General features: G+C 40.2%; 1 protein-coding gene across 1 annotated transcript; it reads left to right on the top strand.

Moving 5' to 3' along the window:
- Positions 1-16,104: 16,104 nt before the first annotated feature.
- On the top strand, positions 16,105-47,197 carry WDR36 (WD repeat domain 36). The gene is made up of 23 exons (XM_085043740.1): positions 16,105-16,302; positions 17,558-17,585; positions 20,347-20,447; positions 20,931-21,048; positions 21,913-22,045; positions 22,970-23,024; positions 23,614-23,746; positions 24,734-24,909; positions 25,406-25,526; positions 26,931-26,996; positions 27,933-28,016; positions 29,470-29,624; positions 30,752-30,866; positions 32,087-32,252; positions 32,519-32,627; positions 33,390-33,469; positions 37,070-37,177; positions 38,540-38,637; positions 39,620-39,762; positions 40,109-40,225; positions 40,449-40,530; positions 41,297-41,484; positions 42,866-47,197. Exons 1-23 carry the CDS (start codon positions 16,156-16,158, stop codon positions 43,013-43,015), a joined length of 2,673 nt encoding a protein of 890 aa, XP_084899866.1. The 5' UTR covers positions 16,105-16,155; the 3' UTR covers positions 43,016-47,197.
- Positions 47,198-72,089: the final 24,892 nt, after the last annotated feature.

The raw sequence follows: 72,089 nt of genomic DNA, 5'->3' as shown, positions 1-72,089 counted from the left end.
ACCAAGACCTGCAAATTTGAAGCTTCTTCCAACTGTTTTTGGAAGGTTTCATCCAACACTACTTCTAGGTAGGGCAGTCTATTAAGCACACCCAACATATTGCCCTTGCCTCTGGTTCTGCCTTTCAAGCCATCCTGTAGGAAAACTTCATGCAATTGAGCCATTCCCTCTCCACAGGGTACATATCCATCTGTATATGCTGAGTATAATAATGTAGTGCACAGATATTTAGTCAAACATGGCTGAAAATTAACATATTTACCCCAGAAAACAAGGAATAAGTTATGAGCGTGTGGGAAAGGCTTGTATATACCTCCTTATGCTACGACTTCCATTGATTTCCACTGGAGAAGAAGTTAGCCTTATTCTGATACTTTCTATAATATAATACCTAGGATTGGAGCAGGGCATTTGCCAGTGGTGTAATTCTTTCAATTCTTACTTAGGAGAGACTGTACTAAATATTCATCACTTTAGCCCATGTATGGTCTTTGAAAGACCATATGGTCTTTCAAAATTGGAAAGGCATAGCAAATTCACATAGAATTAAAGATATAAAGGAAAATAACAAAATTAGGAACTTTTTCAATTAATCATATATGTTCCTTAAGTTGAAAGCAATTTTTTGATGTAATTAGTGGATGCCCTCCTCATATCTCTTTAGGACAGGCAACCTGTGCTATTTTGTAATCTCAGTTATTTTGGGAGCCATTTAGTTTCCACTCCTAAAAAATACTGGAGTTCAAACGGCATGGGGTTTTTTTGCTTTTTTTCCCCAGTTACTCTGCAATAAACTTTGGAATATCCCTAATCTGAGTATCAGAAACTGAACTCCTTAGGGGCTAGTTTTGTTCCTGTTCCTAACAAATGACATCTTAGGAGTTATATTCTTTCTTTTGCAATCCCTTACCTAAGAACTTTTTAAGACTCTCCTTCCAAATAGTTGATTTATCTGTTGTGGAGCTGAACACAATTGTTGAGTGATTTAGTGGCTGGGGTGTAAAAAGCCATGTGATTTATTTATGTATGGTGCTGCCAATATTTTCTTTCCCCCTCTGTGCAACTAGAAAGTAAAAACATCCCGGAAACCTTATCTGGTATTTTCTGTAAAAATGTAATGAAGTCCTTTTCAACAAAGTAGGTTAATTCTCCATTATATTTGGTCCTTACAAGAAAGAAAATGCAAGCCTTCTTCAGAAATTGTTAACCCAACACACAGGATGCAGAACTTAAAAATTGGATGCAGGAGGTTCAAATTTCTCATCTCAATTACTTTGAAAAACTCCTTGGAGCAACACTGTGTCATTGACTTCCCAAAATCACTGACGAGGTGTCTCCTCCAGATCCAAGAGCTGTGATACTCATAGTCTTATTTCTCATAAAAGAAACTGTATCTTTAAAACTGTATCTTATAAAGTGGTGAAAGGCATGTCCAGACTTTTTAAAGTCTTATTTATTTCTAGGACTGGGGACGATATACTTGTATGTCTGTCCCAATGTAGGAATGGGAGAATGTCTGAAAGTTTTCTCTGTGTGCTTTCTGACCCAAATAACTGCACTCAGGCCAGTGGTTTCTCAGGCACACACTTTTTTCTCCAAAGTTAAAAGTTAAAGGAAAGTGGAGAAATTTTACTTTTTGTTAACTGTGTTCTCTTCTAAGATCTAAGTAGAGAAAAATATCCTGGAAAATATTTTTCATCCTATCCAGTTTATCTAAAACATGTTTGTGGTCAATTACAAACAAAAATAGTGTATTTAACTACATTTTCATATACTGTAATTAGTGTTTCAGTGTCTAAACATAACCTGCATACACTTAAAATGATTTTGTCAAGTTCCATCAGACTTAAAAAAGCATTTGCCAAAACCACAACAAATAATCTGTCAGAAAGGTGTAATCTATTATGGAGTCCATTCAAGGGACCAACGGGGGTTTTTAACCCTTGTAAGTGGACTTAGATTTCTGATACCAGGGATTTTACCTGGTAAAATCCTAATTTTGCGCACTAATTTCCTCCTTTGCTTGTGAATTTTGGGCACAATTTATTTTAAAATGTTTTGAGAGGCTCAAGGTTGGAAAATTCAGCTTCATGGGATCAGATGGCCAATTCTGGTAGCATTTTTACATGCTGAGCACCCCCAGCCTCCACCCCCTCAAGAATACTTTGTCTGTCTGATATTAAGTACTACCTAAAGACAGTCCATTAAATCAATCAAGCTCACAGTTCTGAGGATTAAATTCCCTTAGTTGTTTAATGCTGACTTGGTGGTGTGTTCAGCAGTGCAATGCCTTCGAAACTGTGATTAGAACCTCTCAGCAGTCCATAACTGCAAAGAGGAGTCAAAATTCTCCTCTGTTCTTGGGGTGACCTCCTCAAAATGGGGTTGGACAGAACTCAGTAATCAAGCCATCAGTCAGAGCAGTAAGAAGAAGCAGATGCTGTTTGAATGAGCTGTTCAAGTGGGGGCACCCGAGTGATTTACCCTACTCGGCCCAGAAGAAGCTGGACACTTTAGTCCCCTGCAAGGACATTGTCTTAGCCCAAAGACTTAAGTAGGACTTGTTCCTTAAAGTTGCCTTCCCACTCTTGAAAGCCTAGGTAGGTAACCAGGACTGTCCAGATGCCTTTTGAATACCCTAAGGTACCTTCTGCCTCCCTGGGGCCCTTGTTAAACACATGGTGACAAAACTGGTACTGGCTGTACTCTGATACAGCCCTTGGATTATCACCCACAACTGATTTTCTGCTCTGGCAGTGACAAAGTCGCAGTAAGAACTCCAAGCGCTGTCTAGAGATATTTCAGGGTTTGAGGATGACCGGTTAAGGGATCAGGAGTGCAAGCATATTCTCCTCTATCCTTCCAGTTGGAGGAAATGATGAGGAGAGAAACATGAATACCCAGTAGATCAATACTTGGATCCATGACTGTTGTCACGAGAACAATATAATGGGTTTTGTCCATGTGCTGGGCTATATAACACCAGCCCTGCTTGCAACAGATGGGATACACCTGTGTCAAATCAGGAAAAGGACTGTTGCAGTTTGCCAGGTTCATTGCAACAGCTTTAAACTAGATTTGAAAGGGAAAAGGGAGAAAAATAGGCTCAATAGAGATAAACCTGGGGATGACAAACCTGTAGCCAGGTGGGGGTCAGACCCTTCTCCCAGATAACAAGTGGTAAGATGAGAGGAAATGGTCTCAAGTTGCACCAGGAGAGGTTTAGACTGGAGATGAGGCAAAATTTCTTCATGGAAAGGGTTATCAGGCATGGCTGTTAATAGGCTGCCCAGGGAGCTGGTAGAATCACCATCCCGGGAGATATTTAAAAGATGGGTAGATGTAGCACTTGGGGATGTGGTGTAATGCTGGATTAGGTGTTGTCATAGCCTCCAGGAAAAAGAGATTGTACATATATTCCTTGGAACTAAATAGAACAGCACAAAAGGAGCAATTCATTTGTGTCACCCATGTTTTGTTTCTTCTCCTAAGAGACACAGCTCTTACCATTCAGGTAACTGTTATTATATAAATGGAAAAACATTGAATTTCAATATGCAAATAATCTGCTTTAAACATTTCTTGGTGTTGAACATCTAAATGTTTTCCTCTAAAGAGGAATTAAATGGAGCTCTGAGCAACCTGGTCTCGAGAAAAGTGCCTCTGCCCACAGCAGTGGGGCTTTAGCTAAATGATCTTTAAGGTCCCTTCTAAACCAGGCTATTCAGTGATTCTATGATGATTCTACTGACTTTTCGGTTCTGGTACAAAGATAATAATTTGTAAACGGAGAAATTAGAAAATACTCACAGATGATAGTTTGTCTTTCAACAAAAATTTAACCTTTAAGAAATATATTTATCTGAAATGATTGCCACATCTAAACTACCTAATGTCTCCTAGTTGTTTGTGCATTTTCTCAAAATTATACATATCATTGCATTTTACTGGGAAAAAATGTACTTGCATTTATACTCTCTAGTCTATTTCTCCCAGCAAAAATATATTATTTCTTAGACAACATTTGTTAACATTTCTAATTTCTCTTGCTTTTAAGTAATTTTATTAAATTTATGTGCTCTACTTCCATTTATGAATTTCAGTTATTTCACCCTATACAACATGATGCTAAACTTTGCATTAATCTTTCAAAATATCATTTTCACAAATATTTCTGCCAGTTTTTAGTAGCTATATGTGTGCATATAGAATATAACAGGATCATGGTGCATTTAAGTTTCTATGATTTTTTAAAGTTCTTTTTATTTTTCCATTTCACTGGCATCTTTTAACCAAAAGAAAAAAAAAAAAAACAAACCAGTTTTCTCAGTCAATCTCTGACCAAGATATTTTTGTATGAATTCCTGTGTGGCATACACTGAAGACTGGCACCTGGTATGTGAAGAACCTGTTTTATGTGGAGTCTCAGGCAGCAGAGTCTCAGTTTCAGAGACCATGGCTCTGCTGCTTTTCTGTCTTCTTCCAACAATTAGAAAATCAGAGTGTGGCTGTCTTAATGCTGAAAACAACTGCCTTGATTTCTTTTCCAGTGCATAACACACAGTGAATCAAGACCCTAAAACCCAGGAAATGCATAGCAACATCTCAGCTCATAAGCCACTGAAATGTCTCATTGTACACAAATACCAGTTCCTGAATGCTTTTAAATTCTTTATGGAACAGTCCTCAAAAGTGTGGTTAAGGTATTAGTTTCCAACATACAAACAGTTATAACTTCAAAATGCCAAAGTAAGTTACCTCCAGCTGGCCACAATTTTCATCAAGAGACATTAAAGAGAAATACATTTGTGTGACTAAGAAGGTATTTCCCAGTCACAACCTCATTTAAACCTGGTCATCTAGGCTGTAAGAACGTCTCCCAGTTTAGCCTAACCTACCAGACACCCCTTCCCTTTGCAGCAGGGACTGACTCCCAGCTTCCTCTTCAGTCCCCACTGCCTTTGAGTGGACACAGAGCAGCTGCAGCCGCAGAACAAATATTTGGCTTTTAATTCCCTGCAGGTCACAACCCTACTGTCCAAGGACAATTCCCAGTAAGGCATCCTGCATCTCGTGTGCCCAGGGAAAGACAGGAAAAATCCCCATGACTTACATTTCCTCTCTGTGACCTCCCTCTCTTCTGCTACATTTTTGAGTGTCTTGCTGTGAGTGTCCTGCATCAGAGGATGTAGATTTGCTCACCTGTGTGTTTTTGTTATCTGGCCACCTGTCAGGCTGTGTGCAGCCAGTTATGCTGGCATGTGGGTCCTCTCATGTGCTTCAGGTGGGTCCCCAGGAATACAGTTCCTGCCTCTCTGTAGTGGAAAACCTCCTTCCTAGCACTGCTTAAGCACATGTCTTAATCCAAAGCCTCATTTTCCTGTCCACCCCACTTACTTCACACCCTGCTTTGAATGTCAGACACCTCCACCTTGCAGCTGTCATGGCTAAGCACAGACCTGAGCTCTTCATGCCCTGAGCTCATGGTTCAACCCCCTGCTAAATCAAACTTGTCTTGGGTCACACACTGTTTTGAGGCCTCTACTACATACTACATTTTGTAATCACACAGAACTTGTGGAAAATGTTTTGCTCCAGTCAAAATATGACTGCAACAAACCAAAAAAACCAGCGCAGGTCTGAACTGGTGCTTCCTGGAGTGAATGGGTGCAAAAGACATCATTCCCTACCCTCTGCCCTTTCCCCAGACTGGTTGCTACTAACAGGAGGCATGAGCATGAAAGAGGAAAGTTAAAGACAGATAACTGGGTAGCATTTGGGTTGTCTGGGAGCAGATTTCTGGAGAGAGTAAGCTGAGCTGAGAGAGCAGGTGGCTGCCTGCAGCCAGGCTGGGGCACAGGAGGTAGCTCAGGGCCTGCAGGCAGGACTGTGCAGGGATGTGGTGTGTGCCCAGGGCTCAGAAAGTACATGACACTTGAAACAGGATACAATACATGAAAAAGCTGAATTGGATATGCACATTTTACCTGAATTCCAGCTTTGTTAGCCTCATTGTTACCATTGTTAGCTACAGGTTACCTTATCCAATGGAATACCCCAGCAGCTTTTGGGATAGGTTTGTCTTGAAGCACACCATCAGACTAGCTAGGGAAAAAAGTACCAACAGGATGAAGGGCAGTCCTGGCAGGATGCAAAATCTCTAGTCCCCCCAGGAGTGATGCCAAAGGAGCTGCCACTTTTGGAGAGGCAGCAGCAGCTCCTTGCACTGCTAATCTGGGCTCTAGAGTGAGTGGGAAAGGCTGCTGCTGTCCCCATGTGCAGGACAGGCAGCCTGCCTGGCTCTGCTGTTGGGCTGGCAAGCAAGGAAGCCATGAATGCAACAACCAAGAGAGAGCTGCAGTGCTTTCAGTGCAGATATTCCTACAGCTCCCCCAGGCTGACAAGTAGGGCAGCTCAGAGCAGTGATGTGTAAAGTGCTGCCATGTGCTATAACTTCCCTGGTGTCTCTTGAGACCATGGGTCACATGCAGTGATGCAAATCCAGGACCATGAGATGGGTCCTTCAGGGGTCCACACTGGGACTGGTGCTATTTGATATCCTTATTAATGACAAAGGGATCAAGAGCAGTCTTGGCAAATCTGTAGATGACACCAAACTGAGTGGTGCAGTTGACATTCCTGAGGGATGGGATGCCATCCAGAGGGCCCTGGACGAGCTCGAAAAGTGGCCTCTGAGGTTTAACAAGGCCAAGTGCTGGTGCTGCACCTGGATCAGGGCAAACCCCAGTGCCAACACAGGCTGAGGATGAACAGATGGAGAGCAGCCCTGCGCAGAAAGGCTTGGGGGTGCTGTGGGTGAGAGCTGGACATAAGCCAGCCATGGGCACTGCCAGCCCAGAAAGCCAAGTGTGTCCTGAGCTGCATCCAAAGCCCTGTGGGCAGCAGGGAAGGGAGGTGATTCTGCCCCTTTACCCTGCTCTGGTGAGACCCAACCTGCAGAGCTGCCTTAGCTCTGGGGTCCCAGCACAGGAAGGACTTGGAGAGAGCCCAAAGGAGGCGCCAGGGTGATCAGACAGATAGAGCACCTCTGCTGTGAGGAAGGGCTGAGAGAATTGGGATTGCTTAGTCTGGAGAGGAAAAGGCTTCAGGGTCACCCAATTGTGGCCTTCCAGTCTCTGAAGGGAGCTCACAAGAAAGATGGAGAGGGACTTTTCACAAGAGAAGATAGGATGACAGGGTGACAGGACAAGGGAGAATGGCTTCAAACTGAAAGCACGTTGTTTTAGATTACGTATTAGGAAGAAATTCTTTTCTGTGAGGGTGGTGAGGCCCTGGCACAGGTTGCTCAAAGAAGCTGTGGCTGCCCCATCCCTGGAAGTGTTCAAGGTCAGGTTGGATGGAGCTGTGAGCAACTTGATCTAGTGAAACACGTCCCTCTCCATGGCTGGGGGTTTGAAACCAGATGATCTTTAAGACCTCTTCCAACCCAAGCCATTCTTTGATGCTATAATTATTTGGAATGCTGTTAAGGAAGATATCTGGGTAGAGGGCTTCCTGCAGGGAGTGAATATTTCTGGGATATGCATCAGCTGAGCAGCAGCATTGAGAATTGCAGTTCTGAGTGAAGGTACTTTAAATCAGGAGTACAGTGAGAGCTGGACATTCTCCTAGTTCCAGTTACTGGGAATTTCCATTTGCTTTCCCTGGGGCTGCACTACATCTGTTTCTTACTCTACTTGGCAGACTTCCTTGGCAAAATATAGTTCAGCATTATTTACATACAGCAGATTTCTGGCATATTGCTCTTTTTGAGAGTAGAGAGAGAGAAAATACAGCTAAGTGCCATATTCCTTTAATAAATTATAAGGCATATTGCTTGGATCAGGTGAAAGGGATCTGACAATTATGGAGAAGGTTAATTCTGATTATTTCTGCAGTCCTTGCAATACAACTTTATCCCAAGATAAAGAAACTCTTTGGTAGCAAGTTGATTGTAATATTATGTTGCTCTCTCCTCAGTGAATGTGATATTTCACTACTGGTGACACTTAATTTAGAACTTATCCTTTCATTCAGCCACATGACAATTAAATAATTTACTTACTTTACCAATACCTGTGGAGAAAAAAAATACAGATTTATATTTTTCTTTTCACTGTCCTTTCATTGCAATTATAATCTCAAAGACATAGCAGTGTTACACTAGTTATATTCCTGTTAAACTGTGCAACTGAAATGTTCTGAAGCATTTTATAAAATCATTATTGCTCAAAGTCAAAGTAAGCAACAGTGCATAGAAGAGCAAATACAGGAGAAGGAAGAGGTGATTTGTTGATTTTTAAAAATTATCAGTTACTTATAAAAATGAAGTGTTATTTAGCAATCAACATTTCCAGTTGTATATATACAGATATCATTCTTCCACTTCTCCAGAAGTTATGGATCCCATGATTTATCAAGGTAAGGATGTCCTTTCAGTTTCACTCCTTTCAATAACATGGAGACTGACTTTCTCAAGAATTCAGTTTTTAATTCACCTTGCTGAGTAAGTGCCTCAGGGTATTTCCCTTGATAAAGCACATCAATAGTTCAACTGGATTTCTACTGAAATAATTCGTGGATGAGACAAACCCCACATATTTGGTGAAACATTTCAAATGCAGGAAACTGATTTTTCCTCATCTTATCTAGCTGGAAAGTCTTTGACTTCCGTAGCCAAATGCAGTAGCTTCAAAGCAAGGGTCTGAAGAACAAATTATTGTGTTGACTTTCCTTACCCTGCTTCAGAGGTTTAAAAACATTACTTACACAGTCACTCATATCCAGTTGCAGTGACAGTCAGTGGATGCCTGTCTCTAATGCAAAATTCATTATACTTCAGCAGTGTGCTGAGAGTTGTCTAAAGGTTGAAGTGATGGCTTCCTTTCATTCAGATTTTACACACTGGACATGAGAAAGTACTTCCATATGCTTCTTTTCAATTTATCCTTTAACTCTACATTTTAAATCATAGGACAATAAATTTCAGTATATTAAATTTGTATAGAAAGAATTCTGGAGTTATATTGGAGTACAAATTAAAAAAAGGATAAAATAATGGCAGCACTGTTGTAAAGACCATTCATTAACTCAGGAAATGCAAGACAAAATTCAAAGAAAGTTAAACATGTTAATAGGTTATGATCATACAAGACTAAAATATCTGAACAGCCTGAACTCAGATGAGCCAAAAATCCCCAGAACCACAACATGGTTACAATTCAAATACTTTAGGGTTTGCGAATAAATATGGATGCAATTAAGCTTTTTTTTTTTTTTTAATAGCTTCTCATGGGATTTCAAAAGATGAGGAGTGGGAGAAAGCAAGGGAGGAGTTTGAAGGCAGTTAGATTCTTCTCTAGCCAAGAAAGGTAAAAGCTTGAAAATAAGTATTTCATAGTGGACTTGGAAAATTATTGGGGCTGGATAAGAATAGAAGGGTAAAAGACCCACAGGCTGGCATTGAAGATGTGGTGGCAGAAGATGCTTGGACAGATAAAATTAAGATGGCAAGAGAACAGGAAATGGCAGTGGGTAGGATGGTAGAGACAAGTACGTTTAACTCACAGACTGTAATCTCTCTAGGGCCCTAATATTAACCACAAGAGTGATGAGTGTTTGAAGGCTTCTTCTGGCAATGAATCACTGTGACTCCTCTAGGTAATGTGCATTTTATGCCTTCTAGCATCTGATCTGCACATAGAATGACAGATCCCCACTGTTATGATTAGTCAGCCTAGTTGGAAAGGATCTCAGCTAAGAGCATGGACCAAGGTGAGCATAGCTAGAGCAAGGTGGCCACCAGTCTGACTCCTGGTGCTGAAACTTGTCTTTCTGCATGGGTATTTAATTTCCCAAAGAGATAGCAAGTTAATGCTAGAAACCAATAATACTGAGAAAAATGTGGTTGTGAAGATTTTACAAAAAAGTGTGTGCCAGCTGTTGGATGTTGTGAGACTTAGACTACTTGGATGTTCAGACCTGGGGATTTTTATGTGCCCACGTAGAAGCCACCAGTATGGGGAGGATTGTGAGAAACGTGTTCTGTATTCACCTCAGGATTCACATGCCTAAGTCTTGCAGATGTACTGGTGGTCTAGACAGCAGCTACCCAAATAAATACTATCACATACCAAGGCCATATTAGATAAACATGGTCAGGCTTTTATCCAATAATATGGACATACTCCTGTGTTTTGTTGACATGTGTTTTGGTCTCTGATGGAAGCTGAGGAGTACCAAAGGCAACAGCTGCTAGATCCTCTTAGAGCTGTTTTGTTCATTGCCAGCCACCAGCCACCCTCAGGTGCTCCTGACGGGATATACACACCTTTTCCAAGTGGCATGTGGAGGTCATCACCAGCATTCAGCTGGTGCTTGTGTTCAAGAAGGTAAGCACCTAAGGGACAGCCAGGCAGTCTTGTACATCTGTGACCAGGAAGAGCAGGGTCCAAGCATCATATAGGAATGTGGAAAAAAATTGTGGCCACTTCCAATTTCCATTATGCTGGAAATTATGACACTTCAAAGGAAAAGTATTTGCATCCTTTTCTGAAATAAAATCCCTTTTAACTAAAACATATGAGAGAATGTGAAGCCATTGGGCTTTTGTCCACATGGTCTGTGCATGAAGGTTATCTCTAACATAATCTTCATGTTTGCTGAGGATTCTTAATGGTGGCCTTCACACAATCAAGCAGCAGCAGGTGGGGCATTTTTTGATCAGCTGGATGGATGCTGAATTTAAGAAATTTGCAAATCCTGTATATCCAAAGTACAAACATGTTAAGCGTCCTGGATACAATGGCATTTCTGTAGTGGTAAGGTGTTTCAGGGAATAATATATTTCTCATGTTTACAAAAAAAGAAAAGCATAAGGTTTGCCTTCCAGCTACATGTACTAAGATGTAAGAGTCAAAACTGGCTCAGCAAATACAAGCCAAACTGATAAATTATAATGCCATAAATTCAATAATATTTATTAGCAATGTCTACCAAAGTCAATGACTTCATGCTGTCTTTCTTCTTCTGGTGAGGGCTGGCAGCAGTCCCACCCACAGATACCATCACAACCTGCAGCAAAATAGCAGCAGCTATTTCTCAATCCCATCTTCCCATGCTCAAGCACCATCACAAATGTGAGGTCTTCAATGCAATCAGGAGACAGGGATTAAGGAAGAAAGTAGGTGCATTGTAAGTATAAAGATCAATCAGAAAAACACCTCCTTTCACAACTTATTTCTCTTAATGGAAACTACTTCCAAATGACTTGAATTTTGCCAACTGCTCAGGTAAAAACTGCTGTCACAAATGAGGCTGCAGCACTCATGGCTGAAGAAAGCAAAAGTTAAAAGTTTTTAATTGTTACAGTTATAAATATGAACAGATTTTTCTAAATTCCTCTTTTACCCCATCTCACTCTCTCAATTATATGTCAATAATTGAACATTTATCTCAGAACAATTTCATATAGAAAACAACCTTGAACACATGTTCACCATAATTTGACATTTCTGAGGTTACTGCTGCACACAAATTAAGAGACTAGCTAAGATTTTAAGAGATACTATTTATTTACAGAAATTTTCCATACAAAAAAGTGGTTAAAGAAGAAGCTAATTCCCTTTTTCCTGATACACTCTCATTTGAATACAAAAATGTTTTGAATGCCAGGTTTTCTTTTATAGCCACATATATTTCCCTTTAAAAATCATATTTCTTTTCTTTTGCTAATCTGATTATGTTGCTAGTGTCTTTTGCAACTTTGTTCTACTAATAATTTTGGAGATGCAGCTTCAGAAATAAAAGTCTGTGCATACTAACAGTGAAGGAAAAGAATTTCAAGTCGTTACTTGCATTAAAACATAATTGTACCTTTTATCTCCACACAAGTTTACTATGTCCTGTTTGGTAGGGACAAATAAACACCTTTATTTAGCTATTCACAGGGTTTTGTGTCCTGCTCAGTAAAGACAAATGAACAATGAAAAATGAAAAATAACATGTTCCTGGATCTTAGATCAGTGTTACACTGTATTCATGGCACAAATAGGTTTTTCATTGGTTATGATGCTGGTTCTCTCTTGTACGATAAAACTCACCTGAGGTGGCCTCTATGCTATGGTGCACCTCTGATTATGCAGAAAACCACAAAGCTGTTCAGCAGATTTTATATTAATTTTTATCAACTTAATGACTTCCATGAAGCCCATTAGCAACTTCAGGCAAAAAGCTCTGGCAAAAGACTAAAGCACATAATTTTGCAAGTTAGGAAAAACCCTTCTGAAATATGAAAACGTGACACCCTTTACGAAACTAGGATTTGTTTGGCAGCACTGTGAGAGTGATGCAGGTAAGCACCCTGGTAAGACTCTCGAGTGCTCACGAGGTCTACCTGCAGCTCAGCACGTCTGTGCACACGCATCTTCATTAGCTCAGTAGCTATCAAGGCATCGATTTTGAAACGTCAGTTTTGAGTCGAATTGGATGTATACACAGGCACACACACAAAACCAGACACATACATGCATTCACAGTCACAGGACAGTGGCCACACTTTGAAACAGACACCGGGAGCTCTCAGCGGAGACCCAGGCGCTGCGGCCGTCTCTCGCCGTCCCGCCCAGCGAACCGCGAGGAGCGAGAGACAGTCCCGGCTGGGCTGCGAGGTGCCGGACGAGAAGAAAAGACAGAGAGAAGGGAGACACCCAGGGGAGAGCAGGGCGGGAACCCACTCAAGCGGACAGGCACCCACTGATGACTAAGCTGCACTGGCTTGTGCCCAGCTCAGCGGGCCATAGAGGCGCGTTGAACCGCGGCAGTCTTCCAGGGCTTCCCTCATGACTCAGTGCCGGAGGAGCATTCCCCGAAAACGAGCACGCCCCCGGACAGGGCTCCCGCAGAAGCTCCCTGGGCACTTTCCGTGAGACGCTTCAGCGGGACCAGGGAACAGCCGAAAGTGACAGAGGGGACGGTGCCGGCCGGAGAAAGGGCTCCGGAAAGCGAAGGAGGGAGCGGGGCCATGCCTCCTTTCGGCCTGGCATCCCGGGCATCCTGCTCGCCACTGCCTGGTCAGACTAGCCCCCGACGTCTCCTTCATACCCTGCGCCCGCGTCCTTTGCCGTCCTGAGCATCCCAAGCTCCAGTGCCCGGGATAGCCTGTCCCCCGATGTCCCCGCTGTCCCTCGCCTCCCGGTTCCCAGCGCACGGTGCAGCAAAATGCACTGTCAGCTAGGCTGTCCCCGCGGCCAAGCAGGTGCTTCTCGCCTGCACTCCTCGCAGCCTAAGCAAGCGAAGGGGTTCTCCAGGGGAAAGTTGTTTTTAAGACAAAACAATCACTTTCGAGAGAAAAAAATCCCGCAACTGTACACGGGGATGGGGGAACGACCAGTGCGCTCCAGCCGCTCTCGGGCTGGCGTGTTAAGATGATGCACTAGAGATGTCCCTGCGAACTCACTACGGAGGGTATGCACGCCCAGCCCCGGGCAGACCCTCTGCAGGTGCCCTGAGGCATTTTTTTCTCGTCTTTAAGAGAAAATCGGGGATTACTGCAACAGTCTACGCTGAATGTGCACCCCACGCGGTTATGGAGAAGGCTACTCACAGTTGTTTCATGCAAGATTGCCGGTTGCAAAGCTTTTGTGTTTTCTGTTGGTTTGGTTTGGGTTTGGATGATGCCTTTGATTACTACTCGTTATCCCGGTTTTATTTTCGAATCAGTGACACAACTTCAAGTCTGAGTAATAATTATTTACAGTTCTGGAAAGAGGTGCAAGAGAGTCCAAATGAGCCCCGGTTACGGAATTGGAAACCTTTATTTCCGTAGGCGTACAGGTACATATATGAAGCCAGCAACGATCTGAAGCCCGGGAGGAGAAAAACAACGTGTAAAGACACCATGGATAATCACAACGGTAACCAACCAGTTTCTCTAGTTCTTCCGAAGCACGGGCATCCCTCTCTTCAGCTGCCTTCCGTGCCTTGTCGGGTCACATAGCGGTGCAGGAGAATTAACCTCTGGCTTTTTCTTACACAGTCCTTTGTAGCTTGATCATCTTTCTTCAGATCGCCTTCTCACCGCGGGGATCCACCTACAATTTCAGCCTCTGTAACCACGGCAAGATACAAGAGGATCTACTAAACGTTTTGGATCCAGACATAACCTTTACACAAGAGGTTGGTGCTTTGTCTGGTGGCATCGGAGGGAAACTGTCGGGACGGCACTGCCTCCACGTTTTTACCCTTGACCACCTGCAGCTACTTTCTGAAAATCCCGATTAGCAAACCGGGAGTTGGCTAGTTTAGTAAACCGGTACCTGTGAAGCAGGACCTTGAAGTTATGTCCAGCTCTCCTCCGGCGACCTTCCTAAAATGTGCTTCACTGAAGCTGAGACTGGCAGGGACGGAGAGCAGGAGCCTGGGCGGCCGCTGCCAGAGCTTTACCCGACCCTTCCCAGCGCCTTGCTGACCCGTAGGATTGAAAGTCGCTTGTAAAATGCTTCACCGACGCTGAAGATGGTGTCACGGTTGCAAAGGTGATTTAGTGGTTTAGAAGCTACGCGGAGGGTTCACACGCACAGCCGGCCCTCAGCGCAAAGACTAGGCAGTGTTTTTCGGGGAAAGCACCCCTGCCGCTGGCTCGGGCATCGCTATCCCGGCGCTGCCCCCCAAGGCCGCCGCCCGACTCCCGCAGCCGTCCACGCCCTGCGAGGCCCCGATGGGGCGGCGCGGGGAGCAAAGGCAGGAAGGGTGTCTATAACAGGGTGCCCGAGGCGGGCTGGCAGTCGGCGAAGTCGACTCCATGGGACGTGGCTTTAACGAGCATCTCCTGTTGTTGTTTCCCTCCAGGAGCTACGACTCGATTTTCACACCTGCGAAGATGCGTCCTCCGAGCCAGCGGGCACGCATCAGTCCGAGGTTCGCCCGGGTGCGCGCACTCCCCGGTGGCTAGGTGGCATTCCCTTCTCCCTCAAAAAATTAAAAAAAAAGAAAAAAAAAGAAAAAAAAAGGGAAGAAGGGGGTAAGAATGGGAGAAAAGGGTATGGGGGAAAGGTATGGAGGAAAAGGAGAAGGGGGAAAGGGAGGAGAGGGGGGTGAAGTGAGGGAGAAGGGAAGGCAGGAAGAGAAAGAGGAGAGAAGGGGACAAGGATGAGGACCGAGAAGGGGTGGATGGTCAGCCTCCTTTTAAGGATACATGGGGAGGCGCTGAACGGTAGTAAAGGGTCGTGACCGGCCGTCTGCTCGCAGGACTCCCGGCGGGCGGAGCGAGCGGGCCGGCTGCTGGAATGCCTCCTGGAGCGGGCACGGGAATGCGGAGAGCGGCCGGAGCTGTGGCGCCTCACCCGCTCCATCCTGCGGCACCACTGCCCGGGCTTCTGCGCATCACAGGAGGGTACGGGGACAGCGCAGCGGGACAGCCCCGGGAGCGTCGCCGGAACTCTGAGCCCAGCCCCGTGTGATAAGGGCAAAGCCCGGGAGCTGGTGGCGGTATGGAGAAGCTACAACAACTTGGGATAGGTGGCCTGGGGGTGGCGCGGCTTTTCATTCTGCCTCCTCCGCTGGACTTTACTTGCATTGTCCGCCGTGCAGTCATAGCAACGGAGTCATGCTGCGGGTTGGTATTTTTTTTAAATATCCATAATTTATTTAAAAAACCCCAAACCCACATACAAAACCAGTACCACCACCACTAAAAAACCAAAACAGACACCTCGGGAAGTTCAGTGGCTGCGGATGCGGGCATTCTGCGGGATGCGACAGCGGAGGTGGGCTCGACCCGCACTCCGCTGTCGCCTCTGCGGCGGGGCCACCGCACCCGCAGCCGAATCTGGTGCTTTGCGAGGACAATGGGGATAACGAAATGAAGAATAAAAGGGGATACAAAAATGAAGAATAAAAGGAAAAAAAAACCGCGCAGTCGCGGCTGCGTGGAGTGTTTGTGGCGAACTCTGGGGCTGACGCTCCCGTACGCGCCGAGGCGGCACCGCTCCCGTGCGCGGGGTGCGGACTGGGGCGGCGGGCAGGGAGGGAGTGCGGGGCAGCTTTCGGCGGCGCACGGCGGGGCGGAGCGGGGCGGCGGAAGCGGGCGGGCGCTTCCTGCGGAGGGCGGGTGGCCGGCGGGCGGATGCGGACACGGACGCGGACACGTGCGGAGCGATGGCGCGGGAGGGCGCGGGGCTGTTCGCCGCGTTCCGGGTGCTCGGCCGCTTCAGCGGGCACGTCCCGCACGTCCTGCGCTACCACGGCCGCCACCGCGAGTTCTACCTGGCCCTCGCCGTCGGGCGCAGCGTCCACACATACAACGTGAGTACGCGGCGTCCCGGTCCCCGCTCCTTTCTCCCGGCCTCCATCCCGCTCCGACCGGCCGTGGGGAGGCCGGCGCCGTGCAGGGAGATCCGCCTGTTCCTCCCCTCCTCCTTTCCCCCGCCGCGCTCGCCGTCGTGATGCGGGAGCGTGTGCGGGGCTGCGGCGCTCCGGTTCCGCGCCTGTGCAGCTGGCGGTGACCGGCAGGGAGAGAGGCAGGGATGCGGGGAGGCTGCCGGCTAAACAGGTCGGGAACGGGCTGCTTCAGCCATGCGGGCAGCGCTAGCCCATGCGGCATAGCCCGTCGCTCGGGAGCGTCCAGGTGCTGAAGCTTTTTTTTTGGTACGAGATGAAGCTCATCCGCTCTGGTTCAGCGTTTGAGGGTTACATTTTAGGGGCGGGGTACGGTCAGATCCTGTTAAAACTCCTGTGTGAAAAAGGATAAGCATAATTGAGTTCAGCAAGACGAAAGCCTGTGATACGGACTCGTGTTTTGGAGTGTAGAATCATAAAACCCATAGTGTTGGAAGGGATTTCTGGAGATCACCCAGACCACCCACCCCTGCCCAGGCAGAGTCTCCTAGAGCAAATTACACAGGAATATAGCTAGGTGGGTTTGGAATGTCTCAAAAGAGGGAGACGCTGTGACTTCCCTGGGCTCAGTCAAAGCATTTTCAGTGTATCAGAAGCAGTAACCAAACAGAGTTGAGCTGAGTGATTGTAGTGAACAGCAGAGTGCAGACATCACGGATCTTTCTGCACTTCCATGGCACCTTTTAATGTTCACTCCAGTCAACCTTCCTCACAGCCTTTGGCATACAGTAGTGGTCATCACTGAGCACAGATGCTTAGATGCTTGCACCTAAAGCAAATTCTGTGTGAACTGAGATGAAAATAGAGTACAGTGTGGTTGTAGTGAAAGTAAGGTAGAAGCAGAAACTGAGGTGCCCCAGCTCCTCAGGGTGTCTTAACATCTCTTTAGTTTCCTCTGCATTAGGGTAAAATACGTCAAGAAGCACAGCTTACTGCTGGTGGGTAGTTGTCTTTTGGCAAATGCATTGTCCCTCTCCTTTTGCCAGCTTTTGTCTGTTTTTCAGTAGACAATGTTGTAAACTAGGATGAATAATTTTTCTGTTTTGTGAGATGTGCATATTCATTGTCTCATCTAGGTTAACTCCTAGAATTTTTAATTGCTGTTTATAGCAAATTCATTGCAACCAATCACTAAAAACACCTTGTAATATTTTCATTGCAGGTGAAGAGGCTTGGTATTGTTGCTGTGAGTAAGTATGCACAAATTGTTCATTCCTCTTAAATTTGGTTGGTTTTTTTTTAACATCTGACATCTGCACTTCATTCTCAACTCAAAAGCAAGAAAATAAATTGTGCGTGTTAATATACACTGAAATATATTAAACGGGGTCTCAGAAATATAAAATACGAGTTTGGAAATAAGACTGCTATTGACACTGGAATTTAGTTTTCTTGAAAACATACCTTGTGAGCATTCTGTTCTTACCATCTTGTTCTTCCAAGAACACCCCTAAGCCATAAGGATTGCACAGTGAGTAAAGCCCAATTATTAATGTATTGAATTAATGTCAGATCCCTTTTTGTTGTTCTTTTTGTGATTATTAGAAGACTATTATAGGAGGAAAATAATTACATGAAGAAAATAGACGTGGATCTCCTGATGGGGGGTGTTAGGAATTGGCTATACTGGTGGATACAGATCGGTGAATACAGAGGATATGAATTGATGGTTTAACGTTCAATTGGCCTTTGGTAACAAAGCACTCTGGGTGTCAACAGCAGGGCTCATGTTCTTCAGGACCATCACCAACATCCTGGGTGATGAGGCAACCTGTACCCCTAGGGTAAGATTGCAGAGGATGCTGTTTTAGGAGGAGTAGCTGACACCCAGAATGGCAAGAGTTTCAGTCCAGGGAGTTCTTGCAAAACACAAAGCCTGGGCCAACAGTAGCCTTGCCAGGTTCAGCAAGGGCGAGTGCAGGATCCTGCAGCACCTGGGGCAGAACAAGCTGGGAACTGACTGGCTGCATGGCATCCTGCTGGAAAGAAGCTGGGGCTGTGCTGGTGCCAGGCTGAGTGTGGGCCAGCAGCATGGTAAGGCGGGTTGTGTATCGAGCCTCATTAGGAGTGCAGCCAGCAGATCAGGGAAAGCTGTCTTCTCCTGCACCTCAGGTTGGTGAGACCATGCCTGGGCTGCAGTACCCCGTTAGTGTGCTTGTGCCTCTTCCACAGCTCCCCTTTCTCCTGCAGGAGGGATGCTGAGGGTGCAGCATGGCAGGAGACATTGGAATGACTGGATCTCCTTAGTGCTAAGAAGGGAGAGATATGGGGTGACCAGAGCCTTTTACCTGAAGGGCACTTAGGTGGCAGGTGGTAGACAGCAGGAGGGGCAACAGCCACAGACTGCAGCTTGAGAGGGTCACAGTGGAGGGCAGGAAAAATGGCCTTAAGAGGTAGCTGTGGTGCAGGATAAAGCTTGAGCAGAACTCCCTCCCCATATGTGTTCATGACTCAACTGGGCACAGCTGCAGCTAACAGTCTAGGTGATCAAGTTTTGTGAGGAGTTGGTGGCTTGTTGAACTACTTAATTTTCTACTGAAAGGTCCCTTGCAGTTGACATTTGGATGATTCAGAGGGATGCACTCTGTCTTGAAAAGTAGGGGCTTTATTTCTGTATACCACCAAGTTTTTACGGAGACCTCCTATATAAAATATTTTCCATTACCAGAGCTCCTGTAAACTTGAGAATAAATGTCGCACAACCAGGACTAGATTTAGATGATCAGCTGTGTGTCATTAAAGCTGTAAACACATTAATGTAGCTTTGTTTCTGTCTTGCAAAATCATGAAAACTTTGCATACTCTGTTCATAGTGGGTTATGTCTTCTTACACATGTGATCATCTAAGCTTTTTGAGAAACTGGGATGCTTACAAACAAAATTGCAGTTGACAAAAATGAACTCTGTGCCTCTCTTTTTATGGTGCCACTGGTTGGTGCTCTGAACTTTTTTAATTCGGGTCTGCCTAAAACTGTCTTGGCCTAAGCCAGCCTTGCATGCAACTCCTGTGGAGTACCAGGTATCTTGTCACCTGGCTGTAAACCTGAGTCACATCAGAGGAAGATGTCGTCATGTGTTCTAACAAATGAAACCTCATGGAGTGCAGCCTTTTTCTATTTTCTTATTTTAGTTCCTTGTTTTGAAGTTGTGCTGCAGTACAGCAGAGGGTGCAGTTTTCTTCGTGTCTGTTAATAATTCACAGTACGAAGCACTTTTGTGGGAAAGGCTGCTATGTGACCATGCAAGTTTGTATCATAGGTGCTGTCACACAGATTTTTGGTCTGGTGTTTCTCTGCAGAAGTGTTAAGCGCTGTAATTTGCATTTTTATATTTCCCTGGATTGAGAGTGTTGTTCCCTAGAGTCTTTTTTTCCTGATTTTTACCAATTGAGACTACACCAGCAGTTTCTCAGTGTTGTCTGTAACTTTCACTCTTTTACGTTTTGGGCTAGTAAAGTAAATATCCCAATATTAGATATTCTTTCCAGACCAGTCATGAGGTGGGGAGAGAGGAGTATTCTTAGAGCATTAAATTCCCAGTGTCATCAGGAGATAGGTGCAGGAGTTGGTCACTAACTCCCAGGCCTGCAGAATAACTTAACCTAATAAGCATTGCTAATGCTGAGACTTTATCATCTGTGTTTTCAGCTCTCACAAAGCTAATGTGTACCTCTACTTGGACAGATAGTTCACTAATTTATTAGTAAGTGTATTTCAAAAGAACCACCTTGTAGTCCACCAATCTTACATTACTTATGATGTTGTTCCTGATGTAATGTTTTGTGGTAATACTTGCATTCTTCTGAAATGTGTGCATTTCTCTAAAATTCAATATAGTGTTCGACCAGAGATCTTTGTTTGTGGCTCACCGTGCTAAAGAAATACATTGTAGAGCTTTCGCTTTTGCTAGGAACCTGAAACTTGTTTAACTTTTCTTTTGTTTGATCAACAGGTAATCCGTTGCCACAAGACATCACATGTTTGGCAGCAGATCGCATGTTGATATTTGCTTCATATGACAATATTCTCCATGCTTTTGCCAGGAACAAAGAGGTTTTTATTAATGTATTGCTTCATAGTACAAAACAGTTGTGTAGTGGTTGTGGTTTCAAGACAGTTTTCTACAAATGTCTGTTTCTGTTGATGTCTGGTATCTTCAGTTTTAGGGAAACTATAGAATAAGGAGTAAAAAGCTTAAATCAGGAGAATGTAAGAGCAAATTCTATAATGGCTGAACTGTGTTTTACATATTAATTATAAAAATTAATGAGTTATTTAAAGTTTAAAAAATAATAAATTAATGTAAGCTCAATTAATTGAAAATAAATAATTAAGAATACTTACATAGCATATTTTTTGCCAATAGTTTTAAATATCAGATAAAATTACCTATCTTCCACTTCAAGTTGTATGGTCTTTCCATGAATTTTATTTGAACTTGTTGCTGACATGTGCTAGCTGTCCTTAAGTATTATGTTAACATGATATTCTACCTTATCAGCTTATATTGAAAGCATTTCTATTGCGAAATTACAGGTGGTTCATACCTATGAAGGCCACAAGGCAAGGATACACCTTCTACAGCCTTTTGGTGATCATGTCATCTCTGTGGATGTTGATAATGTTCTTATTGTTTGGAATATACAGTCAGAAGGTGAGAGACATTTTATTTTTGTCACTGCTTTATTAGATAGTACTGTTAAACATTCAGTAATTTAAAACCAAAGGGTTTTTTAAATGCATGTGTTCAGAAAATTCTTAAAAGATAGTGCTACTTTATTGGTTTATCTGAAGTCCTAATCCTGCAGTAATGTTTCATGAATGGATACTGCACCATGTGCAGAGGCCCAGTAAGGTTCTATATAGATGTAAAAAGGTAATGATTATATAGAAATTACATTTTAGTGTTCCATTTTCTTGTAAAGATTGTGATAGAGCACCTTTGGCACTATCTCTGAAGTCCTGTAATTCCTTGATATTTACCAGATTAAGTATGACTAAATTCTGATTAATTATCTTTTGGATGTGTCAGCATCTTCTCATGCTGTTGCCAAGTGTTTTTCGAAATTGTGCTTCAGCACCCTAAATATTTTTCTTAAGAAAGCATTCATTGGTGTGACCAGTGTTACTCCCTGGATGCTGGTTCTCACAAGTGTCTGTAGCCAGGCTTTAGAGATTTGAAGTTGCTATAACAAACAAAAGGCATGCTAATCAGATGTGGTGCTTTGTTCAGGCAGGAGCAGGAATCCCTCAGAAAGATAGAAATCACTACAGTATTGCCAGTGTTATTGTAGTGGGTAGGCTTATAGGAAAAAGAAATACACCTTCAAGCAAACAGATGTTAAAAGGTAAAGAAGTTTAGCCTTTCCTGTTTCACATTAGCTAATCCTTTAATGTAAGAAACACTTGCAGGATTTGAAGAGTAAACATTGGTCCTGCTTTCACATTTGCCAAGGGATGACAAGCCTGCAGGTTTGTGGGGGTAGCCACACTAACACTGTTATTCACTGTTTTGCAGAAGAATATCTTCAGATAGATTTTGATAAAGCCACTTTTGCGGTTTCTGCACTTCTGCATCCCAGCACCTATCTGAATAAAATTCTCCTTGGGAGTGAACAAGGAACCATGCAGCTATGGAATATAAGATCCAAGTAAGATTCTTGATACCTTGGCTACACTTCATGCTCCAAGTAGTTTGATAGGTAAAAAATGCTATATGGTTAAGTATAGCAGGTTTTGAACCTAGAATCTTTTACTGAGTATTGGCACAAGTGTTCAGTTGGTATACCTCCAGGAGCAAAGAGTGCTGCTGCTCCCTGAATGCTGATGCCTTTCAGGTTGCGTGTTGTTTACTCTCCTTGCAAAATGTCAGGGGCTGTTCAGGAATTTTTTTTTTTTTTAAATTTCTTGGAATCACATAGCTTTCCCATGAAAGCTATTAAAATAATAGTAAAAGCATGTTCAGGCCTCCTGCATCCCATCTTCCAATCTTAATTTTTTGATTGTTTTGGGTCCAAGGAAGTGCTGGCAGGTAGAGTGGAGATAATTAATAACATTTGATCCTTAGACTCAGATAAGAGATGTGTAGACATGCAATTGTCCCTGAGCATGTCCCAGTTAGATGATCCAATGTCAGTATTTCATGCCTAGTGAAATGATCATGATCAGTTGCTTTTCTAACTCATGAAAGGTACAGTGAGCTGCTCTGCATGTTAATATACATTACTGAAAATAGGTGTTAAATCAGCTTGCATAAATCAGTGTTTCATTTTCCTAACTCAGCTTGCCATGATATCACTGGTATTTCTTTTGTTTCATGTGTTCATGTCATGTAGTTATGTCACTGCTGTGGTACTAACGCACAACACCAGCTTTTTCAATAAAAATTACCTGTAAGTTTTATTCTTAACCTTACTTACTTAGTATCATGGGGTTGTTTTTTTTTTCCTTTTATTTGATTTATAAGGGCAGATAGTTGGTGCACTTTTCTGCATAAGTATGTGTAAAACAACCATTTTGTCATGGAAAATCCCCAAGGGTTAATTGATTTATGGATTTTTATGTTTGTTTTACAGCAAACTCTTGTACTCATTTCCAGGATGGGGCTTAGCAGTTACAGCTATTGAACAAGTTAGTATTTTTGTTATCTTTTATTTTCATATATAACTGAGCCAGAACAGCAGGCAAAATATTGTTGTTTAAAAGGACAGCAGTAAAGGTGGCTGGTATTCTCTGATGTAATTGTAATAGCCTCTCTTGACTGAAGGTTTATTATCTGCTCTTCCTCTGTTCCTTGTTCTGTTCCATTTAGCCTCTTACCTGTTTTGTGTTCATCACATCTATAGTCTTCACTGAACCATGTCATGAATTCAGTTTGCAAGATGCATGTGTATCATGAAGCTCCATTACACTGGTAGTTTTTTGCCAAATTTATTTTACTTCAGAGTTTGATAAAATGCATATTTTGTTGATTGATCAGGAAAAGATTTCGTAACTGTGCTTGCTGTATCTTTTTTAGATACAAAAATTAGCTGAAACTTATTGATAGCATTGATGACAGCTTTGAAAATGGTCGGCAGCTTACCAGGATAAAACTTCTAATTACATGGAGGGCTGGGGCAGTGTATAATAGTCTGCCAGAGCTTCTGGACACTTACTGTGTCCAGTTTTTCAGAGGAGTCCCAGATTCTGGAAACAGAATTTTTTTCATTTCTTGCAGGCTCCAGCAGTGGATGTTGTTGCAGTTGGCCTTGTATCTGGTCATATAATAGTACATAATATTAAGTTTGATGAAACTCTGATGAAATTTCAACAGGACTGGGGTCCCATCACAGTAATATCTTTTCGTACAGGTACGTCCTAGTGGTTTTTAGTGAAAATATGTATGAAAGCACTAATTCTAAGTGGAACAGGGAGAAATGGTTTTTGATAAAGCATTTCAGAATCAAAATTTGTGCTAAAAGTTTTAGTTTTCAAAGGCTGTAGGTAAAATAGAAAAGGTAGCAATAAGTAAGGGAGATCATGCATTTTTATCACGCTAGCTGTTTTATAGCATTTTATATAATTTTGTTGTGTTCTTAGTGCGACAGGAAGTGTGACACACAGCATGTTTGAAAACAAAAGTTTGTTTACAGTGTGCCAGGAGCTAACACAGTACACAGTTATTAGAGTTAGTACAAAGTAATCAGTACAGCTTGCTTTAGTGTCCAAACCTACTTCTCAGCAATGTCCTACTCCCCAGACAAAGCTGGAATGTTAATAGTTGAGTGACTACTGGATAGATGTTACTGGGGAATCTTACTTGTATTCACAGCTTTTTTCTTGTCTAATGAACATTTACTAATTACTAAAGCTAGTTGCTTTAATGCTGTTCCTGCCTACGGAGTTGTTGATACTGAATCTAATTTCTCATTTGAGTAGACTTGCAAATCTTAAATAGAATATAGATTGAATGCAGACCCTGTTGAAGAAGAACACCACTGGACAAAATTGTGGAGAGACTTGTGAGAAGTAGAAAGAGAGCCTTTTTATGTCAATATCTATTGTGTTTTCAAGCAAAATCTCTAGCTCTGATTTCTGGATTTATGCATTTTAAATTTATCTAATATGAAAAAGTCCTGGTTTTATTATCTATCAGTGAGCTTTGATTCTTTTCTGATTGACATACTACAGTATTTCTGTTAAAATCTATATAATATCTAGCATCAACTTGAGTTTTCTTTTTCCTCGTGATTGTAGACTTTTCTTGCATCAGTTTTAAGGTGCAAGAAGTCATAAGGATAAGCTGCATGTCAATGCGCAAACCTTTTGAACTTTTATATTTTTGTTTTTTTGAGCAGATGGACACCCAGTAATGGCAGCTGGTAGCCCAATTGGACACATTGCTTTGTGGGATCTAGAAGAGAAGAAACTGATGTGTCAGATGCAAGATGCCCATTCCACAGCAATAGCTGGCATGTCATTTGTCCCTGGAGAGCCTCTTCTTATTACCAGTGGTGCTGATAATGCTCTGCGGGTGAGTTACAATCACTGCTGCTATCTGAAACCAATACAACAGAACTCAAGTTGCTGGCTCTCAGTTGGACTGTAGAGGATTGTAGTTTAAAGATGTGCTGCCATGTTGGCATTGCTTCATTTAACTGCTTTGTGGTAGCCTTGAACAGCAAAGGTTTGGATCCTCTTTTCCAGAGCCACACTTCATATCCCTGTACTCTGTCTTAAATCTTGATCAATTTTTATAATGCTCTGGGTTGTAAACAGTTGCTGTTGATAGAAGTCCGTTGTGCTGCATGTCCTCTAATGCCACTAGGCTTTGATGGAGGGGCAGAATAAACAGCAGGAAGCAATCAGGTGCTGTGATGGAAATATCCAAAGTTTTGGGGTCAAGAATGAAAGCCAGTGTGTGAAATTGGTTGTACCATCTTCCACTGACATGTTCCACTGACAAGAGGTGCAATTATTGGCAAGGCAATGTTTATCAGCCTTTTTTTTCTGCTTGCTTTGGGGTGCAGGTGTGGATTTTTGATGGACCTGGTGGTACAGGTCGTGTATTGAGGAGCCGGATGGGACACAGTGCACCGCCAACAAAAATCAGATACCATGGGCAAAATGGAGAGCAAATTCTTAGTGCAGGTACAAATTCTTACTCTTTTTCAGTCTTCATTTCTTGCTGTGATAGAGAAAACTTGCAGAGCTAAGTGCCTTTGTTTTGTTAATACACTAGATTATACTTCACGTGTTTTGCTATGTATTTATGGAGCGTAGTAGGTAGCTAATGTAATCAGTGTCATTTATTACTGTAGCAAACTATTTCACTAGAGTTTTCCTACTTTAGTAGGAAACTAGTGCTTCCCTAGAGTAACGTATCAGCAGGTAAGCTGAAGAGTACTTAAAAGCAGGATAATGTAGGAACTGTTTCTGTCATCTATATTTATATGTTTGAGAAATAAAAAAAGTTTTGTTCTGAGCAGGTATTAGCTGGTCAGAGTGAAAACTTGTAACAGCCAAGGAAATTTGGTTGTGACAGGGAAATAATAAGCATCATAATGCATTTAGTAACTAGTTTGCAGTAACTACTTTTTCCACTAGCTTGATCAAGCTTTTTGGCTTGCACCATCTTTGTCATTTATTACAGCTTACTTGTATCTGTAATATATCTTTTCAAGGTTGCTTTTTACTGAGATATTAACCTAAAAGTGTAAAATGCATAAGTGACTACCCTTCCTTAAAAACTAGCATATTTAAAAAGACCCCTTAGGAAGTGCAGGTTCTAGATCAGGCTGTGTTGTACCGCAGACCACCTGAGTAATGGGGTGATAGACACTTACCACCTAGTCTCTTAATTACTCTTAAGTAATTAACTGAAAACATTACACTGCCTTTACTAAAATCTCTTGCTGGTCATCCAACTAGTAACTTGGATTCAAGCTACGAGTTACTTGTCAGTATTTGAGCTCACACCAGACAAACTACAGTATCAGTCAAGTGTTGTTTAACAAATCTTCACATTTGCTTTTGCAGTGGAGAGGGCACAGAGGCAGCCTTTAGAATGAAAAGGGTCTTAACCTTTGAGATCTGATTTTTCTGCAGTGTAAAGAGACTGACTCTCTCCACTCCTTTCTGAAACTCTGGTAAAACTTTGTGCAATGGAAAGGAGTTAGGATTTCCTTTCAAGTGCTGCTGGTTTCCTTAGAAGAGGCATCTGCTCAAATTAACTAAGTAAAATTTCATTAATGTCACAGACATTACAGTGACAGAGGAATTGAACATGGAAAAGATGTCTGTGAAGAGGGGTCATTCCGGTTGTATGGGGTATAGTTCTGGGAATGGGATGTAGGCCACAGAAAATTAGGCTCCATTAGTTCTGCTTAGAGTGTGTCTGTATTCTTGGACCAGACTTTTTAGTAAATACCTTATTTAGAGTGTTTGAAGTTGCTTATTGCTTATCTTTAACTTTTCTTGCTCATATAGCTTATGAGAAAAGTTGATTTTTGGCCTTCACTAATGTGAATGTAATCTGTGCTAATACTTTCTTAGGTCAAGATGGAACATTGCAATCCTTTTCAACAGTGCATGAAAAGTTCAATAAAAGTTTAGGACGTGGTAAGTATTTCAGTCAAAGTACAAATCACTGGTACAAAGAAGTCCTGAAAAGTATTAATGAAAACATTGGACAGGCCTTATTTTCACTTTAACTGTTCTATAAAAGCTAGTCACCTGAGTGATTCTGAAAACTCAGTCCTTGCTGTATATAAAGTCTACTCTCAGATTTGTTTGTAGTTAAAAAAAGGGATTTCTGAGCCTAGCAGTGTACGTTACTTCACTGCAGGAAATGTTGGGCATGATTTTTGTGTTATAAATGTGTAAAGCAGGAGCTGACATTTCAGCATGTGTAATTGCAACTTTTTACCCTATTGCCCTTCTGTTCAATTGACTAAATTATTGGCCAATTTATATTTCTTGGCTTGAGTTCCTATGATTTAATGTAGAGCTTGACTTAAACACATCTTGCACATCATGCCATGTGTAAGGAATGCTATCATTTGGGAGAGCAGGGATCAGAAAGACTAAAATAATTCATAGTTTTAAATATATCTATATAGTTGTATATGTATTTTGATCAGTTCGAAAAGATGCATAAAAACTAATTTGGGCACAGATTAGGAATTCCAGATTCTTTGGCTGTTGAAAGGGCTGGGTGCTGTATATTGCTTTTTGTAGTCGTGTCTGTAGGACCATGTTTTCAGCTGTGATGGGGGAACCTCTGCCGCAGGATTTTGGCACAAGATCCTGCAATGAGTAGGTTGAGTAGTGAAGTCACATCTGTGGATGTAAAAGGCTGGTGATTTGCTCAGCATTGCGTTAATTTTGACAGAGACTCTGTTAGTGTTCTTAGGTCATCAAACCTAGGGAACAGGGATGTGTTTGTGTAAGCCAAATGTTTCTAAATTTAGGAGGAGCTTTGCATTTTGTTAGCATTTTAAACCATCATTCTCAGTTCTGACCATGAGATTGAGACCCTTAATGTCTATTTTTAAGGTTCAATTAACAAAAAGAAATCAAAAAAGAAAGGCCTTAAGCTGGATACGATGGCACTTCCACCGATTACAGCCTTTGCTTCAGGTAAGTGGTCTTTGACACGGATTACAGAGTAAATATAAATATATTACCATCGTGTTAATTTCATGTTTTAATCTTCAAAACACTACTGTTTTGGAAGCTCATGCTATATAAAGATTAGCTTATTCTGTGGCCTTTAATGAGTTACTGAGTCATAGTTTAAAATTGCATTTGACTTGGTAAACTGTTCTAATACTTCAAAGAGAGCATTTTATATTAAAACATCCTTAACCTGGCTCTTGGCTTGAGAATGTCCTGCATGGGGGCCAAAATCACATATTATTCCAGGCTGGAGAACCAGCAGCTAGGTGGGAGGATGAAGATCTTTGTCCGCTTTTTATTCCTTTATTTTTGAGGAGTAAGTCTTAGTTACAGGGGTTGATTCTGATTCCTAAGTACATTTATTTGAGTCACTTATCAAAGTCAAATTTCAAGTAACCCATTCATTTATGATTCAGTATGCAAATACTGAATCTAACTTCTTTAAGCAGAATTCTAATTAGCTTTGCTTCATCAAAATGTGCTTCTTTAAATTAGTGATCTCCTCTTCAGACTTGAAGTCTGTTTTGTCAAAGTGCAGCTATTTGCTCTTCTGAAGATGATGTATTGTTTCCTGTGTTGAGAGATCTGGATTTACAATTTTGTGGAGCCATTTGACTTCAGTGATACAGACTGTCTGTACACACTTGTTGCAAATATCTGTGTGTGCATTTTTAAGATTTATATTTAAAACAAATTAATTTAAAAATTAATGTTAGACCTGCCTGTGTTTGAAGACATAAACCCCCCCATTTAAGTACATTTTAGAGTTGTTACTTTTGCTATATTGTCTTTCTTTAGTTAAGCGAACCGGTTTGTATCTTGTTTCAATCTTTGAAGTTCTAGGATTATTCCGTTTCAAGCTCTCAATTTTTTTTAATTCCCAGAAAAAAAATCAAATTGCTCATTGCTTAGATCCCCATATATCATACTCGACTACAGAGTTTGTATACTGAGCTTTTGAGAAATTTTCCTGGAAATGAAAAAAAAAAAAAAATTTGCTGTGTGAAGCAGATTTAGCTCTCAAACTTGGCTTTAAGTTGTTATCTGGTGGCTTCTGCTGCTTCAGCAGTTTAAGAGAAAGTTAAAAACACTCAGCTGGAAATGTGTACAGATTGAGCAGTCTAAACCATTTAAACCAGTTTGAAACATTTACATTGAAATATACATTTCAAACTACAGAGGCTAAAATATGCAAAGGCACAATGCATAATGTACAAAATAATGCTTGTGGTTTTTAGTTACACTACGTATGCACAACTGTTTGCCCAGTGATTTTTTTGAGTGGTAACCTTTTGACTATGCAACAAGAACACTAAATAAGAACTGTTCTGTCCAAAGGTATTTTAAAATATCTGAAGAGCCTTGTTTGATTGCAGAATTACTGTTTCTGAAAACAGTGTGTGTTCCCTTGCAGAAGTGGCACATCAGAGTGACTGGGATGGTATTATTGCCTGCCATCAAGGGTATATAACCTGTACTACCTGGAACTATCAGAAAACCTCCATGGGAGCTCACAAACTGAGGCCAGAAGAATTTAGCAAACACAAACCTATTGACACATATGCAACAGTAAGTTTATTTAGGATAATGTTTCTTCAGGTTTACACTGTGCACTGTTTTGGTTCCTGTTCATACAGAAACATGTTTAGACTTTTAGTTTTAAAAATGTTTAGACTGAAAAAGCACTGTCTAGATGTGTTTTAGTTGCTTTGCAAAATGCTTTCTGCCAGCTCAGTGTGTCCAGTGAGCTGGTTTGTAATGCTTATGGTCTTAAGAAAAATTAGGCATTTGCATTTTTTCCTTAAACATTCAGGTTAAGTGCACTAACTTTCTGGCTCAGAGAGGTGGTGGGTGTTTGCTTTATTGTCACAGCGATGCAGAGTTATCTGTATGGCTGTGATTATTAACTTGCTTTGAGAATGCAGATTGCTGAAGACGCTGGACTCTTTTTGGTAATACAGAAAAGTGTGTTTCGAAATAGCTATGCAGGGTATTACCTCTAAAATGCTTTGCAACTTGAGCTGGACGCTGAGGTTTACCAGCTTCTTAAACCCAGAACTGTTGTGGCACACCTCATGTGATGTGTAGTCATGCACTCCTGTGTCTTGTGATAAATGGTTTTTCTGACCTTATGCTAAGTAGTCAAGTGGCAGAGAGATAAACTGAATTTTAAATACCCAGTTTTCTTTTGACTACTAGATTCTTTGGAATGAATCTTTCCAAAGATGTCTAGACTGTTGTTTCTTTGTTTCTTGCTATTTAAACTCTGTATGAAGTCACCCTAATTTGGGAGGGTATTGGTAACACAGACATTGAAAGAGGCATGCAGTTGCCATGCTGACACTTTATCTCAGGGACTGAATTTGTGGGTATCTTGATTATTTCAGTTACAGTGCTGATATTATTACCTATGGCTTCTGCAGGATGTCACTAAGCTAGGATTTCATTGTCTTTCATAACCATGCATTGCCATATTTATTACATGCTGACTATTTGCTCATTTTAGAGCATCTTCCTCTGCATTTTTTAAGACATAATTTGTTCTGTGCAGGTTTCCTCAAAGAGCATGTTAGTGTTTTGTGTTCTCAATATGCTGTGCACCTTCTAACAATTTAGCTAGTTGATAGACACCTAAAGAATTGTTTTTGTAGGTGCTTTATTTTGTTGATTAATTAATTTTTTTATTCCCTTGAAAGGCAGTTGACATTACCTCATGTGGTAACTTTGCAGTGATTGGGATGACAACTGGACAGGTAGATGTGTATAACATGCAGTCTGGCATCCACAGAGGGCATTATGGCAAAGAAAAAGGTAAGAACTCCTAAAGTTCCAAAGTACTGGCTCTTAACTGAGCAGCAGTCACCAAGTATTCTGTCATCTTGAAAATTTATCATCGATTCTGAGTTGAATTTGGGGTACATTTCAGTTTTTTTAATTAGGCTGCACTGTCCTGTCTTGCAATCAGAAACCTGATTTGAAGGACAGAATCCTTGATAGTTTTAACAGCTCAGATGTTAGTATATCCTTGGTTTTATTTAACACAAAACTGTCAGTTACCAAAATGGTTAGCACTAAAACGAGATCCTCTGACCTTCACTCCTTTTGAGATAATCACATTTCCAGTGCTTGGCTTCTTGTTTTATAAGGTTCTATCTCTTAGATAAATTTTCAGATCTGTTTTGTGCTCCCTGCTTAGAAGTGAAAGAATGTTTCATGTGAATGGAAAATCAAAGTCTTAAGCAAGTCCAGGTCTTTGTGTATGGTATTAGTTTTAATTGCCCAGCTGAAAGTTTAGGATGCAATGTGACAGTGCTCTGACATTGCCTTTTAGTGGTTGCATACAAATATATTTCATGTCATATATCCACATGCCTGGTTTTTTGGCACTTGTGATCTGAATTTTTTGTTGTAGAAACAAGGAAAGAGCCCTGATGAACCCCTAAGACTTACTGGATTTCTAAAAGCCATCTAGCTCAGCAAACATGGAGTGATCTCTTTATAAAATCATTGGTTGATAGTGGAATTAATTTTTTATTTTTGGTTATTGGCCAGTAGCTCTAGGCATAGATTAAGAAATAAAATTGATCCAAAACCAGAGGAGCTTGTCTTTACACTGCAGTGTGAAGTAGCCTAGGTAAACTCCCAGGCTTGGTGCCTGAACTGAAGCTATAAATTTTCTCTGGAGTGGTTGGGCCTCATGAAGGCATTCTTGAAGTGATTCAAGAAGTCACTCAAATCTCACAATCACAGAAAGTTTCCCAAAATAAAAGCAGAAATAAGAGCTAACACTCAGCTTCAAGTGCACTTCTTACTTGTATTCTAGGTGTTTACTTGAAAGCTATTTGGTTTCTGTAGAGAAGAAAAAACTTAGAATATTTGAGCATCTTGTCAGGCAGCTTTTGAATTGTCATATTTTTGCTGCTCATTCCTTGTAGTGAGGCAAAGATAAACAAAATAGTGTTTGGCATTCTTCTGATTTCTGTGCTAAGTTTGAATTCTGAAATAATACTCTCTTTTCTCTTGATTTGCAGCACATGAAGGGGCCATTAGAGGGCTAGCAGTGGATGGATTGAACCAGTTGGTAATCTCAGCTGGTAGTGAAGGATTAATTAAATTTTGGAAATTCAAAACAAAAGATCTAGTTTATTCCACTGAACTTTCTTCTTCTCCAAGTGGAATTCTGCTTCACAGAGACAGGTAATTTCGTGAAATAATTTCATATGCATATTGTTTGGTGTACATATTTGTTTAGAATGGCAACCAGTATCCTAATTATATTTCTGATACTTTGAAATACAGCTGACTAGTAGACACTGCATGACAAGACATTTTATTAGTCTGAAGGAATGTAACACTGATTATCAGATTATTTTAGAATAAAAGATACCTGAAGCAATGTTAGGATGCTTTTATTTTTTGTCTCTTGAGTATTCCCTGTCATATGTGTTGCTGTTTCTTGGCAGTGGTATTCTGGGAATTGCCTTTGATGACTTCACTATTAGTGTTATGGATATAGAAACCAGGAAGATTGTCAGAACGTTCTCAGGACACCACGGGCGGATTAATGACATGGTAATTGTTAACTTATTTTCTATAAAAGGTGACATACACAGATACCTAACAGATTTTACAGATGGTGGGTTTCTCTGCATGTGTTAAATGACTGGTTATTATGTTCAGCTGTAAACAGTAAAGCAGCAGTTCAGCTCTACAGCACGTTAAGGCATGTTAGTTTTAAAATCTAAAGTTGTGAAATTGCCATCTATTTTTTAATGTGCTTTGTGATTTTACTATAACTTTGTGACAAGCTGATTTTGAGGGTAACACAAAATAAAGCATTGGAAATAATGAAAACCACATTGAAGAGCAAAATTGTGCAGTAGTCTTAGCTGTATACATGGAAAAGATGAGCAAGCTGAAAACAGATCTGGGATTATGCAGCACACTGATAATTCCTTATTTACATCTTATGTAATAGTCCATTGTAGTGTTCATTAAAATAGCATTTAGCTTCAAATTTATTTCTAAATGCTACTTAATCAGTATTTACTTGAGTTATTCAGTTTTATGCTTAGGAATAGGTTTTCACCATTAAAATAAAAGTGAGACCAAAGTGCTTTGACTAACAGTGAGATATATCCTGTGTCTTACATTTGAGCCTGTTCTTAAAAAGCTTCTGGTTTTGGTCTTTTCTCACTTTCATTACTGTATTGTCAGTTTTGTTTTATGGCCAGACCATTTCACTCTGATTTTGGGGAGCACTATAATCTTGACAGGGCTTTCTGTGGGGACTGGTTTGTTGGCTGTGCCACTAAATTTACTATTTTATTTTAGACTTTCAGCCCTGATGGGCGTTGGCTGATAACTTCATCAATGGACTGTTCCATTAAGACTTGGGACCTTCCCTCTGGATGGTGAGTCAATTAAAAAACATAAAGCAGAAATAATAATCCCCTGTCTGATGAATGGCAAAAAGCCTTCTGGCTTGATTATCTGTCACCAGATGTGATACTCAAAGTTGCGCATGACACAACAGCTCTGCCCACAATTTTAATTGTTTCAAGTGCTAGCAATGTGTGTCTTTTTCTGGGTCTACAGAATAGCACTATAGATCCAGAAGAAATGTTGGTGACACCTGGAGTTTCCATGTAGTATGAATGAGTATGAATGAGTATGAATTTGTTCCTTGTCTGGAAGTAGCACTATAATGTAAAGGGCAAGAGACTTCATAAGGTGAATTGTACTGTGATGTGCTGCAGTGTTCATAGGATCACAGAGTGGTTTGAGTTGGAAGCACAGGTCTAGTCCAGCTGTCTTGACCTGGAGAAGAGCTTTTCTCACTGGATCAGGTTACTCAGAGCCCCAGCTTGGCCTTGAACACCTCCAGGGTTGGGCCATGTACAACTTGTTTATGCAACCTGTTTGAGTGCCTCACTAACCTCATCATAAAAGAATTCTGCCCCATATCCAATCTAAACCTATGCCCTTTCAGTTCAAAGCTGTTGCCCCTTGTCCTGCCACCACAGCCCCTGCTAAAGAGTCTCTCTCAATCTTTCTTGTAAGCTCCCTTTAAGTAGTGAAAGGCCACAAGATTGCGTCCCCTAGAGCCTTCTGTTCTCCAGGGTGAAGAACACCCCAACTCTGTTTTCCTCATAGGAAATGTGTTCCAGGCCTCAGATAATTTTCCTGGACCTTCTCTAACTTCATGTGTGTCTTGTGCTGGGGGCCCCAGAATGGGATTGGATGCAGAACTGCAGTTGGTTTTGTAAAGAGAAGCCTGTTGCCACTTACATGCATTTTAAAAACACAGTATGGCTTGACATCAGTAATATTTTTCATTTGTTTGTACTTAAAACTGCCAAAAATGTTCGTTCATGATCCACTGTGAGTAGTCTTCTCCCAGAATAAAATTTGGCTGCGAAGCAGGCAAGTACATACAAGAAGTTCAGGAGCCCAGGAAAAACAAGCTGAAAAGTAACTTTGCGTTCTGCCAGTGCATTCTTTCAGCAGCGCATCAGATAAATTTTTTTTTTTTTTAGCAATTTAAGGTGGTGCTGTGCAGTGTGCAGCTCTGGTGGTTGTGCCTAGTTTCATTTGGGTTGCTTATTTTTGTTGAACAGATTTGGTAAATAATTTTGTATACTGTGAAAGTTCTCATTTTACTACCAATAGTGCTTTGCATCTCAACAAACAATTGTCAGTCATCCTGCAAGAACAGGCCACTAGTCTAAATTAGGACAGAATGAACATTAAGTGTCTTCTTTCCAGTATTAATGGGAAGGAAATTAGCACTCTGGTCTTCGTCTGTCTAACGCTCTTCCCCTTCAAAATAATATGCCCACAAAGAGCTGCAGCATTGGGATTAATTAATACCAGTTTCTTCTTTCATTTCTTTAATAACAAAACACTTTGCGGTAAGAATCTATTCATAATGGTTTTAAAAGCAGTCTGACAGTAGCTCTCTTTTGCATGTAACAAAATTAAATATTTTGTTTCTTGTCTCTGAAATTTGGGTCAAGCTGAAATCTAGATTGTTACATGAGAAACACTGGTTTTAAAAGTAATTAGGTTAAATTATTCTTGCAGTATGTAAAGGCAAGGTTTTCCCAGGCAGAGGAGTGTATTGACAAGGAGGAACAGCTTTTAATAAAAGGCCTGATGCTTGCTTTACCTCTGTGGCTCATAAATAAAAGAAACATCTCATGAACTGTGTGTTCTAAAGCCTCAGCTTTGAAACCGTTCTTATAAAAAGATGGAAAACATGTTTCTAGAAACCTACATTTTGAAAATTACTAACTGTCTTTAATAAATGGTCTGACATCTATTAACTCTTTTTTACTTGGGTGTCTGTTTTTACTTGGAAGTGGTGCTTAACTGTCCTTAGGTAATGTAAGTCTTCCTAGTGTATGTTTTTAATGTAGGGATTTTTGAAAACTGGGAGAAAATTACTAATTTGTGTAAAAAATGTTAGAAGCAGGAACCCCTGGCATTATGCAGTTTTCTTTCGGCTGTGCAGCTTGCATAGACAAATTGAGGAATCTGGGATACCTGCTGCCTGTTCATAGATTGGATGGAGCACTTGAGAGAGAACAGCATGAGAGACATATTAAGTGAAAACTCAGCAGTGTTATGCTTTCCATTGTCTCAGTTTTGCAGTTAGGCAGGAACAATAAAGGTAGATGGCTTCAGCCCCCAGGCAGGATTCATTTAGCTTTTCTGTGTAAAGCTTAAAAGTATGTCTTATTTCCTCTAGTAGATTGAGCCCTTCGTCCCCCAAGCGTGTCATTTTAAAAATTATTTATGTTCAGTAAGTAGAAAAGCTTCATTTCTTGTTAGATTTGTTTTGGAGTTCTTTATGGTTGATTTATTGAACAGAGTTTCTCAGTTACAGATAAGGAGTGCAATAAAAAGATGGATTTGAAAATAGAGAAAAGCATCTAGGGTAAATTTTTCTAGTTGTTGTGCACTGTGTGCAAAATGTATCTGATATAAGTTTGGGATTTATGGGTTTAGTGTTTATATATTTTATATTGAAAGTGATAAATTATATTTCTCCTACCTGAGATTTGCAACATGTGTCTAAGAATATGTAGAGGGAATAAAACATTCTATGCAGGGAAAAAAAAGGCTTTTATTTTTGAAGTGGTTTGTCAAATCATAGCAGGAGTGCTCAGTGTCTAAGAAAATACATCCCCAGAAGACTTTGCATTTTAAACTGCTTCATTACATCAGTATTTCTGCTATGGTTAGTGAATAAAACAGGGCTGTACAGCTGTAAACAAGAACAAAGTATTCACACTCTTTATTTGTTCTTTTTGTTTTTCTTAGTGAGCTAGTTGTAAAATTCAACTTTTACTTAAAATTTGAAGTAACTGAAATTTATATTTCAACAAGTGACAAGCAATGCTGTGAACCTGGGCTTGAGTGGTAGTCTGCTAGGGAGTGCATCATCCAGAACTTAAGTGTCTCATTGTTAAAATAGTCGCATAATGAATATTTTAACTGGTTTTTTACATGGTATTTTTTCAATTTCCTGCAATTGTGAAAAAAAAAGATCAAGGAATGGTTTATCAGGCTGAAGACATGTAATGCCAAAACTGTTGCAGATAATGAAACTTTGCATTGTACAGTTCATACTTTATTTTGGAATAATTAGGTCTGGGATGAAGTATTTTGAGAGAGGGAATTGTCAGTCAGAACTGCTGGAAGTACAGAATTTATGGCCACTGAGGAGGTCAGTGTTAGGCATAAGTAGTTGAAGTTCATCACCTATTCCTCAGAATGTGGCTGTCTAAAGAGGTGCCAGCTTCATCCGAATTTAGAGAATTTTATAGAGCTAGGTGGTTTGTTGCACAGTGCTGTTCGCTTGCTTCATTTATATAAAATATTTGAATACTTCTTCTACTGTGGCTTGTGTCCATACTTCCAGTGGCCTGTTTGCATTCAGCTGTAACTCAGATATGTGTAGATAAACAAGTTGCTGATAATTTCTCTGTTGTGTTTTTTCTCCATAGCCTCATAGATTGTTTTTTGGTGGACTCTGCAGCTGTCAGCCTTACTATGTCCCCTACGGGAGATTTTCTGGCTTCAGCACACGTGGATGATCTTGGAATTTATTTGTGGTGAGTATGTAATACATCTGTTTCTACACAGGATTTAGGATGGGAAAGAGGTCTTTTAATCACCTTTATTGCAAATAGAGAATTGTCTTGTGAACTATCATCTCCAGTGTTTTATGTTCTCTGGTTCTAATTGAGCCAGGTGTTCTGTATTGCTCTGATTCATAAATAATGAAATTTCTGCAGTGTAAATATCTATTCTGATAGTTAAATGATCTATTTTTTCTAAGTGTTTCTTACTCTTAAGAATTCCCGTTAGGCCATTTCTAAAGTTTTTCTTAGACTCCATTTTTTTCACCCATTTTGAAATGTCTTTGTTCAGATAGTGTTTCTTTCTGAAGTGCTTTTCATGTATTTCTGTAAAGTGTTGTCTGAGACTTCTGAGCAGTGTTTGAAAGTTGTGATTATTCCTCTTTTTTAGTGATAAATAAGCACAGAGGTAAAATGTGTTTTAGTTGAATTTTCTCCTGATACAGCTTTCAAGCCAACGACTGGTCAGGTCCAGTACTGAAGTAACACAGTGTTAAAAGTGGTTTGGTTTTTTTTCCCAATCAGTTGACAATTATTTGAGGTTACATACGTTGGCTGTAGTTTTGCCTGAGGAGTGTTCCATTGTAGGCCTCCCTGTGGTTAAGTAAAAGTGCTTCTTTATTAATAATGACAGATATTTTTACCTAGCCCTAGTTCATATTGACAAAAAACCCCAATATATCAGAATGACTTATATGCATGTTTCAAACCTGAAGAAAATTTGCTGAGAGTATTATCCTGAAATCCTGTTGTTCATAATGTTCAGCCTGAAGAAGGCTCTGGGGAGACCTTAGTGTTCCTTCCAGTGCCTAGAGGGGCTCCAAGAGAACTGAGTAGGGACTTTGGATAAGGGCCTGAAGTGACAGGACCAGGGGGAATGGCTTCAAACTGAAAGAAGATATGTTTAGACCAAGCATTGGAAAGAAATGGTTGATTGTGAGGGTGGTGGAGCACTGGCACAGGTAAATATATTTATGGCCAGCAGGACCAGGGCAATTATTGCCCCTGTACGGGGCACTGGTGAGGTCACCCTTCACATTCTGTGTTCAGTTCTGGGCCCTTCACTTCAAGAGGAACATTGAGATCCTGCAACCTATTATTATTATGTTCTTGGCAATAATACTTGAACGTAACATTTATATTTGTGATGTTCAGGTGAGTCTATTGCCACACTTCATTTCCTGCTTATCTGGTAGATGACAAAAACTAATCTTGAACAGAGCCTGGTGAATTGCCACAATGCAGCAATATTAGACTGTGGTAAAAATTATGTCTGAAGTACTTGTTCCCTTTCATCTGAAGATGGTTTTTAAAATGCCTGTGTTATTTTTCCAGGTCAAACCGTTCTTTGTATTCACTTGTGTCATTACGGCCCCTTCCTGCAGATTATGAACCTTCTTTGGTGACACTCCCCAGCACCTGCCCCATGCAAGGTAATCCTCAGATGAAAAAAGCGTATTTTATTTTCCCCTTGCAGTTTGTTTCCCTGCTTGTATGCCACAGATTCATTGATATTGTCTTGTTGGCAAGAGAATTGGGTTCAGCTGACCTGACATGTGTCTGTGCCCAGTGAAGGAAAGGCCGAAGTGGAATTTTTTGCTAGATTAATAGATGTGATTGTGCTTCAGAAGTCCTCTAGGTGGAGATCTTGCCTGCCCAAGTTTGGAGTGCCTGCATTTGCATTTTCGTCTGAAGGAAATGCACTGCTCACTATTGGCCTCTAGAACATGTTTCATGATGGCTACTTTAGCAAGCACATAATTGTTTTACGTACTTAATTTAGGGAGACGGAATTCATCCCAAAACTTTAAATGTTTTTATCCTGATTCTGGCTGAAAGCTTTAGTTCATTCTCTGTCTTCAGCAAATGTAAAGTTCCTGTTCAGATGCTAAGGGCTCTAAATGGGTTACATTCCTTGGTTGTTTCAGGCTTTTCTATTAGATTAGTTGTTTTAGCTAAGTGATACTTTAAGTGATACTTTGGAAAAAGAAGGGAGAGTAGAGATGTGTGGTCAAGACCACACAGGAGATCTAGAGAAAATCTAGTGAGTGACATTGTAACTTTTCTTGTGGGATGTTGTACTTTAATGTTGAGATTTTCTTCATTTTTATGTGCCATTTCAACCTGTGAAGAAGTTGTGATGAGGAAGTGACCATGGTGCAAGAATTTAAATGCAATGATTTTACAGCTTTGTAACTTAGAACTAAAATTACTATGTACATATTTATACGGTTAACAAAATTTTTGCAGTAATCAAATGTTTCTGTAGTTTTTCAGCTCTATGTTATGTTTGCACCTATGTCTATTATTCATTTTTTATTCAAAAATTGCAAAATAAATATAAGTGTTGAGCTTCATTTTTTAAAAAATGAATGTGGAGTATCAATGTTCATAAAAGATATCTGTTTCTGCAAGATGTGGATGTGTCAGGAGATGAAGAGCCATGTGATGAAATGATAGAATATGTCTCACCTGAGCAACTGGGAGAGCAGCTGGTGACCCTTTCCTTATTACCAGAATCAAGGTGGAAAAATCTCCTCAACCTTGATATTATCAAGGTACTGAAACTGTTGAAAAAATAGCATGCATCCAGATATATTTGTGCTATTTCTATGAAATGCGTTCCTTATTCACAAAACTTGATCCTGCTTTTCACGTATTTTTCAAGGTTTTGTTGTAGAAGTTTATATGGTGCTTTTTACAGTTCCTGGGATTTGGGAGAGGGGCTGTTTTTCTGCTAAATAGTAGCTTCATAATTAATGGTAAAAGATTTTACCTGTATATTTACTTTTCAGTTAGTCTTTGGAGTTTTTATTCTATTGTAAAAATAAAACTTTTGACAAAATATTCCCACATGTTCTTACTATGATGAAAATGATTTTAATTCAAATATCTAATTAACAGAAAAAAAATAAACCAAGAGAGCCACTCAAAGTTCCAAAGTCAGCACCTTTCTTCATCCCAACAGTTCCTGGTCTTATACCCCGATATATTCCACCAGAGGAGGAAAATGACACACAGGTAAAAAGAAGAATCCATGTTACTGTGTTTATGTTGTGTATTTTAAAAGAAATCTTAAATGCCTTTTAGCACTGAGTTAATTCTCGAAAGTACCAATTTCAGCTCACTACATCATTGCTTTGTTTCTCAAAAGTCTCACTCTGTCAGTAGAAAAGTAATCTAATTGAGTTGTAAAAATATGTTTGCATATTCATGTAAACGCTGTTATGCTTTTATGGTCTAGTCAAAGGTAGTAAACCTTGGAGTACTGGCACAGAAATCTGATTTTTGCATTCATCTTGAAGAAGCTCTGAGCACCAATGAATGTAAGTTAATAAAAAACTTCACTAAAAATGTTGATGCTGCTTTTATTTATATATATTTTATATATATATATATGTGATTTCTAGCGTCAGAATTGTAACAGATGTGAGGAAAAAAAATATGCATAGTACAGTAGCAAGGACAAAGAGAGTGACCTAATACACAGATAGCCAGTTTAGATCAAAGATCCATTGGTACTGCAGCTTGTCTGCAGCATGGAACCCAATCCTGGCTAAAACCCTTATGGAGAAAGAAGGTTGTAGTCCTAAGATCATTAGACTTCTGTGAAAACTGTGATGATCTCACACAGAAAAGGTGGAATGTATTATTTGTAGGGAAAGGAAGGAAGGGATTGATTTGGTAAGGAATAGTCTGGTGATTCAATGAAACATGAAAAACATAATGTGCCTTGAAAGTTCTACTCTCAAGGGCTACTCATGAAATGACAATGTTATGTGGTTAATAAGAAATTTTGTTTGGCTTAAAAGACAGAAAAGGGAAGAAAAGCTAAACATGTACAAAGATGTTACTTGTATTTTTCAATGTGAACTTCCAAGTAAAGTGCATCTGTACTTCTAGTGTGTGCTGGGACAGTAAATTAAAGACAGGAAGACATTTTGTTGAAAACAAAAACATAAGGAAGCAGTAAAAACTTGAAATTCGTAGTCACTGCTTAAGAATTTTGGAATAAGCCTGTTATTTGAAGGATCTGTAATAGTCTGTTCTGCAGATGTTAGTGGTAATGTATCCCTCAATGTTTTAACACAGATAAAGCTCCACTTGACCTACTGAAAAGCTTGGGGCCATCTAATATTGAGATAGAACTACGGGGTTTGGCCCCTGAAGGTGGTGGCTCGATGGAGGTGATGCTGAGCTTTCTGAGAATGATTGGGATGATGCTGAACAAGAACTGCAACTTTGAACTTGCTCAGGCATACCTGGCACTATTTTTAAAGGTAACAATTTTCCTACAAAATGTTACATTAGTTCTATTTAAAATTGTGGTTGTGCAGTGCAAGGGTTTAAATTATCTGCTTGAATTATCTTAAGTGGTTTTGGTTGATAATGGTTTTAAAATGTCTAGCTGAATGTATTGGATAATTTGGCAGCTCATTTGGTCACAGCCAAGAAAAACGTGTAAAACAAAAGATGTTGTAAAGAGGTCCCTTCCAGACAGATTTTATTCTAGTATTCCTTACTTGGAATTGTTCTTATCTTTTTGTAATGTGCCTAACTTCTTAATGTTTGTTAATTGTTAAACTAGGGTATGCTATGTCTTAAGTAAGCGAAGCATTTAATGCACAGTGGTTGGGAAGAAAATTAGGCGTTTTATTGGATTCATTACCAGATATTGCAAGCCTGACCTAGTTACAATGTCAGTGGATGGCCTTTCTTGTGTTACCTGTTGAGTATCACAGAGCTAATGAACTGATTGCAGGTTTAAGTTAGAAAGTTACTTTGATGTAGCACAATAGCTGTTACTCTTAGAGAGAAAGTGCTTCTGAAGGTGGAAACCTTTCTGATGTACAAGAGCTTAAGATACTCTGATTTATGAAACCATATGAAAGAATAGTTTCCTTTTTACTTGGAAAACATTGTTAGACACATTCAGAAATGTGTAATACCAGGGCATCTGCAGGTTCTCTGGGTAACCTGTTCCAGTGCCTCACCACCCTCCCAGTAAACAGTTTCTTCCTAATAACCAAGCTGAACTTACTATATTTCAGACAAAAGCTGAATATCAAGACTCCTAGATTTAAATTGTAGCCTGGAAAATAACTATTCCATCCATTAGGCGGTAATAATTGCTACAAGTCAAGAAGGTTTCTCTTCCTCCTGCTTTAACAAGGTTGTTGTTTATTACATAAAGAAACATCATCCATCTTTATTGCTATGGAGGGTGTTGGCATCGTTCTTCCTGATGTATGCAAATGGATAATTAAAATAATAATCCGGATTGACCTCAGGGCATTTGTCTAGCCTTTCTAGCCTAAAGAGGAATTTGTGATGCAAGTCAGAAAGTGGAAAAAGTTACCCTCTAGGGAAGTGTATGATTAGGATAGATTCAGCAGCCTAGCCAGAAGATGATCTGTCAAAGATGTAGCCTATTTAAGACATTTTGCTGCCTTATTCCAGCTATTCCACTTGTGAAATGGCTTGTGAAGACTAGCAAAAGGGAATCAGCAATAAATGAAGGGAAATTAATTGAAGGAAAAGAGTCCTTTCCTTACTTGGGACATTTCTTGAAAGCAAAGTATTGGAATTGAGCAGAGGAAACGATCTTTGAATTACTTATGATCTGTATTTGTTTCACTAACTGCTTGTTTTCATTTTCAGTTACATCTTAAGATTCTCTCATCGGAGCCAAATCTACTGGAAGAATTATCCAAATTGTCAAAGCAACTTGAGGATACTTGGATTCACTTGCGGGGTCTCTTCAATCAGAGTCTGTGTGTTTTATCATACATGAAAAGTGCTTTGCTGTAAAACACTTCAGGGTTTTGTCTGCATAAGATTTCCCTCAGAAAATAGTACAATTTATTACCTAAATACTGGATTCCAAAAATCATATTAGATCTTGGAATCGTAGAATCATTAAGATTGGAAAAAGCCTCCAAGACCGTCAAGTCCAGCTTTCTACTGAACACCACCGTGTCCACTAAGCCATATCACTAAGTGCCAGACTGCTCATTTTTTGAATACTTCCGGGGATGGTGATTCCACCATCCCGTTCCAGTGCGTATTCTGGTGCTGTATTTTATACATTTGCATATAGCAGAGTATTTTAGAACATGCATACCTGCCTATTTCTGTTCACTTCAGGTGGAGAAAAAGTTACTACGTGCAGCTAAAGTATTTGTTGTGTTGGTCTGTGCTGTCACTGGACAGACATTTGGATTCAAGGCAGCCTGGCCTTATGGAAGGTGCCCTTGCCCATGGCAGGGGGTTCAAAGCAGATATTCTTTAAAATTACTTCCACCCCAAGCCATTCAGTGATTCTCTGATTCTATGACTACACGAAACAGTTACCTTAGACTTTCATGCCCCAAACTGTAAATCACAATGAGGAAACAACTTGTGGAAAAAAAAAGGTGGGAATGTAACTTCTGTGCAGGAGACCAAAATCTATATTGTGCGTAATAAAGTCATTGTTGGTGCAAAAATAAAAAGTCTGAATTGTTAACACTTTATTAACATTATTTTAAAGCAAATTATTCTAAAAATTGCATTTCTCTGCAATTAGAGCACTGTTCTTTTGACGTTTGTAAAAATCAGTTATCTTCTCGCTTTTGCAGACATCTTTTTCTGAAGGCAAAGATTTCTAGCTGTACTAAAAATAAGTGAACTTCAAAAAAAACCCAAAAACCCAAGCATGAAACTAAACAAACAAAACCAGATTTTTTGGAGACTCAATGTCATATGAATATTATGTTCCCTTTCTTAAGGCAAAAATATTGCAGAGAGAAAAAGCTTTGTGTTTTGGGTGAATTTTAAATTAAATCAGATGGGCTTTTTTGCTAATTGATATTTAGGTTTCAAACAGTAAGTTTTGGGCATTGCTTGGGACCTCCTGAGTGAAATCATCTTGACCTTGGCTGTGTGAGAGTACTTTCTCCCAGCAGAAGAATCTCCTGAACAAGGCCTTTGCTGTATTTCATGTGCTCAAGGTACACACATACACCAACAAAGTAACTAATACAAATACGCAATTTCAATGAATAGACTTCAAAGACTGTTCATTGCATTTGACACAAGGCTGAGGCAATAATGAGGGTTTGTTTTGCCATATATCTGGTTTGTTTTTTTTTTAATTCTGTCACATTGCAGAGCTCCTTTTAGTCATGTGTACTGGAACAAATTGCAAACAGAATCAGTCAATTGAATGGTTTGGGTTGGAAGGCCTTAAAGATCATCCAGTTCCAAACCCCTGCTAGGGGCAGGAACACCTTTCACTAGACCAAGTTGCTCATCCAGCCTGACCTTGGACACTTCAGGGATGGGGCATCCACAGCTTCTCTGGGTGACCTGTCCCAGTGTCTCACCATCCTCACAGGGATTAATTTCTTGTTGAATATCCAGTCTGAACCTACTCTCCTTGAGTAAATCCATCATGTATACCTGAGGTTTTTTATGAAGTTTGATGCTGAGATTTAAGAAAATCCTTTGTACCACAAAGTACTAGTTTCTGGCAACATGGTTTTCAAACACCCATTGCTCCCCATTTATTGGACTGATCTGAAGCACTCCAAAATCCCTTAAATAGTGCAATGTATAATGAACCTCTCAATTTACAGGCATTACTGTAACTCCTTTGAAGATCTTACAGAATCATTTTGTGAACCAAGACAAAATGTTAAAAAGTTAATCAGGCAGTAGTTGCGAGCCTGCCTCAGTGGAAGAAGGAAGAGTGCATAAAGAACTTTCCTCTTGCATCACTGTAAGGGTTATCAAGCCCAGTGTTCTGTTTCCAGCTGGTGCGAGGAAACAGCAGCCTGGTTGTGTACAAAGTGATTCTTGAGCACACACTGCCTTTCAGCTGCAGCAATTAGATACTCTGTGACCCAGCTGTAGCCTGACAGTTGTGTTTAATGTTCTGTGACAGACCTTTTGTTCTCTGTGAGTTCATCTAATCTCTTTTAGAGCCCATTTATCCTTCACAACATCCTGTAGTAATGGGGCCTACAATTTAATTAAAGGGAATCCTGTTTATATACTCCAGACCTGCCATCTTCTAATGTTGTATGCCCCTCCTTTAATGTGAGAAATGCCAATTCTGCTCTAGTCTTCATGCCTCACAGACTCTGTCATAGAGCGGTGGTGAAAGGGTTCCTGCTCGTGAAGGAGGTACTTCATTTTGCTGAGTGCATGTGGCTGTTTTTTCACTGACATCCAAGAACACTTTCTGGGCACAGATGTTTAAATCTGTATGTATAAGATTTGTCTACTGTAAGGACTATAGGGTTTTTTTCCCCCTTTCTGTTTTCATGGTCTGCTTGATGTAATGAGAAAAAAGACACACTCTGCCAAACAGGCTATTTTTTGTAAAATAGAAACGGGGTAATTTTTGTGAATGATGTATGTATAACACAGTTGACATAATAGTTGCAGTCTGTATGACTGCATTAAATGTGTTTAATGCAGTTTCTTTTATCATACACAGATGTGTTTTAAGTCCACCTGGAACACTTAATAACTTCCTTCAGAAAAGAGTGTTCTGATGTGAGTGATATCTCACCTCCTTTATTATTTTGTCTTTTTCTCAATATTTGTACATATCACATTTCACGATTTCAGGGGTGTTCTACTGTTATTGGCACTGTAGAGTCTTCCACCAATACTTCTGATTTCTCTTGTTCTTGGCCTTTTAATTCTTCCTTCCACATCAAAATAAGGAACAGTTTTTTGCCATTAATAAATAACTTCTTCAGAAATAAAAAATAATTTCCTTCTGCTAGTGGATGAAAGTAGATGTTTCACCTGCTATTTCCTGTATTCCTTCACCTGAGACATCAAGGACAGTATTTTGTGATACTAGTCAAAAATTCTTGATTAAAAGGGGTAACACACATGACAACTGAATTTGATAATTTGGGCTTTGTGTTGCCCATAAGAACTCACTAGCTTTTTTTGGTGCTTTTGTAATGCATATGCAATGGGATGTGGAAAAATTTCTAGATGGATTAAGGGATATAGTTGTTAACTCGGCTTTCTTCCAAGCAGAGCAACTGCTGATGATTTTACCATTCTTACAAAATGCCAAGCCCATTTTAAGCTAGCTCTGAGTAGCAGCTTGTTGTTAAAATTCTCCATGTTATTGTGTGTCACAGCACTCCTTCCAGCTTCCTCTTAAACTTGTACTTGCCTCTGTTCCTGTGCTTCCTTTTCTCCATAATTTTCTCAGCTCTTTTGGCTCCTGGATGCAGCTGCTGCTCTTAGCAGCTCCTGCACACTCCTGTCAAGTTAGGTCTCAGAACTTACACTATTTGCTTTTGACTTGCTTTTTCTCTTTTTGCAAAGAGATTTGGTACTCGTGGTTGTTTTGACTCTAAGCCAGCCAGTTGGACCTTGCTACCTGAATTGCTACTGAGTGAATTCAGCCTCTGCACAGTGAATTTCACTCTACTCTGAAACGTAAGGAGCCTTCAATCTTAGCAGTCTGCTTTCCATTTTCATTCAAGTAAAAATAGATGTATCATGGGGAGAAGCGTCAAATGTGAAGAGACAGTAAAGGGATGCAAATGTTTACATTGGGTACATTATTCAGTAGCCAGCATATATCACTGACTTTAAGGACTCCAACCTATTGCACATTTCAAATTTAACTCTTACTTCTTAGAAAAAATGTTAGAAAGATCTCATATCTGCAAATTGTCATACTGCAAGTGTTGTAGTCCCAGAGTAAGGAAATTGGAAGACACTAATTTGCTTTCTATGAATTAGAAAAGGCAGGGTATTTGTTGGCGTATTTGAGCTCTGTTCATGAGCTGTGTTTAAGGAGTTTAGCATTGTTTAAAGATCACTGACATATAAGTAGTTTCCATTGCCTGTTGGCATGAGCTGATGTTTTCTGGGCATGGTATGTTAATTTTCTCAGCACATCACCATTTGTGTCTTAAGAATTGTTCTATTAAAAATTATCTTCTAATAAAAATAATTTACCTTTTTAGAGATGAGGAATCCGTTCACTGTCTTATTTGATGCCAATGCAAGGACTGGCATCCTTTACTTACTCGATGTGTTTGCAATAAGTGTTAGAGGAGACCAAAATGCTGTCATTAAATATCCTTGGCACCGATGCTTTTTTTTTGTGAAGCAGTGGTGAATTGAGGAAAGAAAAATGAAAGACAAAATAACTAAGATTTTTCTACCCTGGCTGTTATGTGTTCTATTCTATGATTCTGTGTTGCCCAGAAGGATTAAGTGAGCTCCCTGATGCTTGTTGCACATCACAGAACTTTGCTGTTTAGTGGCAGTCTCTGAAAAATTACTTTCCTCCACTGCGGGGTTGTGAAACAGTTCATGTGGCTAAGTGGTATTACATACTATTTCCCTGACTAGCGTGTTAAAAGATGTGCTGGCTGTGTGAGTGTTAGATTATGACAGTGTTAAGGGTTCTCACCCTGAAGGACCAGACCACCTTGGTGATTTGCCGTTACCTGAAATCACCCATAGAATAAGTCAGAATAAGGTAGAATAAAATATTTATAGAATCTTCTCTCAGTTGCTATTTTTGTAGAGGCTGTGGAAATAATTCTACTTAGGTCCAGAAGATTCCTTCTCCCTGTGTTAGCCTGTAGCCAAGCTGATGGTTGCCTTACAGCCACGCAGCTGAACATCACTTACTGTCTCTCAAGTTGCCCAATGTTGGTCTCAGAATGAGACATGAATTTAGCAACTCATCCCATCCATTAGCACTCCAAACACTTCTTGAGGGTTGTTCAGATTCACATGCCTCAAAAGTATTTTGTAAATATAGCTCACTGAAAGACATAGTCATGACATTCTTACAACCAGAGATGTTCCTGCTACTCCGGAAATGTTCCATCTGTTTGGCACGGCTGGAACTGAAAAGTCACCAGCCTGTTGTAATGCAACATGTCCCTTCCTGTCCTGTGGAGCAAAGGTTAAAGCCCAGGTAAATGTGTGTTCAGAGTGTGTCAGGTTACATATTTTGTTGAACATCAGGTTTGATCACACAGGGTTGTGCAGCTGATTGTTCTTCACGTTTGTGATTAACCTATGTGTTTGCTCATTGCTTTGGGTTGATGAAAGGATGAGGGATGACTGCCCAGTTCTCTGTGAAGAATTACATTTCAACAAAATCAAGACAAATGTAAGCTATTTCAGCAGTGCTTACATCAGTGCTTAATTGAGATGGTTTATTCATGGTGCTAGAGTAAACAGGACCATCTGTACAGAAATCCCTGCAGCTCCCTTTGTGTTGGTGGGTGAGGATGACAACCCACTGGTGCATATGGAAAGGGCAGAAATACTTGATACTTTTTTTTTTGCTTCAGTCTTCTTGGGCACTGCTTCCGTTTTCAGTGTGTACCAACATCCTCTCAGAGGGAAAGGAATTGCCAGCAATGGGAGAGAAATGGGTTAGAAGTTTCAGAGTACAGAGCTCTGAAATCACCTTGTAGCCGTGGGACTGTGCAGGACTTGTGCACAAATGCTGTCCAGTGTGACAGCATTGCCTGTCATGGTACTGAGATCAAGGAGGTCCCTGGGTCAAGGCTGTTGTGCCCATTTTTGAAAAGGGTGAAGAGGGTGCGGAGAGCTGTTGGTTCAAACTTCCCTCAGTCTCCAAGCATGGAGCATGTGCTGCATGTGCTTTTGGAATCCATTTCTAGTGTACAAAGGGAAAGATTATGATGAAAAACCAGCAGAGAGTCACGAGGGCAAATCATGCTTGCACAAGGTGGTTGCTTTCGAGAATGAAATCGACAGTTGGGAACACAAAGGAAGAGCCATGAATTTAATAATCAAATTCAGTGCAATTACAGCAGTCTGTGATTACATTATCATAGTCTATTATAAAACACTGTAAATTGCTACTCTGAAAGTCAACAGGCATGCTTTCAGTTAATATTTTGCAAATTATGGTGCTTGTTCATGGCAGCCTATGTGCATGTACCTTTTATACTGCGAGCTGACTTAAACATCTTATTGGTTCTGTAGCACAGAGGTGTGAATTATTTTTGCAGTTACCCATTATAATCAGCATTACAGAAATTAATTTAGTCACGTTCTAATTATGCCTAATGCATGATTATTTTGTTTAATATCCCATAGCTAAATAAATTAGATGCAGAATGTTGAATAATGCTAATGGCATTCGAGAGATTTGCACTGAGGCGTAGAAGAATTAGACTGCCAAATGAGTTGAAAGTATTTCAAGTGAATGGCTGATAAAAAATTATTCTACAATTGATATGTGCCACAACACACTTGGCTGTTTTGTAAGTTCTTGCCTTTTATGCATGTAGGTTTCAATTTTCTGTATCATCACTGTATTGTGTCGCCTGCTGCTGCTATAGGTCTTTCTTCCTTTTTCAATAGCTTCTTCAGCCTATTTTGTAACCATTTGGTAACACAATTTGTGCCTGACCAAAGACTCTTCCTGGGGTACAAGGTGCTTACTCTGGGAATAGTGAGAGGTCTAAAAAACATTGTTAAAAAGACTGCAAAACCACATAGCCAGCTGAGAAAGAGACACAAAGTGCAGTTTTCTTAGTGTGAAGGTGGTGCCTAGAAATGTATTTCTGGAACAAGATTACTGCTTAGGCTTAGAGACAGAAAACTGTAAAAGAAACAGACTGTGATGTATCTTCTCAGAAGCTGGGTGCTTACTGTGATTAAATTTCATTTCTCAGTCAGTGAAATGCATTAAGTGCTTTAAAGAATCTGTGTAATCAGAAGTAGGAAAGGTTGTCTGTCCTCAGGAAGAGAATGGGCCCCAGTACAGTGGCACTTGACCCAGGAGAGAACATCCTCTCTAGAGATGCTGTCCGTGTTGCAGCATCTTCCTCCAATAATTAATGAGAAATTGCCTGAGTACCACAGGAGTTACAGCAACAACAACAAAAACTGCTTGGAAGAGAAAAATGTAGAGCCCCATTTTGCACAGGAGGACTTGTAGACAATGAAGTAGTACCAGTGTTCCTGCTCATAATCAAGAGTCTGATTGCTGAAAGCCTGGAGTGGGTAAAGACAAACATTGACATTTCTCCCATTCCCTGCTTGGCTGTGAGAGCATTGTGGCTATGCTGTAGAAACACTCTGTCCTTACAGTGAATTGACTGCAAGATCTTACCTTTCTGCCTTAGATAATTCCTAAGCCCTTCTGTTTAGACAGGGTCACAGGGTCCAAGAGTGGCCCCAGATGGATAATGTTAAATGCTGAGGATGTCACATGCATAGTTAACATGCAATTTGCATTCCTGGCCTTCTTTAGGGGACCAAACAGAATAAGTTCCTCACAAACAGAAGGCCCAAATCTGGATTTCTGCCCTTCTGAGAACTGACTTGGTTTCTATGTAAATTGGGATTCAGGTCTCTATATTGTGATTGCCAGTGTCAAGATCTTAAAGGGCAACAGAAATAAATTATGTAGTGGCTAAATACAAAGATACTGCCAAAGCACTAACTTGGTAAAACTGTGTGAAAAATGTACTGATTTCTTCTCAAGAGAATCCAATTAGTGAGATATACTGAATTTTTCTAGGGTTTGTCAAGACCTGAACAGATTTGTCTTTCCAAACAGAAGGTTAAGGTACAAATTATTTTTTCATGACAATATCTGTCTCTGTGAGCCTGGGCAATTTTTAAACCCAATTTATAACTGTTTAATTAATCTACTTTGTAAAGAAAAAAAGTACTAAAATTGTCAAAATGAAAGGCAGAAAAATCAGTGAAATATTAGAAGTGAAATAATGACATAAATTTTAATCCTAAGGGATAATGATATTGAAAACATTATGTGGTAATGAAGACTTACCATGTTAGATTCGCTGCTTCATGCATATGAGAATACTTTTTAACTGAGCCCAGTACCTGGTGTTTAAAGAATAAACCTTTATTATATCATATATATGTGAACAGACTATTTTGACAAAACTGAGGAGGTGCTGTTCTTCATTGGATGCCATTTCCTTCCATGCTCTGAGGAGAGGCTATGAAAATATGGTAAATTTTTTTCAAGCAGACCCATAGCACAACTTACATACTCATTCCTCAGCTTATTCATCATCTTGATATCTTGTAGAAGGAAATCCTGGAGCCACAGATCATTGCAGACAATACTATTAATCTTGAGGTAACCTGGCCTTATGACCCCAACTCCACTTAAATGTGGACTAAAAAAGACAGATGGAGATCTGGGATTATCAGGAGCTGGCCTTGTGGGTTGTTACTCAACTTCAACATGGACCATGAGCTCCTTGATAGGCCTGGACAGCCTAAACAGAGACATAATGTGGTGACTGTGGCATCAGATGAAGATGTTGCAATAATAAGATGCATCTAGCCCCATTTTAATTGATCTGTCAAGAGCTGTGGGCTCATGCTGGGAGTGGAGTGTCAATGTTAAGCTGAAAGCTGATGCTGGAGAAGGAGCCAAACCAGGATGGTAGAATAGTCGTAAAATCTCAGTGTGTTCCATCAGTAAAAGAATGGTTACAACAGCCTCTCTGGATTTCAGCTTTATACATTAAATCCGGATTTGTTTGTAATTCTGATTGAAATACTTTTTAAAATACTAGTTACAGTTCTAAAAGAGATGCTATAGTCTAGGTAACTATTAAGCTGTTTTAGCTGTCTGCTTTTAATAACTGTCAGCCTTAAGTGAACTGTCAATTAAAATGACAGATTCCTGTTGATTAGAGATCTCTACAGTGAATCTCTAGTCAGTGACAAGAAACAGGCTTCTATACTACAAGACAGCCTGCTGTAATAACAGGAAAAATATTTTTTATAATAGGCCATAAATTAACTTTCTGCCATCTTTCCATAATAAAATAGTATGTTGTTTTGAAAAGAGATTGGGGTAAAAGCTTTAAATGAGACTTTTGTAAAATTCACAAAGATGATATTGCTAAATAAGTTCTTGAATTTTAGTTAATCACGATTGAGAACTATATTCAGAAAAGCTAAGTGTCTGTTTTTATATGCATTGGGGAGCATTAAACAAAATAATTTGCTGTCTTTAAATAGAAAAGGACAACTGGCAGTTTCAAATTATGTTCCAGCCTCTGTTGTTCTGTTGTAATTAGTCTACATGGTTACAGACTTCACCTCCCACAAATATTAACCTCACTAGGTATTGGAAACACATATTTGAAAAAGCAACAGACAAATGAAAATGTTTTAAAATTATTTAAAATCAAATAAAATAAAAAGTTTCATTATTAAGAGAATTGTGTAATTTTCCTCTTTTTCCAATCACTCAAAAGACACAAGATTTCTTCTTAGGTGTTACTATTATCCCCCCAAAACCAGAAAAACCGTTTACTGGCATTAATTAATTAAGTTTCCAACTTTATCTGTCAATCCTCTCTCAGTTTATGTGAAATTTTTCTTGCAGTATCCACTCCACTGCTTCCATGTATCATCTATAGAAATTTAAAGAGCTGAATCAATTATTGTGGACACATCTAGTCAATTCTGCACTTTCTTACCTGTGTTCCATAGTTCTAAACAAAATTATCTCTTTACATTGTTTGGTTATGCTTTTCTCCTTTGACTAAAAGGGAGGGCTGTCTTACTAAAATGAGAGGATTGTTACTCAGATTGTACTAAAGAAAAATCTTACTTGTTCCATTGATCTTTTTAATTTCCACTCTAGGCTTCAAACTGAAACGATTATCATTTGTTACAGACTGCTTCTATTTCTATTAGAGACTCACTTGAAAGGCAGGCACTTCTTTTTACATTGTTATTTTGTTAGCAACCACTTTCTGAGGAGCTAATTCTCAGTCTAAGCAGCACCCACTCATTTGATGATGTTAGTAATAATTTCCACTTCCTCAATGGGAAGTTCAGAGACTAAAAGTGCTTGACTTGGATAAATTTAACTTGACAGCAAACCATGAATAGGTGTTATCAGAACAGTGTGACTTATAGGAAAATGGACCACATTGTGCCACGTAGAAATATCTGTGTATTGTCATGTAGGAGTGTTAGCCAGAGATCAGCTCCCAGCTGTGGCTTCCAGGACTAAAAAGCTTGGTGCTAGCTTGCTATCTCTTGCTTTTCTTATCATGCAGTCTTGATACATCTGTTATTGCTGAATGTCCTCTAACAAGTCAGCAGAATGGCCAGAAATAGTACAGTGGAATTCCAACTCATGGCTTCTTGTCCTACAACTCTATATTAGTCCTGTCTTGAGAAAACTGGAACTGGAAGAAGAAGAGTAATGAAAACCAAGATTTCTGCATTCATGATAAGCTGGACAAGAGAAAAAAATGTATTTTAGTTTCCATGGCGTGACCAGTTGAGTTTTTGTGAAGATTGCTGCTCAAGCATTTTACCCAGGAATTGCCAATGACTCAACCTATCTTCTCCATCTCCAGCAAAAGCCTTCAGTGCTCACCTGCGTTAGTTTCAAACAGCACTTCCAGATTTATAGGGAAAATAGAGTGATGTATTACTGTCAGGGATTGGGTACATTTGGAATTTCGTCCGGTTACTAAGCAACAAATTGCTGGGTGATTTAGAGCCATCAAGTCTTTTGTAAGAAACAAAGGGGTATGCTGGGCAGGGCAGGAGAAGGAAGGAGCTGTCTGTTGGAAGTGGCTCTCTCTGTTCGGACACTGAGAGGAGAGGCTGCTCCTTGCCTCTGGCTGCGACCGAGAAAAAAAATCCAACTGTGCTCTGTTTTCTCCTCCTGGCTGGGTGAGCTTTGATTCAACCTTTTTCCCACTGAGAAGTGCTTGCTTTCCCGGCTGCGTTCTCTCGCAGCAGCTGCTGGGGAAGTCCGGCTGCCCGTGCCGCCTGCCCCGCTTTGCCGCACGAGACCACGGCGTCTGCTGTGACCGCGGAGCCCTTCCTACCTCGCTGGCTAGCTGGGCGAGCCAGCCCCTTGCTCCCCTCTGCCGCCCTGCTTGTCGCTCGGAGCTGTTTGCTGCCCTGCCTGCTTTCTCAGCCTCTTCCGCCATCACCAGCTGCCTGAGGCTGACCTGACCCTGTGCCACAGCGCCATCTGCAGCCGCTCGGCAGTCATTCATCGCACCGGCCGGGAACTCAACAGCGCCCCTGCTGCTTGCAACCGTGATTACACGGGAAAAGGCTCGGCCGCTCACAAGTCATCTGCTATTGGTTTTCTGGTTCTAGTTGTGGTTGCTATTATTGTTATTGCTTGTTTATAGACACCAGTAAAGAACTGATATTCCTTTTTCCCATACCTTTGCCTGAAAGCCCTTGATTTTCAAAATTAAATAATTCGGAGGGAGAGGAAAATCACATTCTCTGTCCTAAGGGAGGGTTCAACCTCTCTTGGCAGACACCTGTCTTTCAAACCAAGACAATTACCATTACACGGATTAAGTTATCCACATAATCAAATGCTTAAGCATTACTCTAACTCAACCCAAAACAATATCTTCCTAGTAAAATAGAAGAATACTAAATGGTCAAGTCTGGCTCCTACTAAGACAGGATCAGTAACAGTGTTCATATTCATAAATTAAGATAACAATCACTAGGTTTTATTCTATCTGGAAATCCAATGAGAAATTGCTCTATGAATTCAAAATGCTTCACTCATGTGAGTTATCGTCTTGTCATGTGAGTACTGATAAATCTAGTTATAATCTTATTAAAAACTGCAATCTATCTTTCTCCTTTCTCCCTACAAATGTGACTACCTAGATAGCCAAAGTGATGGTAAAGAATGTGTTGCTGACTCTCAGCCATCTGATTCTTTCTACACTTGAACGCCTCCAGAGACAGTGTCTCCACTGGGCAACTTATTTTCCACTTATGACCACTCTGCCAGTAAAAATTTTTTTTCTTGTATCGAGTTGGAACCACCCCTGACAAAACTTCAGGCCATCTCCCCTCATCCTTTCCTCCAAGAAAGTCTCCTGCTGTGCTGTACTGCTGAAGGTTGGTGTGTTTGACTCACAGTAAGGCATTTGCACCCCTAGTTAGTTACTAATTTTTTTATGTATGTATCTTGTAGCTCAAAAGTTTGGAGCTCCATAGGGTAGCTAACTGTGGCCTAAGAGTTGCAAAAGGTCCTGACGTGGGCTTTGGGTGCCATCCACTACATATATGATTGAAGTTAAATGCAACTAAAATCAGAAACTCAGGTGAAATGTGAGGCCACTCTAATATTGCCTTGCATTGGATCCACAGGTGATGAATACTGCTGGATCCACAGGTGATGACTGTCCTGAAAACCAAGCACACCAAAAAGTCAGGCAGAGGATAAGAGCCTACCTTCTCACCTTTTTGTTGCTCTGTCCTGTAAATCTACAGCTCTTCCTTATATGAACCTCAAGGGTATGGTTTATGGGCTCTAAAGCAAATAATCCACAGCATGGGAAGGAAGTCACTCTCTACAACTCTGTATAAATATCTGAAAGGAGGTTGTGGTGAGGTGGGAATTGGTCTTTTCTGCCAGACTCTTCAGAAGTCTCCACACAGCAGGAGATTTTCTTGGAGGAAGGATACGGTATTGTGATGAACTGAAACATTACTAGAAGAATAACCTATAGGAAAAATCTCTTCAACAAGATCATATTTTTATCTGACCTGCTGTTTTAAGCTTTATGCTTTATGCTGAGGTAACAAATGTGAAACTTCTATGAAGCAACAAATGCAGCTGTTAGATCTGACTTAAGTGGCCAAAAAAGACTTAGAAAAGTGAAATGCAGCTAGGACATCTACTTCCTCTGAAACACTTTCTCACGCTTTATCAAGTGGAAATTAGTGGACTATTGGAGGCAAAGGTGGTTTCTAAGTGTTTTGGGATATCAGACTAGATTTATCTTTCATGAATCTGCCTGGCTTCTTTTGAATACATCTACGTTTTTGGCATCTGCATTATCCCATGGCAAGATGTTTCAAAGATTACACCTAGCTCCTCTTGCTTGTTTGAGGCTGGCTTCTTACTAACTCTTTCCCTTAATTATTTCCCTTAATTCTGTCACTGAAAAATAGCAATAAACAATTAATCCTTATCCAACCTGACTTCCCTCTTCCCTTGCCCCCTCCTTTTGATTTTCTAGGTCTTCAGAATGGGTAACATTAAAACAGAAGAAGTTGAAAACATGACCTTGTTTAGGGATGGAAACATTTCTACCTATTCAAAGGAGGTATAGGTATATATAAACACTGAACAGTGTAGGTACTCTTTTTCATTAAATTAAAAACAATATTTACAATTATCTTATGTTTTTAGTGCTTCCACAAAGAGCCATGAAGACTGATTTTTATTTGAGTTGTAGGCAGCTTGGAATAACTGCAGACATCAGAAGGTAAGTTGCTGGCTGCATCATTCTCTTAGTTAGAAAGCAGTGTATCAATCTGGAAAGAAAACCAGACAAATTGTCTGGAATCCTATCCCAGTTTTTAAGAATACCTTAAAAAAAAAATCAAACCAAACCAAATCAAACCAACAAACAAACAAACAAAACCCTACAAAGAAAAAAATAACCAAAAACCCCCCAGAACACAGAAACAACAGTGCACAAAACAAACGAACAAAATAAAAAAATTCAAAAAGTAGCAAAGTGAAGGTACCTACTTTAAACTTGTTTTCAGATACTTCATGAACTAACAATTACCACTTCTGGATTAAAAAACAAGAGCTTATTCAAAGTGTACCAGCTCTTTGTCAGTAATATGTCCTTGCTTGTCAAACTCCAAAATCTCAATTCCATTTCATTGCAGGGAAACCATTTCACAATAGCATTGTGTTCCCTTGGAAATTTTATGTTAAACAGAGCTTTAGATGATATCTGGGCACAGGAGGACAGGTCTTCAGGTTCTGCTGACCCTCTGAAATGCAGAGACTGTGCTTTTGCAGTTTTTTTTCAATGTATGGAGCCATTAACAGTAAATGAACAGCCTCATTTGTGATGTCATGACCAAAGTACTCTTTCTCTCCTTCATTATAGAGGGTAAGCTGGCAGCTGGGGAAGTGTGTTTGGCCTTGGATTGTCATTGTGGAGCATCTCTGTTACAAAAGCATGACCTGGTGTTTAACACTTAAACAGGCAGAAGAATTGCTGAGAATATGAGTAGTTTATTGTGTTCTCTGTTTTGCACACACATTTAAATGTTTATATAATTTAATGGGATCACTTACGTTGTTTGCAGACTCTGTGACTTCTCCAGGGCTCTGTACAAACTTTAAAAAGCATATTCAATGTTAATGTTCAAGTACTGTAAAGTGAATGCTAGGCATTGATAAATTATATGTGACATTTATTATGCTACATTCTGTGCTGACCCAGAGCTAGTGGAAATTACAGAGTATGGCCTGTATTTATTCCCATTAAGGGTACTTGTTCTAGGTAGCACTTCAGGCTGCTCATCTTATCTATTTATCTGTTTAGTGGCTTGAGCTGCTGGAAGTTTTTCTAATTCCCATGATCAGTTCCACTTCTGTAAAGACAAATACACTAGGAGGATCACAAAAAGGAAGAAAGTTGAAAAAGGGTAAAAGCTTGCAGTTAAGACTGGGGTTGTGGAAAAGCAGTTTCTTGTTCCATGCAAAACTGGAACAGAAAGATGTCAGTCCTTTTCTCACCAATGTCACCATTTCTCAGTGCCTTAAATAAATCAGTAATGTATTCCTGAGCTCCTTCATCAATGAATCAATGCTCAGTGTGTCACTATAACCAGGAATTCAAGGGATTAAAAAAAAAAAAAAGAGCAAAACAAAGTGGCAGACTAGAAGGAAATATCCTTCTCAATATGCAAGTCATACATAGGCACATACAGGTTGTGGCCTGCGCTGTGCCAGAGTGTCATATTGTGCTTATACATGTCTTGTTAGAACAGTTGCATTTAGCTCTTGCAAAACCTTTCCAGGATTTGGCCTTCCGTAACTGTCAGAATGATAGAGTAGCTTGGATGCCTTCCAAGGCTCATTCTTTTCCCAGCAACCTAGATTGTTTAAGATTGAGTGTGTCAGAGAAAAAAAATGTTCCCCTGCAATGTCTGTTACAGAACTGGTGGAAACATCACTGGACCTGACTCAAACCAGACAAGCATATGGTTTTTTGCAAATTTTATTGGCAGCTCTTGATCATAAGTGTCAAATTTAGTCATATTAAGGTTCCTGAACAACTGTCATCTTTGGCCTTCCATGTTATGGATATGATGGCAGGTGGTTAAAAGACTGCCATCCATCCCATGCATGAGGGAATAACGTAAAAAAATGTTGAAATTCTACAAAGATGTAACAGTGGAGTGTTGGTGGTCAGCCCCTTCTATTGAATGGGGAACTTTTCATCCTTGTGGTGAGGTGTGTGAGGAGTGTGGTCATAGACTCTGAATGGACTCAGAGGCAGAAACAACTATTTTTGATGTTTGATAATTACTTGAAAAAACAAGTAATTGAATATTTGCTCCCAGCACTCCGTCCATGTGCAGTGTCCTTACCTTTAGTACCTCTAGTCCAGAAAACCCTCAGGGGCAAAATTAATGTATTCCTGGTGGGGTCTGTTCAGAACCAATTACTTAGTCTTGAAAAAGTCCGGATGTTCTTCCTCAGTGGTAAGCATTATCATGTTTTAATAATTATATTTCTATTATAGTTTCTAGCTATGTGAATCAATTGGATTTCTTCATAAAAGCTGATAACTTCACCATTGTGGAGATCCTGTCTGAGAAAGAAAGGGGAAGTCTGATGTAGGTTTTAGTGGACCTGGACGACAGGATTCATCTGTGATACTGAATGCATTCATTACAATAAGTGATAACATAGGGAGGAGAGGCGGGCACACCTTTGCAAATGAAGGCTCTTGAGATTCATAAAACAACAGCTGAATTCTATTTTCCTCATGTGTACATTCAAGATGCTAAGTTTTCTCTTTTTCTTTCCTCCCATAAACACTCTATATGCTGTCTACAGTATGTTAGCTGGTTCTTTTGATGTGTTCACAGATTAAAATCTATCCAGGATATTTTTTAAACTGGAAGAGAGCATCACCTTTAAGATTTGGCTTTGGATCTTCAAATGAAGAGACCTTCACCTGCTGCAAGGCAGCAAAGGTTTGCAGCCATGTTACCTCACACTCTCCTCTGCCTTTGTCTTTTTTAGGTTAGGAGACATTTTCAGCAACTCTGCTACCTCATGGTCTTAATTTTTTTTTTTTAAATTAATGGTACCATTTTTTTAAATGGTAAATTATTTGATGCCTGCTGGGAATGAAATTCCATGCTAGCTAGTGCTGTTACAGAAGGAGCACGTTCTATATTGGTAATAGCAATGATGTGAGCACTAACCGAGTACAACAGTTTTTCAGGAAGTTAAGAAGGCTTGAGATACAAAAATGTAAATTCACTGAAGATTTCCATATTTTAATGATAAAACATATGTGATAATTTGATCAGGAAATTCTGGATGGGGGAATGGGGGCAGGGAAAGAACATGTTGATAGCATCTCACTGGTGATACTCTCCTTATGCTGCCAGAAGGCAACAGATAGTTTTGACCTACCATTTAATGAGAAAATGAGATGCCACTAGAGGATAATTTTGTAACTCACATATATTCCTGAGACTTCTTCTGCTTTCATCTGCTAGTTTGCATTCTGGTTATAAAATTCTTGGATATATTGTAAAAACTTTGAGAACAAGTGAGGGAGATGGATGTATCATGGTCTGGGAGGGCTGCACAGGGCGGCTCCCGCCTGGACTGGGGTCTCTGGTCTGTGTAATCCCACTGGATCTGGTGCGCCTGGCCCCTGAGGTTCCATGGCATGGCGTCAGTCTCCAAACCACGTCAATTCAGCAGGAGTATAGTGATACGAAGGAAAGAACTGGACTCCATCTCTGTTCTGGCTGGGAGGTTTATTTGGGGCAACAGGGAAAAGGGTCACAGGGAAAGGAGAAGGGGAGGGAAGCAGGAATGGGATAGGGGCTGCCAGCCCACAGATGCAAGACCTCTCCTAGATCCAGGCTCTGGCTTTTAAAGGGAAGGAGAGGAGGCGGGGCTGGCTCTCTCTGAGCCAGTCCCAGGAGGACGAAGGGAAGTTTGGCAGGAGGGTTACACACCAATAGGTTTTGAGGTACAGCAGAGCATATTTTAAAATGAAACAATGGTATACAGACCAGAGGGACAAAGGAGCACATGGAATCTGAAGATTGCATTACTACAGGAGACTGGCATGGGGAACATACTCTCAGACACTGGAAGTTGTCTGGAGCCACTGATACCCAAGAAGTTTAAATTTGGTCTGTCATAGTGTCTATTTGGTTTCACAAATGAGGTCCCTGGCTAATATTTCCCTCCTATGCCATGGAGCATGACAGCAGTCTCAGCACCTGTGTCCATACACAGCCTCTCTGTCCTCAACCAAAAAATGGTCTCCTTCCCTCTGCCAGCATCAGCTGTTTTCCATCACTTGCAAGAGTCTGTTCCTTGTGCCTCCTCAGCCAATTTCCAATTTGTACCTATTTATTCTGCAGAGCAGTAGCCTCCTAAATTAAAATGTAGTCAGCGTGTGCTGGATACACCACACTAAATTTGGCATTGTTGCACAGAGATTCTTATTTCAACAGTAGGTATAAATCATTCAGCTCTGGAAGCAGCTGTTTATTTGCCACTTGATTATTCTTTTCATGAAAAAATCAAACCTCCCTGTACTTCCAAGCATGTGAACTATGCTGATAGTTCATATATGTATTACAATGCATTAGACTACTGTGAAGTAATTAATTCTTGTCAGGGGCAACATCTCTCTAGCAAACGTACCATAAGTTGCAGAGCCAGTCCCTGGAGTCTTTCTGCTCTGAAATTTGTATGAGCTCTTCCTGCTGCCATCCTGTTTAAGAGCTGACAGTGCTTTCACTTTAAAATCAGGATTTTTAAAGAATTCAGTATGCAAACATGATTGTGGCAGAATATTGTGGTACGCATAGAAGACTCAGGCAGAGGGTCTTCTTCTTTTCTTGGCTCTGGGGCTTTTTAAAAAAATATACGTCTGATCCTTTGGCCTTTCTTTTAACCTAAGAAAAGATGATGGATACTGCTGGTTAGGGATGACATTTTTTGGAGTCTATGAGAAAAGTTTGCGGTTTGTGTAGCTGCTATTTTTAAGAATCTGGATTTTTAGGAAGTTAACAGGGAAGCTTTGATGGGCCACTGGCATAGAACTAAGGCTGTTTCTTCAAAATTTAAAATTTTTGCTAATGCGGGCTACAACCTGAGCTTGTACTCACCAATCCACTCAGACTTTTACTTGGTTCAGCAAGCTAGACACATGGGCTTAATTTCTAGTAGAATCTATGACATGAATTGGAGCCTATTTTTAATGCCTTGCTAAATAAAGATGCTAGATCTAGAATAAGAGTCTGTTTTCCAGGATGAGAATGAAGTGTGAGCTGGAGCTGAAAGGAGGCGAACCTGCCCTATTCTTGGTGTGGTACCTGCTGATTAGACAGCTGTAATCAGCTGGAAGGAACTGAAGCACCTGATTGCCTTCTCCTGCACTAAAGACTTGAAAGACACATTGTTGGGAAGAACAGTTTGTGACAAAATTACCTGTGGCCAGAAAGGAGGGGATCTGAGAGCCCAGGTGCACTCCCAAAGTCCCATATATTGGGTCAGGGTCCAAATTCAAACCAATTTTTTTTTGTTTGAGCAGATCAGCACAGCTTTCTGTGCTGCCCTGGCCAGGCTGGAAGTAGATAAGCTTGTTTATAGGAGCTGGTCACATGTGCCTGTGTTTATGACTCTGTGCATGGCCAGTGTGTACACCATCCACACATGTCACTGCGGTGTGAGTCCATGGCAACCGATCCCACTGATGGCAGTAGGACCAGGCATTCACCCCCCTGCTTGCCTGCCTCTGATTTGTCACTGGATCATGTTGAATATGGGATGTTTAAAAACATCTTTGTCTCTGTTCTGTGTTGCTAGTCTGGCTGTCATACCTTCATTCTGCTTTTCTTTTCTCATTTACAGCCTTTAGCAGAGTCTATTCCTAGATGCATCATTTTAGTAGAAAATTTATGCTGTTGCTGTGGGAGTGATTCTCTGGTTCAGTGGGAGAAAAAGAGAAGGGTTTTTGCTCTGAAAATCTATCACTAGTTTAGTATCAGTGGTGTAACCTCTATTCTTGTAAATACATATATTGCGGTGAGTTGATTTCTAGAGGAAAAACACTCCCTTAAGTGGTCTTAAATACAGAGCTGGCCCTGGTGTTTGGTTTTTTTTTTGGTTTATTTTGTTTTGGGGTTTTTTTGTTTGGTTTTTTTTGTTTGTTTGTTTGTTTGTTTTAATTGAGAACAAAGTTTGGGCTGAAATTATTTGGGCTTACCAAGATCTACTAAACAATATCAGAATTCTGCAGAAGCGTGTCATTGTAGGCGTATAAACCAGCATATTGCTCCACAGAAGAGCTGTGTTTCTTGACCAAGTCTCTGAGGATTTACCAGTCCAAGCAGAAACAGCAGGAAGATTAGATTCTTAAAAGAAGCTGATATTAAATGCAACATGCATTTTAAAACTTTATCTGAAAATTGCTTGTTGACATGGCCCAGTTACGTGTAGAATAAAGACAACCTTGTCTCAGTGACCTGTTTTTCATCAGACCTAGCTTCATTGTTTGGTTTAAACATTTTGCACACATCACAGGGCCTCTCATATAAAAATTCTGTGTTTGGTAGCTGTCCTAGGTTGCAATAAAGATGTAGTTAAGTATTCTATTACCACCAGCTGTGGGCCATTAGCTGTTATCACCTGTTAATGACCCACTCCGGATGACAGGCAATGGGCCATCAGGGACCCACCGTGTGACTCATGGACTTATCCCATTGTGGGATGCTCTGCCCAGGAGGGAGGAGCCAGGTGTTCCCACCTGGATATAACCTGGCCCTGGAACTGCCTGAGGTAGCCCTGTCTACTGGGTTCCCAGAGGACAAGAGCTACCACTGGATCTTCAGCTGGAGACTAGATCTTCACAGGATCACCGCTTCAACTGGACTACTTCAGTTGGACTGCTACTACCACCCTAACAGGGTGTTAGGTTGTATCTGACTTTGTCAGTGCTTTTCCTTGTATTATTTCACTTATTTTTAATTTCAATCTTGACTTGTGATCTCCCATTGGTTTGTTTTCAAACCAATACAGTAGCTTAGGCAGAAGTTTGTAGGTTTGAGAAAAGCATCCTGTATAGAACTGAGTGAATTGCTGTGGAGTCAAGGATACCCTGAATTTCAGTATTCTATTTGCCTGTATTCTATTTTTCTCCTCTAACAACAGGATGACTCATGTGGCCTCCAAGTTAACTTAATTTTATTAGTTTTCTAGAATACCTATTCCATGTCATGCAGTTAGTCAAAATGCGGGCTTAGTACTGAAGAAATGATTTTTTATGAAAAAAACACAGACAATATGTAAGGATACAGACAGAAGTTATTAGGAATAGTTATCCTGGTAGTTATGCTCTCTTCATTGCTGTGCCTGGAGATGGTTAGTAAAGCTTGGCCAAACCTTGAACTTCTGTCTTGCTTTGATTTGCAAATACCACCTTTTTAAATCAGAAAACTGTTTTCCCTCTGGTGGAGCATCAGGTCACAGGTGAGACTGCTGAAGATTAGTACAAGATGAAATACACAACATAAATGTTGATTTCTGAGAGCAATGGCCCTCACTGGTGTCAGTGGGACTTGGGTCTTTCACTAAAGACTTCAAAATTTGGCTCAGAAATATTGTACCATTTTAGGGGTAGAGTAAGATACAGATGACCTGTGTAGTTTCCAAAGTATTTTATCAGTCTTCTACTTAATAGCTGTAAGTTAATTGAGAAAAATAATATTTGGGGATGTGGTATTTATGGTGACGCTACAGCATCCACTTCACTCAGTTTTTCTCATGACTATTCTGTGAGGTGTTAAACTGGTTGTGTTGCTCTCAAACTCTGGATGTCATCACTCCTGGAAAATCTTCACACCTTCAGAGCATTTACCCTCGTGCTTTTTATTATTCCCACTCATTTGAATGTTGTAGTAGCTGATACAGGCTTTCTTGGTCTCTCTTGTCATGCTAAATGGTTTTCCTGTTGATATGCCAGCAGGAAAGAATTACCCAAGAAAATGGCTGCAAGTTCTACCCAAAAGCCTGGTGTGTTTTGCCATGTTAAACTGCATGACTATAAAAAATGTGAAAAGCCATAGACAAGATAAAAGTCCTAAAAAGATGGTTCTTAATTTTCATGTCTTTTAGGTTTATATTGTTAGAACTAAGAGTTTGGGATTTTCTTTCTGTTTGGGTTTTTGTTCTGTTTGTTTGGGTAGATTTTTTTGTTTGTTTGTTTGTTGTTATTGTTGTCTGTGCTGCTGCTGCTTCTCCCTCATAGAACTAGGGACTATATTAACCAACAGTTTCTCCAAAGGGAAAGAATAAAAGCTTGATAGGAACCCGGTGTACTCAGAGCTAGACTCTAAATAATTTTGTATGAAAAAAATGCCAAAGCTCTGGAAAAAAATCAAATGTTTTCTATAGGTACTTGTGAAGTTAAATATTCTGCTTAAAAGTGATTTTTGTTTTTTTAGAAGTTCCACTGAAAAAGTTGACCCATCTGAGTCTCATTAAGTATTTTGTTTACTTGAAATAAGACACTTGCCTTTGGCTGCAAGACCCAAAAATACTGATTATAAGTTGTCTTAAATAAGTTTGTGTGGGATTTGGCCAACCCACCAGGGAGTTTCTTGCAGAGCCAAAGATGAAACACACGTCTTCATTCTGGTGAGGAGCAAGGAGACTCTTGTTTTCTCTCATTTCAGATAGAAGATACTTCTTTCCAAATGCAGTCAGTGAAGCATAATGAGCTCTGCTATTCCGCAGTTCACTTTGATGGCTCACATTTCCTGCCCCATGTGAGTTAAGATGCTTATCTATGTAACTGCTGACATTTTGTAACAGAATCTGCTAAAAATCATAGGGAAATGTGGAAGTGACAACTAAAATGGAAGCAGTCTTGTGTGATTATTTTCTGGAAATCTTGTGTGGAAAAAGGCAAGATTAACAGACTGACATAGCCCTATCAGTGCACTTTCATCTGGTGTTGTAGAAACCCCATAATTTTCCAAATCAGGGTCAAACTGTTGACCCTGGAGGGACACTGATGATGAATTTCCTTCAAGGTGTCCGACCAGATATTTCTTTCACTTACATCTGCTAGTATGCTTAGAGATCATTGGCACTCCATAGATATAAACCAACATTAGTTTCTGATCTATTTTTAAAATCATACAAATCATTGTTCAACCTTTTACTAGGAAAAAAAAAGATGTCAAAAGCCTCTGTCCAAGAGAGAGAAGGTGTGAGTAATGTACAGCAAGAACAGCTTGGAGAGTTCTTAATGTTTTAGTTTGTTTGCTTCCATATACTGGTTAGTAATTTTAATATTGCCTTCCTACACAAGAGGTCTATGGAAGAAGAAGGAACTGTTTTCAAGTGCAAAAACCCTTCTGCACATCTACAGAAATTATGTGTAGATCAGCAACCAAATTATACATGTTTTGTTACTACCTACCTTGTCATTTAGTCTTGTGAAGGCTGAAGGATCATTTGTACCCTCTTGGTGAACTTAGCTTTACTGTGAGGACTGGTCCAATGTAGAGTAGGGCTTGTTTTAATATATTTTGAACATGAGCAAAAAATGGACAGATTAATTTGAGCACTATAGTGATTCATGGTCATAGCATTTGATTTAGTGAGAAATTTTTCACTGAAATCAATGTTCAGTATTTCACTGATGACATTTCAGTTCAGATTTTAAATATATATATATATAAAATACTACTTGAAGAAATCAGGATGTCTCTAAACATGTAAAATTTTACCTGCAACAAGAGGAATTTATGAGTTTTTGCAAGGTGATTTATACGATTCAAATGTTGCCAAAGCATTTAGGTACGCTTCATAAATCAAGCTCTAAACAATGGTAAGAGTATTTACAGAACCAAACTAGTGTGTGAGAAATAAACAAAAGGAACTGTTTACCTAAGCAATGAAACTGTTCAACACTTTGCTTTGCTTCAGATTTACTGAATTGGGTTTGCATGGCAGGATTTTGGTCGAGGGGAAGGTGATGGAATCAATCCCAGCCTTTTCAAAGACAAAGGCTCGCTGCTGACTGAGTGAGAAGTAGCTGGGATAACATTGCTAAGAACAGGGGGAAGAAACCTTCACAGTAGCAACAGGAGTCCAAGGAAAGGAGTGAGGATATGTGAGAGAAACACCCATACAGGCACCAAGGTCAGTGCAGGAGGGGCAGGAGGTGCCAGGCACTGGAGCAGATTCCCCTTCAGCCCTTGGTCCCGCCCATGGAGACCTCACACTGGAGCAGTGCCCAAAGGAGGCTGTGACTCCATGGGAAGCCCATGCTGGAGTAGGCTCCTAGCAGGATTTTGTGACCTCATGGGGGCCTTACAATGGGGCAGTGAGGTCCTGAAGGATTGCACACCATGGAAGGTACTCAGACCAGAGCAGTGTTTGAAGAACTGCAGTCCATGGAACTGGAAGAACTCAATTCTTCAGGATGGAGAAGTTCATGAAAGGCTTTCTCATGTGGGAAGGGACCTCATGCTGGAGCAGGGAGTGTGAGGAGTCCTGCCCCTGAGGAGGGAGGAGTGGCAGAAACATGTAATGAACTGACCCCAGCCCCCACTTCTCACCTCTTGCAGCACTGGTGGGGAGGTGAATGAGAAAACTGGGGATAAAGTTAAGAAGGGAGAAGTTGGAGGGAAGGTGCTTTAAGCTAAATCAATTTTGCCTGTGACAGCAACTGCTGAGAGACCTCTGTCTGCCCTTCTCTCACCCCAAGAGCTGTTCCTTGTATTTTCTTTCCCCTGCCCAGCTGAGGAATGTGGTGTTAGAGCAGCTTGGGTGGGCACTTGGAATTCCAGCCAGGGTCAACCCACCACACTGGCAGAGGTCATAATGGAACACTCAGGTGGAGACTCACAAATATCATCTCTCCACATGGTATCCAACTCGCTTTACTGGAAATTCTACCAGGGTGCTTTATATTCCCCATTCAATCTTGCTCAATTTTAATTGGAAAAACAGTAGTTGAAGGGATGAGTATAGTAATTGAGTTCAGTCTGCAAATGTGATCATCATTGTTAATTCCCGCCATTGTAATTGAGTGGTACAGATTTTAAAAGTTTAGCTAAGCGAGAATTTAAACAAAGTGAACTGCAGCTGATTTTCTGAAAGTGCAAATAAATCTTGTGCTTGGAAAGGTGCGATTTTGTTGGTTTAACATTTTTGAATATATATGTATATGATGTAGAGAAGAAATTGCAGTGCAGTGCCTTGGAAATACTAACTTCTATTTTGGCGGGATTCAGATTTTTTTTTTGTTTTACAAGATGTAGCATATCTTGTGTGAAAGTATGATCTCATATGATCTTGAGTCATAAGTGAATTTATTAGGCACTTCCAATGTTTCCAAGTTTTTCATGAAAACTGCAGAAATTATCTATGCTCTGTTTACTGAGTTTCTATCAGGGGGTTTAATGATACAGAGTTGCTGAATAATAGCATTTCATCAGTAAGGTATCCCTGTGTGCACCCTCCCATTACAGTAATTACTTTTGAACTGTAATAAATACACACTAAAAATCTTTATGTGGATGCTTGTCAGAGACCAGAAGAGCTGCTGAAAGGCCTCCTTTTACCCAACTGTAAGCTCTTCTTGTCCCTGAAAATTAAATGAGTTGCAGTGAATTTTCAAGAATCAAAAAGTGAAAAAGCCCAGAAATTATATGGAGAAAGTTGAGCACAGTGAGGAAAGTTTTATCCTGGAGCTCCAGGGATTTTATCTAAGAACTATGGAAGAATGGAGCAGCTAGGTAAGTGTTACACGTCTGAGTGGAGGGAACCTCACATAGGCCTGAAATAGGCACCACATCTGGGTGAGACAAAGTGAGTTTGAATTTGTGTTTTCCTACTCCTCTTTTTTACCTTTGTCTGCAGATCAGCTTTTAAACATTACTTCCTGGGACACAGATGCACTACTGCTGTGTCTCTGGTCAGCATGTGTCAGAGAAATATTGTAGTGATAGTAGGGCCATATGGATCCAAAGACTTAAGGGACCTGTGAAAGAAACAAAAACCCAAAACACAGACATTCAGTCTAGGTGTGAGTAAATGGAGTAATTATTCTCTGAAATACTCAAGTGCAGGCATTTCCACTCCTTTGGAATTCCTGCATAAGCCTTTCCCCATGACTGCTGTCTCATTTTGAGATCCCTCAACAAAGGCATCAGGTCTGTGTCTTGAAATTATTGCTCCCATGAAGACCAATGGTGCAGTCTAGTACTGGACCTAAACACATAACTAAATAGTTAATCTTAAATTTGAATTGGATGTTGTTGTAATATCTGGACTTTTTTTCCAGAGTTAGGTCTTTTCTAGAGCCCCTTTAGCTAACAGAGTAAGCCTGTTATCATCAATATCAGGCAGGGCACTCAAACAGATTAGACTGCAATTGAACAAGGCCATATCTGGATGCTTAATGAGAAAGATGTACAAAACACTATCAACAAACTACAGCCATTTCTCGTCTCATAAAAGCTGCAGTTTTCCTGAATTTACAGAACTGGAAGCAATCCAATCAGAAATCACTGAAGTAAATTAGGATAGCTATTTTTTCTCCACTGTACCATGCCCTGGGTACAAACTGTTAGTGTTTCCCAGTGTTGTCACTGTCACTCAAGTCACAAGAAACCCAGTCACAACTACACTACAGTTAACAGCCCTCTCAATTTATAGCCACTCAAATATGAGGCAAATGAGGGAAACAAAGAAGGTCTGTTCCGTCATGGATTGCAGCAGTCAGAACTGATGGCCTTAATTGTTTTTCACAACACAGCAGGGTTTTATTTATCCTGTTTGGGGCAAGGGGATGTCACAGAATAACACAACTGGAAAGGCAAGAATTATTAACTGGTCTAGGTAGTAAATTAGCTGCTATTTGGAACAGCAGTAGGGATAGACCTTGAATTCTCTTTGATTTGAACCATGGCTATTAACTTCTCAGTGATGGACCGGCTACTGAACACACTTAATTGCTAAATAAAATGTTGAGGTGCTGGCAGTGGAGAGTTTGCTTTACATCCGTAAAGCAGATGAAGAAACCATGCTAAGAAATCTTGTATTGCTGAATCTGTGCATATTTATATGGGAAAACAAACACCTTAGACTCCTTTCTTCTGGGCAAAGTAACAGAGAGGGATCTGCTGAATTTTTAACTGGGTTTTGCTCACAAATCAGCAAAAAGACATGCACAGCCACTGATCAGCTTTTAAAATGAAGTGAGTGGTGGCTGCTGCCCTTGAAATTATTCCTTAATGTTTTCTTTGGTGCTGGGCAAAACATGCATTTCAGGAATTAGAAAAAATGTGTTTTAAGTATGGTTTTTTTTTTTTATTTTTCAAGTCATTGCATATCCATGCAGGCTGCTAATGCTTAAGCCTCCCTCTAACCTTCCTCCACAATGACCGGTTTACCACTGAATTGAGGTTGGACTCCAACCTACCCTGGGAAAGTAAGTTCTCTTCACATAAATGACCACTCCTCAGAAACTGCTAACTTTACCTCCCTCTTACAGTTTTCATATAATTTCCTGTATGCGGATTTCTTTTTCCAAATACCAAAACATGGATAAACTTGGCTTTTCTTCCTTGAAAGTGAAAGAAACAATATTGACATTGTCAGCTTTTATATTGAGAGTGCTTGCCTGTGACTAGGACTCTGTATCTGCTTTCCTAATATTTTTTTTTCAGCTTTCTGTTGAATGTATTGAAAGTCTGGCACCACCTTAAACCTGGCATAAAGTTTGTATTCTTACTTGTACATTTTAGAGTTTGCTTCATAGAGTGCTCTTTTTTGGGGTGCAGGTGGTGGCGTGAGGAGGGTGCTCTTTTTCCCTGTGACAGAGGGAGTTTAAACTGAATATTTTAACTAACTAAGAGCGTTTGAGGGGGAAGTAAAAGTTCTGCCTTAGAAACAAGGAAGCACTATATCCTGGAGAAATTTCTCGAGCTGCTAATAATGGCAGAGGACTTCCAGCTGGATTTTGTTTGAGCAGGGATTAGAGAGCCAGCAACAGCTAAATGGGCTTAACACAGGAAGAGCTGTGTGTAACTTCTGTGGGTCCTACCAGGCAACTTCTGGTTTATGCAGCTTGTCCTCAAGGGGGTGGTTTATTGGGTTTAATGACTCATAGATTGTGGACCAGCTTTTTTTCCTTTTTTTTTTTTTTGTTAAGCAGGGCTGTTTGATCCTGCAAAATGAAAGGGAACGCTTCAAGTATCCTCCTACATCATAGAAATCAAATGATTTATTGAATCACTTAAAGAGGGACAGGAAAGATAAGTGACTATGGTGCAAAGACATATGGTTCTGTGTGTCTTCCTGCAATGACTATAAAATGACCCTATTGATACCCCCGGGCCACATGATGTGGTTCAGGGATGGATGAATCACACTGTTTTCTAACAGTTTATCTTCAGGCAATCAGTTTTATCACCATTTACATGTTTGCTTTTCCCAGTCACTAGCAAAAAAAAAGGGTCTTGACTTCAAAAACCTGTAAGTAGGGTTTGAGGTAAAGGGCACTTTTTACTCTCCTTTACTTCTATTGTCACTCTACAAAGGGTTGGCCTGTTCCTCTTTGTTTCCTTGCATAGACAGCTCCTCTCCAACATCACTATTCTGCTGGCCTCTCCCAGCACTGCTTTCATTCTCACCTGATTTAAACTCTTCACGTACAGAGCTGATGAAAGAGTCCATCTTTACCCAGCAGCTCTATAAATCTTTAAGTAGACTTAGATTTACACATAAAACAGCATGAAAGATGATAATAAGAGACTGTGATGAACTTGTTCAATACAAGTCCTAAAGCAAGTCCTAGAAGTCTTAAAAACAAAGAAATTGGCAGAAGTTTTTAGCATTCACAACTGACAGGCATCTATGGAAGCTTGCACAGTCATCCAGAGGTACTGGAAGCTGAGTGGGAGCTGGAAGATGTCATAGAAAATAAAATGCAATGCAAGGCTTTGTATCCAGCAGGGAAAATCAATGACATGGAAAGGATGTGAAAGCTTTGGGGATTTGCCCTGATCTCAACTTTTCTGACTTATGACACTGTTTGAGCAACTTCTGTTTCACAAAACTTAATCTGCATTACAATTACAGCAGATAAGCATCTGGTCTAGCACAGGTGGAAATGTGGAATCCACACTGGATCATCTTCGTAAAGAGGGAAGCTCTAGTACATGAAAATAGTTTTGAGAGAAATGTTCCATAAGGGGGACTTTATCTGACAGTTTGCTTTTCATATATAATACTGCCTTTTCTACTGTAGGTGTGGAGACATTGTACCTTCAATAAGCAGCTGCTGCATTTTTGCCAGGAAGAAATATTCACATAAGTTTCAAGGGACTAAGATGGTGCTCTTTCAAACAATGCCCACAAACTGGAAACCACTTATTCAAAACTCTGGACAGAATTTTCTTGCTCTTGACTTCCTACACAAGGTCTAACTGCTAGAATTGTATGAAAATTTCAGAAGACAAGTTTAAAAAGTTCCTATCCTGTACTTACCTTTTAATTTATCTCTCTAAAGTAAGTACTGCTTATACCTGATGAAGTGATGTCTGTACAAAAGGACAAGAGCATTAACAAAACAGGACTGCAGCAACCAGGAGGGCAGAAAGACTACTGATCCCATACCTCCACCAAGAGACCAGATTACATTCCTGCTTTGGGGTTTAAATTTTTGGGTGACAGGAGAGAGGCAGAAGATTGGATGTCTCTTGCGTGCATATTTTATTCACGTAAACTGCTTCCTCCTTGACCTGC

The sequence above is a fragment of the Lichenostomus cassidix genome, chromosome Z (assembly GCF_008360975.1).
Source record: "Lichenostomus cassidix isolate B80296 chromosome Z, HeHo_3.0, whole genome shotgun sequence".
NCBI lineage: Eukaryota > Metazoa > Chordata > Aves > Passeriformes > Meliphagidae > Lichenostomus > Lichenostomus cassidix.
This window is presented reverse-complemented; position numbering and strand designations above follow the sequence as displayed.

What these genes read in the sequence shown, in the direction of transcription:
- WDR36 (XM_085043740.1), top strand. Translation starts at nt 16,156, where the DNA reads ATGGCGCGGGAGGGCGCGGGGCTGTTCGCCGCGTTCCGGGTGCTCGGC. An exon ending in GCTTGGTATTGTTGCTGTGA is followed by an intron (nt 17,586 to 20,346) that starts GTAAGTATGCAC and finishes TTTGATCAACAG; the next exon opens with GTAATCCGTTGCCACAAGAC. An exon ending in CAGTTACAGCTATTGAACAA is followed by an intron (nt 23,025 to 23,613) that starts GTTAGTATTTTT and finishes CATTTCTTGCAG; the next exon opens with GCTCCAGCAGTGGATGTTGT.